General features: G+C 36.1%; 1 pseudogene; it reads right to left on the bottom strand.

The window, feature by feature from the left end:
• Positions 1–14,505: 14,505 nt before the first annotated feature.
• LOC114305241 (cytochrome P450 78A5 pseudogene) lies at positions 14,506–20,826 on the bottom strand (annotated as a pseudogene).
• Positions 20,827–72,089: the final 51,263 nt, after the last annotated feature.

The raw sequence follows: 72,089 nt of genomic DNA, 5'->3' as shown, positions 1-72,089 counted from the left end.
ATGTGCATTCATTTCATATTGAGTCATGCAATTCGGCTCCTCGGCCATTATGCATCAAAATGCGTGATTGGTGGCCCGAGGGTCGAGGACTACACTCCCTAGAGCTTATGCAATGACGGGAAGAGTGGTCATGCACACATGTGTTGCAAATACCTTGCCATGCCTCTCTCTTGCTGCTTGTTGCAGAAAACCAGAAACCAGAGGCAGAAACTGGTCGGCTGACCCGCTTTTCTGGCAGGCCAACCACCCCTTTTGGTTTCTCCCACAAAAGGTGGTCAGCAGGTGGTCTCCAAGGCCAATAGCTGGTCGGTAGCCTTCCCACAAATTCCCAGGGTGGAGTTTTAGCCTTTTGGAGCTTTGTGCAAGTTTCTGAAATCAATTGCAAACAAAGGCAAGCCGGGGCATCGCGATGGATTTCCCGACAAGCCGACTCGAGCATTCATGCATCCTTTATCATTCAAAGCAGAGCTGAGGCAGCCCATTTTACATAGTTTGCATGCTAGTTTAGTTAATTTGTTAATTAGCTAGTGTTGTGTAATAATTAGTTAATTCGATTCTGTATTATTTATTCGGACTCTCCGAGAGAGGGTAATGTTGTAATAAGTGTGCGTGTGTGTGATGTATGTCTTCCAACCCCACTTCTTTCTCCCTTTCATTTACCAACTTATGATGGTTAGTTTTAGGGCACGTTTCAATTAGCACCCTTATGCTCGTATGTTTCCATCCATTCATCTGTTTTGCATGCACCGGGCTTGGCGCATCATACTAACTGCATCGTATTTCAATTCCAAGTTGAATACATGTTACCTGTAGCATCTCATATGCCATCTTAGAATAGCCGAGCCTATCTTAGTTGCATTCTTGCATGTGTTGCATTAGGCATCTCAGCATAGTTAGGATTCATGCATGTTTTCTAATTAGCTTCTTTCTTTGGCTCAGAGTACTCGGTAAGTGTTTATGCTTTAGCATCCTTCCATGCGTGTGAGTGACTGCCATGATAGCATGCTTACCATGAGGCTATGTGCTTATGTTATATAACTGCCAGAATGCTTGTGGGTGAAGGTTGGGTTGCTTGAATTGGAATAATTCGTCGAAACCCGTGTTTTAGCCTACTTACGAGTAGCAAACTTCAATCCATTTTCAAAACAAACGGATATGCGATACTTTGTTCCAACTTAGGCAATCTAGTCTATACTTGTATACTGTGCGCATCACATAGTAATTCTAGGTTAATAATCGGAATAAGAGCACATGTGTTTTCAAAAACAAGAAATCATGCTCAGTAGTGGCTGATCTTTGATCGGGCGAGCGGGGGTGCTCATGAAATGACCATCCCCAATCGTACCCAAGTTCCCAAGCCGAGGCAACTTTGGTGATGACGGACACGTGGCCTTAGGCACGAGTCAGGGTTTCCTAAATTCCCCTAAAATAAATATTTAGGTGGCGACTCTGTATCTGGTAAAGCAGTCCACGTTTGGCACTTCTTTCTAAAATCAGTTTTTCAAAATGATTTGTTGGATTTGGACTCTTTGGTGATTTATCGATATTGCGTTGCACTTTGTGAGATTAGATTCAGAACCGTGACATCGATTCAGAATTGTAGTGAGCCCAATGAACAAAACGGGATTTTCCTGGGACGTTCGGGGACGTCTACACTCCTTTTTCCTTAACTTCCTCAACCCTAGAACTATCACAAAATTAGGGTTTCCTCATTTTAAAAAAAGGTTTTTCTCATGAAACTCCCAAAACGTTCTTATAGTTCATAAAGTAAAAGATTTGAAAAAAGATTTGAGAAAACCCCTCTTTGCGCAAAACACAATCTCATAAAAATTAACCCTAGTTCAACACACTTCAAACAATATCAAAATAACCATAGACCTGCAATATATATATATATAGATATCTCAAAGAAAATCCCAACCTTAAAAGCTAGAAATGAAAACAAGCAAAAATCCCAAATTTCGACGTTGACGGATTTCGATCTCCACGAGTCAAAATGTAGCTTTCACCGTGCTCTACACTTTGGCCTTCAGAACTAGGTGGAGATTCTAATTCTAAGTACTTCCAATCTAAGCTCAAAAGTGTGCAAAAATGGTAAAAAAGAAAGGGGAAAAAAAAAGAGAAGAAATGGAACCAAAGAGGGAGAGAGAGCCGAGAGAGAGAGAGAGAGAGAGAGAGAGAGAGCCGAACTACCAAGTTCTCTGTAGTCCAGACCAAAAAAATAATGAAAGGGAAGGGACAAAAAGGAGGGTAGCTACGTGCTGCCTGTAGCACTCTGTGCTTCCTATTATAACAGAACTATATTTGACTCTTTGATTATCTTGATTGAGAACCTTCTTAGTTGATATTTGAGTCTAGGTTGAGGTGTTACCGTAGTGGTTGGGTGAGATTGAATCAAAAACTCCAAATTCGAATAATTGTTATTGAGTAGTTTGTACTCTTTTATCATTTTCTCTCTCCATACTTTGAATCTTGATGTGAGGCTAGAACCATTGGAAATCTTACTTTTAGGGCTTCAATTTGGGCACAAGAACTACCCAAAACGGAGTCCCGAAGAGAGAGTTATACCTATTTGAATTTTGAGTTTCTGTACTAGAAGCATGCTCGCTCGAGCGTACTTTTCTTTGCTCAAGCGAACTGATTTTTAGAGATTCTGGAAGCTTCTTTCTATGCTCGAGACAAGCTGCCTTTGTTTGAGCGACCAGGTCACTAACAGACATTATAAAGCGACTTGTGGCCGAAAAACTTTATTTTTTCTCCCTCTCTTCTCCTCCTATCCTTCAAACCCCGAAACCCTAACCTTCCAAAGTCTTGATTTCTCTTCTTTTTACCCAAGATTCACCCCAAATCTTTCAAGAAGGTTAAAGAGCAAGCATAGATCAAGACTTCTACCGATTGTTTTGCGATTTCAATGGAGTTTCGAGTTGGGTCTTCATCTTTAGCTTCGAATCTTGAGGTAGGGATTTCTTTGCTCCTTTTCAATACCTCATCTATAGATAGATATGTAGTAGATTTTATTACATAAAAATCATATCCGTTATGGATTTCTTTGAAAGTTATGAAAGGGGATCTAGGGTTTTTTATTTGTGAATGAGATTGTTAAATTGATTGTTGGGTTAATTGGAGAGTAGTCTAACATGTTTATGTTAAAAGGGAGAAAAGCGCTAATTTAATGTTTTGACTTGGCAAATTAAAGAGGGTTAAAGTTGAATAATGTTTGTAAATTGTTATTATGGTTTGTGTAAATGTGTTAATAGCTAAAAGAGAGAATTAACTATGGCATTCGAATTATTTTGGATTGATCATATTAAGTTGAGTTGGGTTGTGGCTTTGATATCTATGGATTTAGTTTTGTGAAATGAAAAGAGTGGATTAGGGATAAAGAGTGGAGTATGTTAACTTGGAAAATAAGAGAATTGATTTTTCAAAAGAAATAAGGAAATCATAGCACTGTGAATTTCAGAAATGAACTTGAGGTTAGTTTATAAATATTTTATTTTTCTATTGTTGTTGTTGGATTTAAAATCTCATGAGAGTTGGGTTATTATAATACGTGTGTTGAGTACATACATTTAGAGGTTTTGTCCATGGTCATCGATGGAGAATGACATTGTTGTGTTGAATAGTTTATGTGTATGCATTACACTTGTGTTAGTTGTACTTTGTCATGTTGTGATGATTGGTAACGTATATTGCACTAAGAATGAGAGGTACCATTACCTTCCAGCTAGCGCCTAGAGAATTGGCTACGTTTAGAATGAGAGGTTCCAGTACCTTCCAGCTCGTGCCTGGAGAACTTGGCAGAGGTATCATTACCTTCCTGTCGGTATCTGGTAAATTGGCATTTCGTTATGGAAAAGTGTATCCTTGGCTTACCGAGCTTAAGGCAGGTACGACAGAGCTTATTTCTCATTATTATCTTAGTGTACCTGTGTATATCATGTGTTATGATGGTTATGGTTCAAGAAGACCAAGTTGTCTCATATGTTGAGTAGATAGTTATTGGGTGCTTATTGTTTTGGTTTTTCGTGTTAGATGCGCATTTGTATATTTGAACTTGTTGGAAAAGGATGTAGACCATTTGTTGAGTATGTAAATAATGTGAAGGAAATCAGAGATTTATGAACATGTTTCAAACTGCAAAACAAAATGGTTGTTATGAGATATTTTTGAAATGGGAAATGAAAAGGAAATGTGAATTGCCTGTATTGTTCAAGGAATTGAATAATTTGGGAAAAAGTACTTCTGTAAATATTCTTTGGTTATAAGCCGTCACATTATTTATATAGTATGAGACTAAGCATTCATTATCATAGCTATCTATTTGTTGTTATTGTTTAGGATCATGTTGAGATCCCTACTAGACTTTATGTTCATCCCACATTGCTAATCTTTTTTCAGGTGAACGTCGAGAAGTGTTTCAAGGTCGTGGATCTTCTTTATCTGTTGGCCATGGGGCCTTTTATTTGTGAACGGAATTCCATTGATGTAAAAGAGTTAAACCCTTTCTCTTAATTTAAAAGATGTAAGCCTACGAGCAATTTATTTAATTATTACTTCTATTGCATTCACATTGTATTCGGATAAGAGAATCTTTATTCATGTGTTCTTGTAAATGTAAAGAGCTTCCACATGCTATCTTTGAAATTGAAGCTATAATAATAGTTTAGTAATGGAATCCGAGTAATAAAAAGTGGGGCGTGACAACTTGGTATCAGAGCGAGCCGGGTTTGAATGCTTTGGGCTCATGGGAAGTGGTTTTTACCACAATGGGTTTGCTACACGTGGTGAGGACGTTGCATATAGTTAGCATAAGTGTTAGGACTTATATGTTGCATTTATATGAGCATGGGATTAAGTTTTTTGAATAGTACTTGTAGCCAGTCAACTTGCTTTGAGGTCTTATTAGAAACACGCCTAATCGACGTGGTTTCTGATAAGAATTCCTTGAGAGTTCCAGGATGAGTGGCTATCATTGTGGACATGATTCGATTATGTGCTTAGGTTAGTTGTTTATATGTAATAGAAATGTGTGTTTCGCAGCTAAGTGTGTCTTGTAACTTAAGGGTGGTGAGTGTGTGCCTCGGCGAAGGCTGTTGTGTTGTACATTAAGTTTGGCTTTGTTTTTGGGTTTTATAGGATGTTTACACGAGGAAATAGAGGGCAGATGGGTAGTAGGAGTGCTGATAGGGGCATAACGGTTCCTTTAGCACATGTCCTTGCAATATCGGCTGTCGGCGAGGAAGTTGAACGCGAGATTGCAAGAGCGGTGCAAGATGCTCTAGCTCGCAATGAGGGTGACAACAGGCGTACCTTCAAGCTTACTAAGGAGTTTCTTGGCTCCAATCCACCAGAGTTTTTGGAGGAGGCTAAACCGTTGGAGGTGGATGGTTAGTTGGAACAGATTACCAAGACTCTTGATATGCTCAGAGTCGAGGACAAGGGGTTGAGGATTTCTTCGGTGACTTTCCAATTGAAGGGAGATGCGGGTTATTGATGGAAGTACGCTAAGGACACTATAGGGGTTGCTTTTACAGAGGCCTTTTTAGCCAAGTACTTCCCTCATTCTGCTCGAGAAAGGTTGAGGGAACAGTTTGTTGAGTTGTATCATGATGCTACTCCTTTGGCATAGTTTGAGATGTGGTTTACTAGTTTGTCGAGGTTTGCTCCAGAGTTGGTGGCAATAGAGGAGCGTCGTTGTTATGAGGTTGAGAGATAGTTGTGTAATGATATCCGGGAGAAAGTAGTTGGATCCCTATGGAAGAATTACTATACTTTAGTTAAGGCAGTGGCTCATGTAGAGGCCATGGTTGTGAGTGTTGGTCGAGTTAGGAAGGAGGCCAACTTGGCAACTCCTACGTTTCATAAGCACTCTAGGCTTAGTAAGAGGTGGAGGTGAGCGCATGCTCAGTCCCAAGCTCAATCCTCATCTTCATCAGGGGTTTCAGACTCTTCCGTTGGGAGGTCTAGGGAGGTTCAGGCTTCAGGCCAGTCTTAAAGTAAGGAGTTTGCTGTTTGTTTTGATTGTGGTCAACTGGGCCATGTTAGACGTTTACACTCTTTACGTGTGAATTCTTCAGGTGTTTCAGAACCTAGTCAGACTCAATCTCATCAGTCCAGTCATGGGCGGTATCAGTACGAGAAACGGGCAGGCCAGGTTTCTAGAGCCTCGCGAGGGTCGACTTATCAGCTAACACAGTAATATTACCTTGGAGAGGGACTTTTGTATTGGAGGTCGGTGATTTAATATGTGAATCTTTTTGTTGTTTACCGGTGTACTGTTAGATGCTGAGACATCATGATTATGTGTTGTATATATATATATTGTTGTTTGTTTATCCTTACGTATTAGGGGGGCACGCAGTGAATCTTGAACTCTTTTTTATATATATGTAGTGAGAAGTTGTTAATGGGATCGATGATCCAAGTGTTGTTGTATGTCTGGTATTAAATTATGAGATAGTTATGTGATGGCCTATGAACCTTGTTCAGTTTGGAAGTTGTTTGTTGAGAACGGGAATCCGTGGGTTATGGTGATTGGTGTGGTAGTATCGTAAGGGTCGGGTTATAAGGCTTTGGATGTGTTGAGTTTAAAAAAAATATGAGGCTTTAGAGTTTTGTGGTATTGGCGAAGTTATGTAAGAATGTCTGAGGGAGTGTGAGATTTGTATCTCGAGTTAGCGAGAATGGTACTGGTGTGTTGTTTAGTGTTTTAGGTTTTGTTGGTTAGTGAGTTCGTTGTGATTCTATCAATCATGAATAGGGGTAGTGCTCGTGTTGTGATTTGTTATAAGTTGGTAATTATGTGTTGGTGAAATGGGTTGGTGGTGCTATTAGATATTCAGTGGAGTTTATGAGTGGGAGGAGAATTTCGTGAGTAGATGCTAGAAGTATTCCTTGGAAGGAAGAACCGTTTGTGTTATGAGGAAACAAGGGTAGCGTTGGTCGAAATTGTTTTATATATTAGGGATTGTGTGATTGTCGTTGACCAAGTCGGTCATGTGTTTGAGATGTAAAGACACACTTACAATGTAGGCATATGGGTGATGATTTCCTTAGGAACAATGATGGTATGGTTTGATCTTGAGGAATCTGGTGAGATTCAAAAATATGGGGGATTGTGTGTGGAACCCCATTTTTGGAGTAAATGGTGTTGAGTAGTGCATCAGTGTTTGGTGCCGAGTGTAGAGGTTTATCGAGTTGATTAGTCGGTTTGTTGATATCGGGGTTTGGTTGACAAGTAGTCACCTTGAGGAAAACTTGGGCTCGTGTATAGAGGTTGATAGGTTATGGGTGCCTTGGAATGATTTTGTGAGAGTTGAGTCTTATGTATGTGGTTGGGAAGCTTGTGTGAGACTTGTTTTGGATTAGTGGAAAGCCCCAGGCTGGGATGTAGCTTGCTTTTCATGCTCCTCGGAGGGGTTTAGTCTCCTCAGATACGATAGCCCTACAGTTTGGACTCCCGTGGTTCTGAATCTGGTTTCACAGGTGCAATGTGAAACGGATAAACACAAAAAAAGTCCAAATTCGACAAATCATATTAGAAAAACGACTTTGAATCAAAGATTCCCAAAATGGACTGCATTGCTAGATTTCAGAGTCGCCACCTAAATATTTTTAGGAAATTTAGGAAACTCGTGACTCATGCCAAAGGCCATTAGTCCGTCATCACCAAAGTGTCTCGGCTTGAGAACTTAGGTATGAGAGGGGAAGGTCATGGATTGAGCACCCCACTTATAGCGATCTCGGTTTTGATGGTTTCATATTGTTGTTTACAGCTTTTTCCCTTGCATCTCCTTGAATTTGGCTTTTGGGTTGTTGCGGTTGTATTCAGACAGGTTGGTCAGTTGTTTTTCAAACCTTATGTTGCCCAGATTTTTGGTCCTCCGCTCTAGTGGCAGTTCATGCGCTCGAGCGGGCTTTGCGAACTCTCAGTACTTTTGCAGGTCTGCAAAACTAGTGAGAGAGTGTTTTCTACACTCGAGCGGTGTTTCTTACGCTTAAGGCGGTGGGCGCTCGAGCGGCCATTTTTGCGCTCGAGCGTTGGTTTGTTATCTGCAAAATTACTGGATGTGTGTATTCTGAGCTCGGGCGTCACTTCTTGCACTCGAGCGGAACAACTTATTATGTTTGACGCTCGAGCGTCAAATCTTGCTTTCGAGCAGACTGTGTGTATATCAGTTCGTAGCAACCTACTTTTTCATCACTTTTTCATCTCTCTCTCTCTCTAAAATTCTCCAAAACCCTAGATCTTGAGTTTCTCTCTCTAAAATTCACCTTCTCTTTACTTTTTCTCCTAGATCCGTTGATTTCTCCACCCTAGTGTCTTTGGGAAAAGGGTAGAGCATTTCGAGGGCTATATTTTGATCCAAATAAACTTTGGTTTCGACGTCTTTGGAGTTTCCATCTTCATTTGCTCATCTCCTAACTTTGAGGTAAGGACTTTCTACACTCTTCTATGGGTTTTAACTTAGTTATTTGTTGATGGGTATGAAATATTGGAACTTCTTGTGATTTTGAACAAACCTAGGGTTTTGGGTTAAAATCAAAAGAGGGGTTTTCGAATGAACGTATTGGAAATGGTCATGGGACTAGATATGAGCTTGTGTTGTGATAAAATGGTTGATTTTGGTTGTTCATAATAGATAGAGATAATTCATGTATTGAGATAAAATGAATTGAATTAAAATGGGGATTGAGATAACATGAATTGTGATATAAAACTTGGCAAGGCATAGTTTGCGAAAGAATTGTAAAAGATTTGTCATATGGGCATTGAACCTGTGCATCACACTTATATCTTTGTTAATACTCATATATTGTGTTAGATTGTTTCTACTGGGCTTTGGCTCACCCTACTTGAGAAACCATTTTCACCTCTGCCAAGGACTTAACGTGGGACGATGGTGGAGCTGAGAGCTCACTTTTGTTTATTTGTATTTATTTTTGCACAAGCCTAGGGCTTTCTTTTTATTGAGCTCCTGACTCGTTTTGTTGTGACCAAGCATCATCTTGGAAAGTTGTAAGCCTGTAGGGCATTTATTTCGTTGATCATCCAGTTTGGTGTCACATGCCATAGATTCAGGGTAGAGCATATAGATGTTTAATGCATGTGCCCCTTTTGTAAATTTACTTTGATTAATGAAAGCCTAATACTTTGTTTGTATCATTTTCTATTAGTCGTTATTGTTATATAATTGTGTTATTTTCGGAGTGTTACACCACTCACCCGATCAAAGATTGACCTCTACTAATCATGATGTGATTTTTATGTACATTATATGCTCTTGTTTTGATTATTATGTTATCTTTACTATATGATGAACACAAGTATAGACTAATTCACAAAATTTGAAACGCTTTGATTTCATGTTTGTTTTGAATATGTACCACTTGGAATAGTGATCTCATATGTACATTCATCAATACCATCCAACTTATGCGAAAAAGCCTTTATCTACAGGCATTCAGGAGATATATCAACTAAGCACATAGCCTCATGGTAAACATGTTTGATATGGCAACGCTAACATTCATGCAATATGCTAAAGCAAGAAATGCTCACCTAGTACTCTAAGGCAAGCCAAAGAAGATAAAATAATTAGAAAAAAAATGTATGCTCCTAAACAATGCAATGTGACTAATGCAACGCATGTAATATGCAAGTATTAGGCTCGGCTACTAACATGGCATGTGAGTCAATTCAAGGCATGCTACAAAGCACATATTCAAGTAAGGAATTTGAAATTGACATTGCTTAGTGTGATGAGCCGAACCCTTAAGCATGCAAGACAAATGAATGCAAGTCATGAAAAATGCTAACGAAAATATGATGCTACATGTAACCATCATAAGCGGATAAATAAAAAGGAGGAAGAAATGGGAGTTGGAAGACATATACAATATTACATGTTTGCCCTCATGCAAGAGGGTTCGAATGAATGTCCGGATTTAAACTGGCTATTACAAACCAAATAAATGAACTAATTATGCTAACTAATTATTACAAATTAGAATTAATTAACTAAGCAACTTGGAAATTGAAAGCTAATTAATTACAACACATTATGTATGAAATCTAATTTGCGCTAGAACTGAGGAATCACACGTGTAACCAAGAACATCCATATGGAAACGCCTCTGTTTTGTTGTCTGAACTGTTCTGTTTGCAGTTAGAAAATAAATCTGTTTTTACCTCAGCTTCTACTCTGTTTTGCCATATAAATGGCATTGTTTTCTCAACAAAATGTGACCCGGCTGGGCAAGGAAAGTGGTCGGCCGGATGGTATGGTGGCCGTCACTAATTTTTGATACTACCCTGCTGCAACAGAATGGAAACAAAGCAAAAATAGAGTGTTTCCAAGGGATGCTCACCCTCTCTAACTCTCCCTATCATGAAACAAATCAAGGAAGAGGTAGACTCGATTCACAAACCATCAATTGACACAAACTCATTGCGTGATGATCTATGAATCAACGGGACAAAGTCTCAATAAATGAAAATAAAGACCAATGAAAACCTCCTCCCTATCATGGAGTTACCTCTCTAGGGAAGTGGTAGACATTGCTTCTCGAATTATTAATATCACTAATAAGTATGTAATGACTCGAGATGCAATAGGTTCAATTAACATCCGATTGAACCCAAACCAATTTTCTTACTCTTGTTACCATTTTAGTCCAATTTTATTAGCCCTTTTTAATTACCTTTCCATTCTTTAATTATTTTGTTCAAAGGTGAGAGTTATGTCCACTAATGAGGAGAAGCGTCAAACAAGAAGTTGTTTTTGACATGAGAGAGATGTAATGCCCTGGTAATAAACCTCTGAAGAGATTAAACCATTATGGATGGAAGGTCTCTTTCTCATGCTTAAGCAACACTCAGTTGAAACAACTCTTACAAACAAAGAGAAAACCAAGAAAGGAGCGAGGTTGCAGAGATGGTTAGAACAAGTGTGAGAAAATGTATGAAAAGCATAAAATGAAAGCTATCAACTCAAATAGGTTAGTGTCTAAGGCCTAAGTCACCAAACCTATGAGGAATACAACACTACAAACATACTATACAAAGCATGAATGAAGTAAACATATTAAAACAGTCCTAAAACTCACCAAAACAGTGCTGGAATTAACATAGAAAAGCTAGAAAAAGAAAGCTACAATTATGGAGGAATGAAGCTAGTAAGCAAACCTAAGGAAGGATGGCTAACCCCTCCATTTTTTGAACCTCAAAACCACATTTTTGCCTCTGAAAAACTCTGAAAAATAGTGGCAAAAAGTTGGAAAATAGATAGGAAACACAAGGACAAAATCTTGAAGAACAAGGTTCAAAGAATGGTGGTTAACCCCTCCATCTTTGGTAGCTTTAAGTCACAAGTTTCATTCCATAAAAACAGTGTAAAAATTGTTCAAAACAGCAAGAAAAGAGAGGAAAGAAGTAGTGTAGAGATGGTCAAAATTATACCTCTTGAAGAGATATAACTCATTTGTTGACAAACCAACAAGTTCTCACTCTCAAGGGGTATAATTTTTGATTTAGGAAGTGTAAAGAGAGAGTGTGTAGGTTGCAAGATAGAGAGATTGTGTGTTTTACAAGTTTTGGTCCTTTGATAATTTTTTTAACCTAATTTCAAGAAGGGTGGTAATGTATACATAGGAAAACCAGTGCCTCTATCGAACACAGCTGTATAGGGACGGCTGGTGCAAGGTATGGACAAAGAGGGGACAGTTGGCAACAAATATCTGCCAACCAGGAAACTTGGCCGGCCGGCCATGTAAGGGACGGTCGGCCACCAAAACTGGCCTACCGAGATATATGGCCACCCGGCCACTTGAAATGGCCGGATTTCTCATCAACTGGTTGGCCAGCCACTTTTAGTGGCTGGCCTGCCACTTGTAGACAAAAATTTGTTTTTAAGCCCAAATTCAAACGGGCATATCTCCCTCATCCGAACTTGGTTTTAGGTGATTCTTGAATCTAAATTGAAGCCCCAGAAGTCTAATTTCTAATGGTGGTGGCCTTATATCTAAATTATAAGTATACAAAGATATATGCCTAATTTAGTGAATGCTGCTCATTTCTTTCTTAACAGTTTGATGCTCAACCTGTTCTCCAACTAGTTTTCTTCCATCCCCTTCTATTTCCTTCAACTCCAGACCTATAAATAAGGTGATTTTAAATATTTTTCAAAGATTTCACCTCCCTTCCATTTATTTCCACTTTGTCCTTACTTGGTTTACTGAAAAGTGCAATATTTTAAACGAAATGCGAGCCTCGAAACATCGTAGAAACATTGGGAAAAATATTTTGAAAAAAAGGGTTTTAAGGTCTAAAATATTTTTGGTCAAAATGGGGTGTAAGGTTGGGATTAGAAGCTCAAAAATCGAAGCATTTTGCTAAATATTCGAACGATTGTACAACGTAACTTTTCATCATCGAGTAATCAACCTGAGGCGCCCAAGTCTTAAGGGCGATCAAAAATGTGGTGTCTACATGGGGTAACGTGTTGTAGATTCTTCGTTATGTATGCATTTGCCTTGTGTAGCTGATAATTTATGATAATGATTATAACAGAATGAAACTGCAAAATCGTGGATTTTCTTGTGCCTTATTGTGTTAATAGCACAATTGTTATTTCTATTAACTATTATTACAGAAATGTTACGTTTTATGTTGGTTGTGGCATCACTACATGAGTGATGGGTGTTGTTGGGTAACGATAGAGGTTCACCGTTTATTACATTGGAAAGGAATTGGGAAATAAATTTTTCCTAGTGTTATGGCCTTCTAATGACTTTGTTAAAACAGAATGTTAAGGATTTAATTTAATTTAAATATTATGAGGAATTTCAATGAGTAGTCCTTGGCAATTAAATTATGGATGGTTATGTGTAATGGGTAACACCTTGTTTTTGAAAAATGTTTACAAAACTTTTGAGTTTCACATGGAAAATGCAGAATTATATTTTGATTATGAACGGAGAAAATTTGAGTATCTTTTGAGAAATGTTTTATATACGAGAGAATGATTTTCAAAACAAAGTTTTGCTATTGTTTGCTTTACTTGGGATGATGAATGTTAAGTAGTGACTTAACTTGAATCGCTAGTCATGTGTTTAGGTGTTTTGTTTTGAGGAGGCACTACTACAAATACAGATAAATATCACACTTTTTTTGTGTGATGTTTGTTTTTTAATCACACCTTTTAAGTTTTATTAAAGTGTGGTCTTTGGGAGTGTGATTAAAAAGGGTCATTTTTAATCACACTTTTTAAGTGTCATTAAAAAATGCTTTCATCACACCTTTTAAGTGTAATTAAAAATATTTAGATCACACCTTTTAAGTGTGATTAAAAACATTTAGATCACACCTTTTAAGTGTGATTAAAAACATTTCGATCACACCTTATAAGTGTGATTAAAAACATTTAGATCACACCTTTTAAGTGTGATTAAAAACATTTAGATCATCTTTTAACTGTGATTAAAAATATTTAAATCACACCTTTTAAGTGTGATTAAAAACATTTAGATCATCTTTTAACTGTGATTAAAAATATTTAGATCACACCTTTTAAGTGTGATTAAAAACATTTAGATAGTGTGATTAATAACATTTAGATCACATCTTTTAAGTGTGATTAATAACTAATAAAACCTGTGATTAAAAAAAGAATTTGACATATTTGAAGAATAATCAATATTATTTTTGCATGCGCATTTGAAGAATATAATACACACTATATACTATATTTTGAATCACAACCATATATTGAATGGAATAATGTCATATATTTCATAAATAAAAGTTAAATGTTCAAAAGTATGTACAAAGAAATTAATAAAAAGTTTTTCACAGTTATTACATATATTAAAAAAAAAAACTTAAAAAAACTAAGTTCTTGAATTCTTTGACCATATTTTGCATCTCTCCAAGAAATTTTTGACCTGAAAAATAAAAAAAAAAACAAATTAATTTAGAAACTGCTAGAAGCATATGAAAAAATGTACTATTTTTGTAGAGACTGTTCTTGTCTTACAAAAGACAAAATCGAACATTTTTTCATCACACTGACTCTTCATCGCAGCATCAATAGAAAGAAATAACGAATTTGATTATTACTAGTATTAAATGTTTGTATTACCATATATAAATATGACATATACATATGGAGCATGATTGAACAGTATATATAAACGCATATTAGTAAATCATAGCCTTAAAAAGATTTTGTCAAAAAATTATTATAGCAACACATCAACATAGAGAGTAAACTAAACTAAATCCCAACAAAAATTAAAGCTCAAATCAAGGTAGAGAAAGAAAAGCAATTAATATACCAAGTCAAGATGGGTCAACTCCAAAAGACTAAACAAATGAACAATCCCCTACAATTTTAGTATTTGAGTGTTGAGCAATTCCACTAAGATTTTAACAATTATGTGCTAGTGTATCTGTTTTCAGATAAGAAAAAATATGAGTAGAGAGTGGATAGAAAGAGAAGAAAGAGATGAAAGGATGAAAGCGAAAAGAAGAAGCACAAAAGAGAATAAGTTTAAATGAGGAAAAGTCTGGAATAGTTATATAACTACCATGACCCAATTTTGTTTAAAATTATTTCTGCCTCCCAAAAAATTGATTAATAGTTTTTATTTTTTTCACCAAATTATGTTTTAAATTTTCAGGAAAAAATAATTCTGAAAAGATTACTGAAAACCAAACCAGACAGAGCCATGAAACTTGTTTCAGAAAACAAATTTCTAAAATCTTTTGTTTTTTTGAAGCACAAACCCCTAATAGATACTTCTAGCCTTTTTCAACTAAAATGGAGAAAACAGAACAAAACAAAACAAAACAAGATAACAAAAACACAAATTCTATATCAACATGTGAAAGAAGGGAAAAATTTTATTCTGATTCTCCATATCTTCAAAGGTCCCAAAAAGAGCATAAAACAGATCCATTACTTCAACCATGCACACAAACAGTATACAATAATAAGAACTACTCTAAAAAACAATAATAAGATCAAAATAACAAATATTCAAAAAACAAATACAAAGATTGTTTATTAGTAGAGAGTGTTTGAGAAAAATACCCAGAGAACAGCAATCATATCAGAGTCACTGAGCTTGTTATCATTCTCCAAATCAAGCAAAACATCAACAAAGTCATCATCGTCACCACCACCCACAACACCTCCATTTTTAGCCCTCTTGAATCTGTGTTCTTCAATGATCTTCCCAACAAACACATTCACTCTAGAAACAAGCTCTCTACATCTCTTCCTCACACCTTGCAAATCCAACAAACCCAGAAGAGGAAAATAATCACTCTAGTTGAATATCCCAAGCAACTCATACCCTTCACTCACCAAACCCTCAAGTTCAGACCCATCACATCCATTGAAATCATAGGACCTCCCAAACACACTCATCATCACATTGTTCAAAGACCCAAAATGCAAAACTCTCTTGATTTCAACCACTCCGTTTTTCTCCATCAAACCCTTGACTTGGTTCACCATTTCGATCCCCTTTTTTTGCCGAAAATCGCCGAAACAAGTGATTCTTCGGGCTGAACAAATGGGTTGACGAGATTCTCCTCAGGCTCCTCCAGTACTCACCGTATGGAGCGAAACCCATTGCTCGGTGGAAGAGAAGCTCGTAACCGACTCTTTCACATGCCGATCTGCGAAAACCGAGCTGCTTAGAATGTCCTTGGCTGTGTCTGGGTGGCTTGAGATGATGAAACGAGTGAACCCAATCGAAAAAACCATCAACGATACGGCTTCGAAGGTCTTAGCAAGATTTGCGAGGACTCTGTGAGTCAAAGAGCCACCGAAAGCGAAGACGAGTCCGGTAATGGGTAGACCAGAGGGTCCATGAATGGCGAACCTTGATTGAACCCCGGCTCGCGCCTTTGAGAGAGCCCAGGCGAGGCCGCCTGGTGCGAAACAGAAGCCAAACACAGTAGCAATGAGGAAGATGCAAAGAATGAGCTCCAGGCTGGGAAGAGAAGTGGAGAACCCACTTCCAGGAATGCAGAGAGAGTAGTATTCGGAGGACGTTTTTGGTGGTTTTTTAGAGAGATAGAGATTGGGAGGTTTTGAGAGATAGGAGGTTTTGGTTAGGAGCTGGTTCGAACTGGGTGGAATACGGAGAGTCGGAGAGAGAAAGGGTTAGTAGTCGTGAAGAGGCAAAGAGGGTGAGTGGTTAATAAATAGGTAAAAATAGAGGGGGTTGAGAAGGTGGGGGTGTCGAGACGTTTACCCATGTTTGGATGGATTGATTTGAAAAAATAAAAATAAAAATAAAAAATGATGGAGAATTTCATTTACTTATTTGGATAATTTAAGTTGAGAGAAATGGGAAGAAATAAAGAGAAACGGAGAAAAATTTATTTCTCTTATAATCCTCATTTTTAATCTTTTCAAAAGTAAAGAGATTGGCGAGTGGGTGGTGGTGGCAGGCAGTGGATGGCAGTGGCGAGTGATGGTGGCGGGCGGTGGTGGCAGGCGGTGGATGGTAGTGGCGGGTGGATGGCAGGTGGGTGGTGGTGGGTGGCGAGTTGGTGGCAGGTGGGTGGTGGTTGCTGGTGGGTGGTGAGTGGTGGTGGCAGGTGGTGGTAGGGGGTAGGTGGTGGTGACGGAAAACGGTGATGGAAAATGGTGGCGGGTGGTGGCTAGTGTTGGGTAGTAAAAAAAAAAAAAACTCAAAACTCAAAACGGAAACACATTTTTTGAGTTTACATTTTTTGGCTAAATTTATAAACTAAGACCACTTATTTATAAATCAAAAATTTACCAAACAAGTTTTTATTTGAGTTTTTTAAATTTTTGTAAATATAAACAGAAAACTGAAAACGTAAGTGTTACCAAACGGCACCTTAGCAAACAGGTTTTAGATGGTAAAAATGTAGTAAAATTAACAAATAATTAAATAAGTTACCAACGTAAGAAATGACTTATCAAAAGATTCTTAAGCCATATATGGTTTGATTTTTAGAAATTTTTTTAAAAGAATTATAAATTAATTTGGTTAAGAAATAAGAAATAAAAAATAATTATCATTTAAGGGTAAAAAATAATTATCATTTTAATTTTTGGACAGGTTATATACATACGTATGGCTGTTTCAATTTAATTTATAAAAAATTATTTCTAACCACTCGAAAGATAAAAATTATATAAAAATGATAAGTAGTTTTATTTTTTATTTCTTAACCAAATTAATTTTTAATTTTTAATTTTTTTTCTTCTAAAAATCAAACCATACATAGCCTAAGAATCTTTTGATCAGTCATTTCTTATATTGGTAACTTATTTGATTATTTGTTAATTTTACAACATTTTTACCATTTAAAGACTGTTTGTTAACCATTTCGTTTTCAGTTTTCAATTTATATTTACAAAAATTTTAAAAACTGTCATAAAAACTTGTTTGGTAATTTTTTTGATTTATAAATGATTGTTTCAGTTTGTAATTTTGAGGAAAAACGTAAATTCAAAAAATGAGTTTATGTTGGTTTTTAAACAGAAATTTAAAAATTTTATTAAGAAATTTTTTTTTCAATTAATTTTTTTTCTAATTAATTTTTTTTCAATGAATTTTTTTCCAACTAATACTAACCGAGGGGGCAATTGGTAATGCTACTTTAAACCTTAGAAAGGGAATTGTAATTTCTAAAATGTGAGGGGTGTCAATATAATTTACCCAGTGAGGGCAAAATTGTTATTTAAAAAAATTAAATTGTTGAGAGGGGAATCTGTAATGAAACTTCAAACCTCAAGGGGGAGATGTAATTTCCAAAATGTGAGGGGGAAACTATAATAAACACAAAGCTCAGGGGTGTTAGTGTAATTTACCCTATAAATATATATATATATATATATATATAATCACACTTTAATTAGAAGTGTGATTAATATATATATATATATATATAATCACACTTAATTAGAAAATGACATAAAAAATAAATATTATCACACTCAATCAGATTAAATGTGATTAAAAATTTGGGAATTGTATATTTTATATAAAAATCAATTTGAAATATTTTATACAATCACACCTATTTAGGAAGTGTGATTAAAAAGTAGTAATGTATATATAATCACATTTTAATTAGGTGTGATTAAAAAATATATAAATAATCACACTTTAATTAGAATGTGTGATTAAAAAATATATATAATCACACTCATTTAAAAAGTGTGATTAAAAAGAAGTAGTATATATATAATTACACTTTAATTAGAATGTGTGATTAAAAAATAGATATAATCACACTCATTTAAAAAGTGTGATTAGAAAGTAGTAGTGTATATATAATCACACTTTAATTAGAAGGTGTAATTAAAAAATATATATATAATCATACTTATTTAAAAAGTGTGATTAAAAAGTAATAGTGTATATATAATCACACTTTAATTAGAATGTGTGATTAAAGATATATATAAATAATCACACTTTAATTAGAATGTGTGATTAAAAATATATATATAATCACACTCATTTAAAAAGTATGATTAAAAAGTAGTAGTGTATATATAATCACACTTTAACTAGAAGGTGTGATTAAAACATATATAAATAATCACACTTTAATTAGAATGTGTGATTAAAAAATATATATAATCACACTCATTTAAAAAGTGTGATTAAAAAGTAGTAGTGCATATATAATCACACTTTAATTAGAAAGTGTGATTATAACATATATAAATAATCACACTTTAATTAGAATGTGTGATTAAAAATATATATAAATAATCACACTTATTTAAAAAGTGTGATTAAAAAGTAATAGTATATATGTAATCACACTTTAATTAGAAGGTGTGATTAAAAAAATGTATATATAATCACACTTAATTGAAAAAGTGACAAAAATAAATATTATTACACTCAATCAAATTAAGTATGATTAAAATATCAATCTAATTTTTTTTTATCACACTTTCAATAAAAGTGAGATTTTTTTTTTTTTGTCAAAGTGTGATCTTTAACTATTTTTGTAGTAGTGAGGGTTTGGTATTGTTGGAGCTTATTGTGCCAGAGCGTTGTCTTTTAGGACGTGTTTTTGTGGTAAGTGCTCTTCTTTTGTGAGACTTAACCGAGGGTTTTGTTGTGAGCATAGTTTTCTTTTCCTAAGTGCTCGGGTGTTGAGTGTTCTGTGGTCAGTTTGCCTTGTGTTTTGGTGTATTCTTAATTTCGAGGACGAAATATTCTAATGTGGGGAGGTTATAGCACTCTATGCCCCTTGTTATAATAGAACTATATTTGACTCTTTGATTATCTTGATTGAGAATCGTTTTAGTTGATATTTGAGCCTTGGTTAAGGTGTTACCATAGTGGTTGGGTGAGATTGAATCAAAAATTCCAAATTCGAATAATTGTTATTGAGTAGTTTTCACTCTTTCATCATTTTCTCTCTCCATACTTTGAATCTTGATGTGAGGCTAGAACTATTGGAAAGCTTACTTCCGAGGCTTTAATTTGGGTACAAGAACGACCCTAAACAGAGTTTGGACGAGAGAGTTATACATGTTTGAAATTTGAGTTTCTATGTTGGAAGCATGCTCGCTCGAGCGAACTGTGTGATTTTTAGAGATTCTGGGATCTTTTTTTCTACGCTCGAGCCAAGCTTCCTTTGCTCGAGCCACCAGGTCGCTAACAGACATTATAAAGTGACTTCTGGCCCAAAAAACTTTATTTTTTTCTCCCTCTCTTCTTCTCCACCCATCCTCCAAACCCCAAAACCCTAACCTTCCAAACTCTTGATTTCTCTTCTTTTTACCCAAGATTCACCCAAATATTTCAAGAAGGTTGAAGAGCAAGCATAGATCAAGACTTCGACCAATTTTTTTGCGATTTCATTGGAGTTTCAAGTTGGGTCTTCATCTTTAGCTTCGAATCTTGAGGTAGGGATGTCTTTGCTCCTTTCAATACCTCATCTATAGATAGATATGTGGTAGATTTTATTGCATTAAAATCATATCCATTATGGATTTCTTTGAAAGTCATGAAAGGGGATCTAGGGTTTGTTATTTATGAATGAGATTGTTAAATTGATTGTTGTTTGGGTTAATTGGAGAGTAGTCTAACATGTTTATGTTAAAAGGGAGAAAAAGCCCTAATTTAATGTTTTGACTCGGTAAATTAAAAAGTGGTAAAGTTGAATAATGTTTGTAAATTGTTATTATGGTTTGTGTAAATGTGTTAATAGCTAAAAGGGAGAATTAACTATGGCATTGGAATTATTTTGGATTGATCATATTAAGTTGAGTTGGGTTGTGGCTTTAATATCCATGGATTTAGTTTTGTGAAATGAAAAGAGTGGATTTGGGATAAAGAGTGGAGTATGTTAACTTGGAAAATAAGAGAATTGATTTTTCAAAAGAAAGAATGAAATCATAATACCAAGTGAACTTCAGAAATGAACTTGAGGTTGGATTATGAATATTTTATTTTTCTATTGTTGTTGTTGGATTTAAAATCTCACGAGAGTTGGATTATTATAATACGTGTGTTGAGTACATACATTTAGGGGTTTTGTCCTTGGTTATCGGTGGATGTTGACATTGTTGCGTTGAATAGTTTATGTGTATGCATTACACTTGTGTTAATTGTACTTTGTCATGTTGCGATGATTGGTAGCATATATTGCGCTGAGAATGAGAAGTACCATTGCCTTCTAGCTAGCGCTTGGAGAATTGGTTGCGCTTAGAATGAGAGGTACTAGTACCTTCCAGCTAGCGCATGGAGAACTTGGCAAAGGTATCATTACCTTTTAGCCGATGTCTGGTAAATTGGCATTTCATTATTGAAACGTGTATCATTGGCTTACAATGCTTAAGTGTGATAACTCTGTTCCGTACCATGCTAATTAATCTTAATTAAGGTTGTCATTATGTGTTTAATATGATTTTGAGTGCCATTTATATGATTATATGTGATTTTGGCTTTGTATCTGTTCATTGTAGGAAAATGTGTTAGAATTTGTATTTTGAACTGAAAATTGAAGGCCTTATCGGCCACAAAAACCGAAATTGACTACGCCATTGTGATTAGCGTAATTTTTAGAACCTACAGTGAAATTTAATTGAAAATTGATTTGGAATGAATTAATTAGTTTAAATCGAATTAATTAAGCACCATTGATTAGTTCTAATTAAGTGTGATTAAGAAAAGCCTATATAAATGAGCCATTCATGCTTATGCTCATATTTTTTAGCCCAAATCAGATTCTACACTTTAGAGAGAGAGGGTGAACCGAATTTAGAGAGAGAAAGGAGCCATTCTTGAAGATATTGCAATAGAATTCACGAAACTAAGAGGATTAGCTCAAGATTTGGCTATAATTGGAAGAATTGAAGCTCCTAGGTGAGTAATCAACCCTTAATTCATGAGTTTGAGGTTGTAACTATATGAATTCAGAGAGAATATGTGACCAAGAGCAAGAATTGAGTGGTAATTGATGAAATTGGAGTCAATGAATGCATGCATGTAAGAAATTGCTATGGATTTGCATATTTGAGCATAAAATGTATAATCCATGTTGAATTTTGATTGAAGTTCATGCTTTTGATCATCTCTTCACCGTTTAACTTGAGAATAGAGGTTATATCCTACATGCAAGAGCAATTCATAGAGGTGTGAGTTTTGAATGCATGAACTTAGTGTATTGGAAGTAAGTTTGGTATAATTTGGGTTTGCATGTGATTGATTCATAAGATTTGAGCTTCATAATGTAGTAAATTAGTGTTTGTATCATGTTAGTAGTTGTATATGAGAGTTATGGGTTATAAAATGCAAGCTATGTTAATTTGAATGCAAGTTTGAAGCTCAAACTGGTTGTTGGAAATTCCAGAATTCAGCATGTCCGCTTGAGCGGGGAAAGCACCGCTCGAGCGTGGAATGTTGGTTCCCAGAACTTTTGCAGACATTGGTGTCCGCTCGAGCGGGAAGATTCACGCTCGAGCGTCAAGCCATGTAGTTAGACATTCAGCTCGAGCGTCTGAAGTCACGCTCGAGCGTATTAATGAGGTAACTAGCACTTTTGCAAACAAAAGGGGTCCGCTCAAGTAGGGAAACCTGCGCTCGAGCGAGGAGCCCTGTTTCAAAAATTTTGTAAAGATGTTTTATGTTTCATTTTCCATTCTCTTTCATTTCTAAGTACTCTTAGGCATATATTAAGCGTTGTAAATGAGTTAAAAGAATAAGAAAGAAGCCTAAGAGGGATGTATGAGTTATGAACAGATTGAATCATTTGTGACCCATTATGTTTATGAAATGTGTAGGGTCAAGCACAAGGGCAAATCCACCAGCAGAACACTGTGAGTAATATCTTAGTAAAGATATTTTCAAGTATGTTACTTTCCAAATGCTACTTCTACATAAGCTTCATGGATTTGTTGATTTGAAATATAAATGAGCATTCTATATGCCTAATTTTGTATAAGGCCGTTTGATACGTTTGATATATCTGAATTGGGCCTGAGGCTGTTTGCCGTTTGATACGTTTGATACATCTGAATTGGGCCTAAGGCCGTTTGCCGCTTGATACATTTGATATGTCCGACTTGGGCCTAAAGCCGTTTGCCATTTGATATGTTTGAATATAAAGATGGGCCAAAGGCCGTTTGAATATAATGATGATGGGCCAAAGGCCGTTTGAAAACCGTGATGGGCCAAAGGCCGTTTGAACATGAGCGTAATGGGCCCAAGGCCGTTTGAATGAAAAGGGATCATGATCATGAATATGAAATGCGCATAGATATGAATATAAAGAGAATAGGCCTGAGGTCGTTTGATACGCCTGATATGTTTGAATTAGGCTCGAGGCCGTTTGATATGTTCGAATTGGACCAAAGGTCAGTTTGAATAAAGAGTCGGTTGGACCAAAGGACGTTTGTATAGAAGGATCCAAGGTCGTTTTGTCTTATATGTGAATTAGACCTGAGATCGTTTTACATATTGATATGATGTGTTGGACCCGAGGTCGTTTTGCTTTGTTGAGATTTGTAAATCTGATGTGAATGAGAATAGTGGTTCAAATGTGTACATTATAAGTATGACTCATTTATGAACGAATCTCATTCATTAACCTCTTTATTTTGATATTATTCACTGGGCGTTAGCTCACTCTTATTTATATGCGTGTAGGTGAGCAAAGGGACGTTCAACCCCAGCCTTAGCGGAATTTAAGAAAGGAACCCGAGTTTTGTGAAGTCAGCCCAGGTGCCTCGCGCAAGAGGCTTTGTTTATGATCTTTTGTATTTCTCTTGCTATTTCTATTGGTCATGATAGACCATTTATGTGTATAAGCTTTTGGCATGGTTGACTATGTGTTTGAATGATCCTGGGTATACAAGATGTTAGCTACTGATATGCGGTGTGAGTTATTATTAAGTATATGTGAAATGTTTTGATATGCCATGTAAGCATAGCTCATTGGACAAAATTTTTAAGCTTGCTTCCGCATCTGGCCCCATATTATCAATTATTAATTGATATCAGGTTTGAGGCCGTAGGTAATCTCATGATTACTGGCCGGTTATGACCTTAATCTATAGGGGCGGGTTCAGGTCATGACATTAAGGCAGGTAGAGCAGAGTTTATTTTTATTATTATCTCAGTGTACCTGTGTATATCATGCGTTATTATGGTTACGGTTCAAGAAGGCCAAGTTGTCTCATATGTAGAGTAGATAGTTATTGGGTGCTTATTGTTTTTGTTTTTAGTGTTAGATATACATTTGTATATTTGAATGTGTTGGAAAATGTTGTAGACCATGTTTTGAGTTCGTAACTAATGTGAAGGAAACCAGATATTTATGAACATGTTTCAAACTCTAAAACAAAATGGTTGTTACGAGATATTTTTGAAATGGGAAATGAAAAGGAAATGTGAATTGTCTGTATTGTTCAAGGAATTGAATAATTTGGGAAAAAGTACTTATGTAAATATTCTTTGGTGTTATAAACCGTCACATTAGTATATAGTATGAGACTAAGAATTCATGATCATAGCTATTTGTATGTTGTTATTGTTCAGGATCATGTTGAGATCCCTTCTGGACTTTATGTTCATCCCGCGTTGCTAATCCTTTTTCAGGTGAACGTCGAGAAGTGTTTCACGGTCATAGATCTTCTTTATCTGTTGGCCACGGGGCCTTTTATTTGTGAGCGGAATGCAATTGATGTAAAATGGTTAAACCCTTTCTCTTAATTTAAAAGATGTAAGCCTATCAGCAATTTATTTAATTATAACTCTTGTTGCATTCATATTGTATTCGGATGAGAGAATCTTTATTCATGTGTTCTTGTAAATGTAAAGAGTTTCCACATGCTATCTTTGAAATTGAAGCTATAATAATGGTTTGGTAATGGAATCTGAGTAGTAAAAAGTGGGGCATGACATTGTCTCTATTTTGCTATTATATATATATATATCAATTAAAAGTGTATTTTAAAACTATCATAATATTTAGTAATATAAATAAATAAATGATATAATATTTTCTCACCATAAAATATATTTCGCTTGATGGTATACCGCATAAATATTCGTAACTCTCTTATGGTAATAAAATAAATAATAGTAATAATAACGATAATAATAGATGGTTACAAACGAGTTACGATTCAATCAATTGGATCCAAAATGAATGGCGTTTAATAATTTAAAATAAATCTCCAACTGAGATTAACGTATAAAATAATTTTTAAAAAAACTTACATTGGTCCCCATGTAACTGGTTTCTCGTGTTCCTTGGAGGGGTTTAGTCTCCTCAGATATGATAGACTTACAATTCAGACTCCTATGGTTCTGAATCTGGTTTCACAAGTGCAATGTGAAAAAAAAAAAAAAAAAAAACACACACACACACACACACACACAAATAAGAGTCCAAATCTGGAAAATCTTTGCAAAATCGATTTACAATTAGAAATGCCAAAAATGGACTGTATTGCTAGATTTTAGAGTCTCCACCTAGATATTTTTTGAGAAATTTAGGAAACCCGTGACTCATGCCAAAGGCCACTTGTCCGTCATAACCAAAGTGTCTTGGCTCGGGAACTTAGGTATGAGAGGGGAAGGTTATGAATTAAGCACCCCACTCATCCGATCAAAGATCGACCTCTACTAATTATGAAGTGATTTTTATGTACAATATATGCTTTTGTTCTGATTATTATGCTAACATTACTATGTGAGGCACACAAGTATGGACTATTCCACCCACTTTGAAATGTTTTGATTTCATGTTTGTTTGAAACGATTTTTTGAATATGTGCTACTTGAAAAAGCAAGCTCATGTGTACATTTATCAAATCATCCCAACTTAAGCAAATTAGCCTTCATACACTGGCATTCAAGAGGTATATCAAATAAGCACTTAGTCTCATGGTAAATATGCTTGATATGGCAACATAAACATACGTGCAACATGCTAAAGCAAAAATACTCACCTAGTACTCCACCGAGGCAAGCCAAGATAGAAGAAAATAGTTGGAAACATGCATGCTCTAATATGCAAATGACTAATGGAACACATACAAAATGCAACTACGAGGTTTGGTTTATTGTAACATGTTATATGGATCAACTCGAAGCACATGGCAATGCACTTATTCAAATAAGTGGAAAATGACAACAATGTTAGAATGATGAACCGAACTCGATGCATGCAAAAATGGATATTTACACATGATAATAATATGAAACCAAAATAGGATACTACATGCAACCATCATAAGCAAGTAAATAAAAGGGAGAAAGAATGCGGGTTGGAAGACATACACAATATTACAAGTTTGCCCTCGCACAAGAGCATCCGAATGAATGTCCTAATTAGCTAATTATTACAAACCGAAGGAATGAATATGCTAAATCAACTACTTATTACACATCTGAATTAAGCTAACTAATTAATTACAACACACTAATAATAAAACACTAAATTAATGGAACGGGAAGCAAGGAGCCACGAGCGCACAACCGAGAACATCCTCTCGCAAACTTCTTTGTTTGCTGCTAGATTCTGTTTTGTTTTGCAATCAGAAAATTATTTGGTTTTGGCCTCAGTTTATGCTCGTTCTGCCACAAAAATGCCATTGCTTGCACAGAAAAATGTGGCCGACCGGCTGGCCTTAGAAATTGGTCGGTCAGATAAAGTTATGGCCAGTCGGCCACTGTTTTTGGAGATTGCCCTGCTGCTACATAATCAAAACAGAACAAAAATAGAGTGTTTCCAGGAGATGTTTATCCTCTTTGCCCTTCCATATCATGATGATGATCAAGGGAGGGGTAGACTTGATTTACAAAACATCAATTGTGCGTGATAATCTATGAACCGATAGGACCAAAGTTCAATAAAATGAAATAAAAGACCAACAACATCTCCTCCTTAGCATGGAGTTACCTCAAGAGAAGAGATGGACATTGCTTCTTGAATTATTGAACATCAATAAGAGTATGTAATGAGCCAAGAAGCAATAGATTCAATATAATGTCCGATTAAACCCAATTCAATTTTATTACCTTTTTTACCTCTTTTTACTCCAATTTTATTAGCCTCTTTTGCATTATGTAGTCATTTTCTTATCTTTTCTTCATTTTGTCCAAAAGTGATAGTTACATCCACTAAGTGCAAAAGGTGAAAAAGAGAAATGTCAAACAAGAGGTTGTTCCTAGCATCAGAGAGATGTAATGCCCTTGTAATGAACCTCCAAAGAGATTAAACCATTAAGCATGGAAGGTCTCTTTCACATGCCTTAAACAACAACCAAGTGTTTGAGACAACTCTTAATCAAAGAAAGCAAAGAAAGAAGGGAGGTTGCAGAGATGATTATGCAAAGGTGATTATTAAAAGTGTGAATATATGTATGAAAACTATGTAAAGAAAGCTATCAACTCAAATAGATTGGTGTCTATGGCCTAAACCACCAAATCTATGATAACTTACAACAATACAAGCATAATATTCAAAGCATAAACCAAATAAATACACTAAACAGCCCCTAAGTAGCACAAAACAGTGCCGAAAATCAGCTTTAAAAACAAAAACAAAAAAACAAAAACAAAAACAAAAAAAAAAAAGAACAAAGATAGTAAGCATGCCTAAAGAAGGGTGGCTGACCCCTCTACTTTTTGGACTTTAAAATCACTTATTTTAGCCTCTGAAAACTCTGAAAAATCAGTAGCTAAAAGTAAAGAAACAAGTGGGAAACACAAGGATATAAGTTATGGAATAAGGTTCAAGAAATGGGGGTTAACCCCTCCACCTTTGGTAGCTTTTAAATCACAAGTTTTAGTCCTAAAAAATAGTCCAAAATAGTGTGAAAAAGAGAAATAAAGAGCAGTGTAAACAAAGCAAAAGATGGCACAAGGTATACCTCTTGAAGGGAGGATACTCTTTTGTTCACAAATCACAAAGTGATCACCCTCAAGAGCTAAAATTTTGGTTCAATAATCGCAGCAAGAAGCCTAAAAACTTTGGTTTAGGAAGTGTATGTAGAGTGTATGTATATTGCAAGATAGAGAGGGAGAGTGTTTGTCAAGTTTTTGGCCTTTGGCAAAATTTTCTAACTTTAAACCATGAGGGGTGGTCTTCTATTTATAGAAAAAAAGCCTTCTCATGTCGAACACAACTGTATAGGGACAACTGGTGCAAGGTATGGGCATGAGGGACAGCTGGCAGCAAAATATCTGTCTGCCGCTAAACATAGCCAGCTAGCCATGGAGGGGGACGGCCGGCTAGCTAAAAATGGTTTGCTGGCCACTTGCTAGCCAGCAGGTCTTTGAGTGGTTAGGCTGGAAAAAATTAGGTTTTGGTTCAAAAGGAGTGCAAGGTTTGGGCTTTAAAGTTTGAAAACCAAAGCCTTTTGCTGAAGAAATTGAACGATTTGCATAGCGTAACAATTCATCATTACATGTACAACATGAGACACGCAAGTCTTAAGGGCGGTCAAAATGAGGTGTCTACACCCCGCCATTAACATAATCAAATATGAACTAAAACAATAGTTTGGGCTAATTTAATGAAATCCCAAAAATTAAATTTATATCCACATTTACTACTCAAGACCCAAGAATAATTAAAAAAATAAATAAAATTTACCAAGCGGGCATTACGAAGCCAAAAATCAAGAAGTAATATTATTTGTTTTCACCAATTTAAATAGAATGGTCCATGATGCCACAACCATAATAATGATAATAAGGGCAAAAATTCAATTTGATTCAACTCGTTACAATCTTTCCTTCTTAAGGAATTTCGCCCCCGAAATTCGCCTAGATAAAAAAATAATGAGATCTACTCCTAGCATAACCACCCAAGCCTTAAACTCTCGATAACCATTTCTTCATTGTGACATTTCTTCATTATCCCAAACACTTACCAAGCTCACTCTCAAGAATTTAACATTCTCTTGTCTCCTCTTATAAGAGACACTACAACCAAAATTGAAACTCTCAAACACACTTTAAAAGTAGAGGTATGAACACAACAATAATTCCTCAAGGATAGTACTACTACTTCTTATAGCTTAAATCAAACAAGAATGACGAATGGTTTAATGCAGTCGGCCCTACAATCGTGATAACATCTCGTTCTAATTACATTCGCAAAATTATTTTATCAATATGAATTAACAAATTTTCAATAGACTCAAAATAAAATTTCGACACCCATAACTATCCATAATATTAAGATACGCTGCTCTATAGAAGCCATCCCTCTACTTAAAATCACTCGTACTAGAATTTCAACCAACAATTCGTAATAGAAAGGAAAAATATAGGTGACTTTTGCAACATATAAAGGGTTAATTAAAATCTATCAAATTCACAATTGGAATACAACTGTACTCACAATCTCACTTGAACACATTCTAACACGTCCACAAAATATGCTCACTCCACATAACTACCTCAACATGTCACAGCAACAAAAGAATCCAACTATTTTAAAAAGAACTCAGAAAAGTATTCAAACATTACACTCCATTAAAGATGACTCACCACAAACAATCTTTTCCATAATCTAGTGCAACAATCTACTTAAAACTAATCCAAAGTGTTTATCTCAAGACTCTTAACTAATGAGAACACCCTCCCATTAAAAATACAATTTCATGATATATTTTGTAATCTCAACTATCACACCAAAACTAACGCATCTTAATATTAAAACAAATCCGCATTAGGTTACCCAATTTGAACAAAACTAACACAAACAATGATTTAAAATATTTCGTCCCATGTGAACCTCCATTCATTCCCTAGTACAATCCTATTATTCCCTAAATTACTCCAAAAAAAAAAAAAAAAAAAATTCACAAATCACCTTTGCCTCATCTGCTTCACTTAGAACAATAGGAAACATTGACCCTCATGAAACATAATGCAATCACACCAAACACACTACTTGAAAAGTCTAAGCCATAATCTTAATTGTCCAACCAAGCATTTTTTTTTTTTCTCTATCCCTTTCACTCGACTAACCGACTAAAAGTTTACATAAATTTGTTTACATGCACTCAAACAATCTCAATCCAATACAAAATTTACCAAAACACTCTTACAATGCACTTTGAGTCCATATAGAATTCATCAAGACTAGGTACACATTCTAACCATGCTAAGATACTCCCAACAAAAATTAATTCAGAATTGCTCCTACTCCTTGAAATCAATGCCATGAAAATAGCTCTCAAGTTACAACATGACTCCACATCACACTAATATTATCATAACTTAGGAGATAAAACCCGGATTCAACAACTCTATAACATGACCTCACTCAATTACAAATATTCATATTGCTCCTAAAGCTAACTAACTGAAGATTCCACCTCACCCTAAAAGCATCTCAAACCAATCACAATAAGACACATGTAAAGATTAACACCAAGATAACTCTAGAATTCCCAATTCGTTAATAAATAGATTAATTACATTAAAATCACTCCAAATAAAATTAATGTACATCCATCGCCAAAAAGAAATAATATTACTTTGTGGTGTACAAACAAACATTCTTTATTCTACATCTTCAATATAATACTGTCACACTAATAATTTACTCACTCAATCCCACTGTACTCTTAATCCTCTCCATCCATGAGGCTAAACAAACATGGCCTATACATCTCATACATGATTCTGGTTGGAAAAAATAGGTTTTTTTGGTAACTTTAATGTGAAATTAAAGTAGGTCCCAGGCATTGGTTGAGGTGGGATTAAATGGGTTTTGATTCTTTGTAACAAGGTCTTTACACCACAAAAAAAATGACCAAAAATCAGTAAGAATTGAATGAGAAATTGTCTCATAAAGTTGGCCTCATGAATGAGGTATTAGGAATTGTGTATAGCTACTAATCCCACATTGATTGTAGAGTAAAACTTTAATGGGTATTTAAACCTCAAGATTATGAGAAGGGCATGAGCCCTTTGGAGTATCCAAATTTTCCGAAGGAATGGAGTTATAGATGCTTCAAGGATGGGCTTGGGCTAAGACTACGGTCCAAGTTGGTTATAGCAAAATTGCCACACGTGCGTGCATGCGTCGCCTGCCCATCCGGACCGGGCCGGGCCGGGTCTGTGGTTCGTGATCCGTGGGTCGTGGGTTGTGGATCTTGGGACTTGGGTTTGGGGCTTGAGGCTTGTTGGAATGGGTTAGGTTTGGGCTGGGCAGGATTGGTGGTCCACCAACCTAAACCTTTTAGGCCAAGTCTACTGCAAATATATACACTTGTGTATACAAAAAATATATCTCAGATATTTTTTTCCATCAGTTTTGGTCCATTGCTCCAGCAATTTTGTAGGAATAATGGCCATTAGTTGCCAACCTTCATGGGCATTAGTTGCTAGCCTTCATGGCAGGAGGCTCCTCCCCTCTCCCCCATGGTGTATAAAAGGAGACACATCTCCCTTAGTTTTGGTACAGAATGTTTGCCTTCCAGATATACAGTCAGTTCGCTTCCTCCTATAATTTTCTTCTTGTATTGAGAGAGTGCTGCCATTGTCGGTTCGCCAAAGCTAACAAAAGGTGCTTCTGCGTTAGCCGGTCTAAACCACCTTATCTTGGGAGACAGAAGTTGACGTTCCTCCAGCACCCACGGTGAGGCAGCTAATCTGTTTTAAGGACACTGTGGTATCACACAGAATTTGGTTTGATTCCTTGTTTTCTATATTTCGATTAAATATGTACTTTTATTAATCATGTTTCATGCTCTAGAATGTAATTTATCAAATATGGATTTGTTTGATGTTCTATTATTTAATTTAATAAATCATGAATCTATTTATCTTGTTTAATTGTAAAATTTGGTTAATAATCTTAAAACAGGTTAATATATTTCTCATGAAATTGTACATATAGAATTCTTGAATTCGGATATATAGATTCATATCACCTATACCATATTATATGTTACTGTTTATTTTGCTGTGGGTCATAATTTATTTTTATTGTTTAGACGGTGATTGCCCACTGTTCTGTGTGGTATTCACCAACAGAATTATTTGCTCGCTGTTAGTGTTTCCATAAAATAAAAGTTCCATATTTTTTTTTCCCCCGAAATGTTCACAGTGTGAATTGGTTTTGCTTTCAAATTCAATTTGGTTATTTATGATAGGCCACTGTTATATAAGTCAGTGCATGATTGTAATTAATATAATATGAATGTTGTTGTATTGTTTTCCATCTCTTACTTGATATAGACTATTTTGTTATTAAAAAAATAAGTAAAATAAAACAAAACAAAAATTTTGTATATATGCTTAGCCCAATGTTTAATGGTTATATGCAATATTTGTCCAGCATGATTTGCTTGTCTTTTAGTTTTATAATTTTACATGCTTATGGATGTTGACATTTTGTAGTTAATATTGACATGCTAATTATTTTCTAGTTTTCTAGTATAATTACCATGTTCAATATTTTCCATATACTAGATTAATTCACGTGTTTTAAATTTCTAGATATAATTTGCATGTTAAATTGCTTCTAGTTTTCTAGAATTTTTTACATGTCACTTGCTTCCTAAAATTACATGCTTCTGATTAGTTTCTACTTTTCTAGAAAATCCACATGATTATTAGATCTCAGTTTTTTACAATAATTTGCTAATTGTTTTTAATAGCTAGAATCATTCACATGAGCTATTTACATGTTTATTATGTAATAAGTAATATATAACTCGTGGCTATAAATTTTAATTTAATTATTTGGAATTATAATTTTTAAGGGTGTGTAACTTGTCTAATTTATTTACATATTTATTGTGTAAATTAAATTGTACATTCAGTGTTGTAGTTTTAAGTTTTATATGTGTAAGTTATATTGCATTTTAATTTTCACTTAATGTGCTATTCATGATAGTGCTCGAAGGGTTAAATACAAAGTTTTTTTAATTAGTTGCTTTGTATTATATTGTGGTTTGTTACTGGCTTTCTTTGTAGGCATACCTAAGCATGGAAAGGAATTGGTTTGGACAAATAATAATCCTATTGGATTGGTTTACTCGTCTTATATTTGAAGCAATTTTTGCTTGAGATTTATTTGGTTTGTTTACCAATTTGTAAAAGCAAGTTTTATTTGCTTGTAATTGTTGTAGCAATTTTTTCCATTGCTTGTAATTTGGTTAGCAATTTTTAAATTGCATGTAAGTTTGGACCTTGGTTTGTTTTAACCTAGTTCATCAATTGGAAAAGTTAGTTCTAAAAATTGTTTCCCATGGTCTAGGAGTCAACATGCTCTTGAAAGTTTTGTCAAAAGGTTAATTGGGGACCGATGTGACCCCTCCAGTCTTCTTGGGAACATTCTTGACCATGTTCGATTCTAGTTTAAGTGGTGAGACTAGTTTTGAATTAAATTTCTAATTGTGGGATTTTCTAGTGTTAAGTTTAATTTCTGGAAACACAAAAAGTGAAATTCTATTGTAATTTTAAGAAATGACAACTATCACCGACGTTGTTGCTACTGCTAACGTTGGTGGGGATCTAAACCCTAGGGCAACTAGCTTGCCAATCCCAACTATGACCTATGTGGTCAACCCTGGTGTTACTCCAGCTGTTTCGGGCAGACCGCTCAGTCACCTTGAGCGCCTAGAGAAATTTTTTGGGGTGAACTTCAAGAGATGGCAGCAAAAGATGTTGTTCTACTTGACCACATTGAACCTTGCAAAGTTTTTGAGCGAGCATCCTCCAACTGGGGCAAAGAATGAGCTAGGTAGGCAGAAGGTCATGGCCCTTGACACATGGAAGCAGACAGACTATCTTTGCTGAAACTATGTGTCTAACAGCTTGGCAGACTCACTCTATAGTGTGTTTTGTGCCAAGAACTCAACAAAGGAGTTATTGGAATCTCTGGACAAGAAATACAGGACTGAGGATGCCGGGGCAAAGAAATTTTTCATTGGCCGATTCCTGGACTTTAAAATGATAGATCCAAAACTGTGATGAGCCAAGTCCAGGAGTTCCAAGTGATCTTGCATGAAATTCATGTTGAGGGGATGCCTTTGAACGAGTCATTCCATGTTGTTGTGCTCATTGAGAAACTTCGCAATGGTTGGAAGGACTTCAAGAACTACTTGAAGCACAAGCGCAAGGAAATGTCAGTTGAAGAACTAATTGTCTGACTTCAAATTGAGGAGGATAATAGAAAGAAAAGAGGGAGTACATCCTCTGTGAAGGCCAATGTCATTTAGCATGGCAAATCTTCTGGGGTAAGGAAAAATCCCTCTGTGAACAAGGGCTCAAAGCTAAGGCCAAGGGGTGGTGTTGCAAAGAAGCCAGCATACAAGCCGTAGGAACCTGTTTATCGGTTCTTTGGGAAGTGCTACAACTGTGATAGGAAGGGGCATCAGGCTAGTGACCGCCGCAAGCAAAGGAAGCCATACAAAACCAAACACCGTGCATATATGGCAGATATGTAAGAGCACTCCCATGATGAGGATGACATGCACTTGTTTGTCGTTGTCTCTGAGGTCAATATGGTGGGCTCAAACCCAAGAGAATAGTGGATTGATACTGGGGCTACATGCCACATCTGCTCCGAAAAGAAACTGTTTACAACTTTCGAGCTGGTTACAAACGGCAAGAAGTTGTTTATGGGGAATTCTGTTACCTCAATTGTTGAGAGGAAAGGAAGCGTGGTCTTGAAGTTGACCTCAGGAAAGGAGCTGACCTTGACCGAAGTCCTATATATTCCGAACATTCGTAAGAATCTTGTCTCGGGGTCTCTTCTCAGTAAACATGCTTTTCGCATGGTCTTCGAGTCTGACAAGGTCGTTCTAACCAAGAGCGAAGTGTATATGGGTAAGGAATATATGTTGGGGGGTATGTTTAAACTCAATGTAATGAGTCTTATCCCAAAGATGAATAAAGATGCATCTTCTTCTACTTACATGTTTGAGTCTTCTAATTTATGGCATGGTAGACTAGGACATGTGAACTTTGAATCTTTATGTAGATTAATCAAGTTAGTTCACATACCATCTTTTAAGATTAATCCGAAACACAAGTGTGAAACTTGTGTTGAAGCGAAGTTAACAAGATCTTCATTTCATTCTATTGAAAGAAGTTCAGAGCCATTGAACTTAGAGCATAGTGATATGTGTGACTTAAAGTTTATACAATCACGTGGTGGCAATAAGTACTTTATCACTTTTGTTGATGATTGCACTAAGTATTGTTATGTGTATTTGCTCAAAAGCAAAGATGAGGCTATTGACAAGTTTGTTCTTTATAAGAATGAAGTTATAATCAATTAGGCCGCAAGATTAAGGCTTTAAGAAGTGATCATGGCGGTGAGTATGAGTCACCGTTTATTGAGATTTGTACTCAATCCGGCATTATCCACCAAACCACAGCGCCTTATTCTCCTTTGTCAAATGGGATTGCTGAGTGGAAGAATATAACGCTAATGGAGATGATGAATACACTATTGATAAGTTCTGGATTGCCACAGAACTTGTGGAGGGAAGCAATTCTCTCCGCAAATTACATTCTAAATAGAATCCCTTGGAAGAAAATAAACAAGACTCCATATGAATTATGGAAAGGTGGAAAGCCTTCTTATAGTTTCCTACGAATATGGGGGTGTCTTGCAAAAGTGGTTGTACTTATACCCAAGCGGGTTAGGATAGGTCCGAAAATCGTGGATTATATATTCATTGGTTATGCACAGAATAGTAGTGCATATAGGTTTCTTGTGCACAAGTCTGATATTTCAGATATCCATAAGAATACCATAATAGAGTGAAGGAATACATCATTCTTTGAAGACATATTTCTTTACCAAACCCAAGGAAAGAATCAGAGTTCTGAGAAGGAACTTGAAGATGATCAAGATAATGATCAAAATGAGGAAGTAGATAAGCCAAGAAGGAGCAAGAGGGCTAGGATTGCCAAGTCCTTTGGCCTAGACTTCTTGACTTATATGTTAGAGGGAGAACCTCAAACTTTTCATGAAGTTGTGACTTTACCTGAAAGTCCTTTGTGGAAAGAAGCAATTAAGAGTGAGATTGATTCCATCTTTACAAAACCATACTTGGAAGTTGGTTGATCTACCCCCAAGCAGTAAGGCCTTAGGGAGTAAGTGGATCTTTAGAAGAAAGATGAAAGCGGATGGGTCAATTGATAAGTATAAAGCTAGGCTAGTTATCAAAGGATACAAGTAGCGAGAAGGCCTGGATTACTTTGATATGTATTCACCTGTGACAAGGATTACATCCATTCGCATGATGATTGTAATAGCCGCTTTACGTGGTCTATAGATACATCAGATGGATGTAAAGACAGCTTTCTTAAATGGAGATTTAGCTTAAAAAATCTACATGGAACAACCTGAGAGGTTTTTAGCTCCAGGGAAAAATAAGAAAGTTTGTAAGCTTGTCAAGTCATTATATGGTTTGAAACAAGCGCCTAAGCAGTGGCATGAGAAATTTGACAACGCTATTTTGTCAAATGGGTTTAGAATCAATGAGTGTGACAAGTGTGTATATGTTAAAGACACTGACAGAGGTTATGTCATTTTGTCTCTATACGTAGATGACACACTCATTGTTGGTAGTAATGATGAAATGATTCTAACTACCAAGAGATTGTTAAACTCAGAGTTTGACATGAAAGATATGGGCCTTGTAGATATCATTTTAGGTATTAAGACTACCAGAACATCTAGTGGTATTATACTTTCTCAGTCTCACTATGTTGAGAAGATACTTGAGAAATTTGGTAAATCAGATACAAGTGTGTCTAGGACACCAGTAGACGTGAGTCTACATTTAACCAAGAATAATGGTGAGTTTGATGTATCTGATGAGTTGTACAAGGCCAGATATAGCCTACTTTGTTAGTAGGCTTAGTAGATACACGAGTAATCTGAATGCCACTCATTGGAGAGGCATTACGCGGGTGTTAGGTTATTTCCGCTACACTCAGGATTATGGGTTGCATTATACCAGATACCCAATGGTACTAGAAAGGTATAGTGACGCTAATTAAATATCTGATATAAAGGACTCCAAATCCACTAGTGGTTATGTGTTTACTCTTGGAGGGGCAGTTGTATCCTAGAAGTCTTCCAAGAAAACGTGTATATCGAGATCAACGATGGAATTTGAATTTATTGCTTTGGATAAAGCAACTGAAGAAGCTGAATGGATTCACCAGTTCATTGAGGATATTTCACATTGGTCCAAACTTGTGCCAGCCATCTGTATTCATTGTGATAGCCAATCAGCAATTGGACGAGCACAGAGTCATATGTATAATGGAAAGTCTAGACATATCCGTCATAGGCATAATTCCATACGACAACTACTCTCTAATGGAGTTGTGTCTCTAGATTATGTAAAGTGTAAGAACAACAATGCGGATCTACTAACCAAAGGGTTAACTCGAGAGTTAGTAGAAACGTCGTCAAGAGGAATGGGGGTAAGGCCTTTAGGAATGTTACTGGAACTGAAAACCCAACCTAGTTGACTAGAGATCCCAAGATCTAGGTTCAAAGGGACAACCTAATTTTGTGTAACGGGTGAGTCACTGAAGAGGTAAATCCTCTTGGCCATTCCTTTGTATAATGATACCCTGTTGGGGTAGAAGGTTAAGCTAATGCTTTTAATGTCCTAAGTGATATGAATAGTCAATCGTGGATTAAAGAGATAGCTTATATAGGTCACCTATGTGAGTGCAAAGTGGGGCCGTTTCTTCAAGAATTGGTAAGGCCAAATTATTTAAAGCCACTCACTAAACCAGGCTAGTGTTCTAGGGTCATACTAGACACACCAGTGAGAACAAGAACAATGGTTGGACTAACTCCTGTGTGAGGTCTATTGTCACGGTTTACACAAACGGCAGAACAGTTCAAGATATCACTTTCACTGGTTAGCCAATAAATCTGATAGGCTTTCACTATGAAAGGTTCAAGGCCAACAAGTATCTTTTCTGATGCAAGGTTAGTCTATGTGCTCTCTCTCTGAGTCTTTGTTGTAAACGTTGTCCGTTTTCTTTATTCGGTCAATTTTTATTCATGTGGGAGATTGCTGGAAAAAATGGGTTTTTTGGTAACTTTAATGTGAAATTAAAGTAGGTCCCAACCATTGGTTGAGGTTGGATTAAATGGGTTTAGATTCTTTGTAACAAGGTCTTTACACTACAAAAAGAATTACCAAAAACCATTACCAAAAACCATTAAGAATTTAATGAGAAATTGTCTCATGAAGTTGGCTTCATGAATAAGGTATTGAGAATTGTGTATATCTACTAATCCCACATTGATTGTAGAGGAAAACTTTGATGGGTATTTAAACCTCAAGTTTATGAGAAGGGCATGAACCCTTTGGGGCAACCAAATTTTTCGATGGGAGTTGTGGATGTTTTAAGGATGAGCTTGGGCCAAGACTATGGTCCAAGTTGGCTATGGAAAAATTGCCACAAGCGCGCGCGCCCGCCTGGACCGGGCCCGGGTCCATGTTCGGGTTCGTGGCCTATGATCCGTGATCCGTGGGTCGTGGGTCGTGGATATTGGGACTTGGGACTTGAGGCTTGAGGAATGGATTAGGTTTGGGTTGGGCTGGATTGGTGGTCCACCAACCTAAACTTTTTAGGCCAAGTCTGCTACAGATATACACACTTGTGTATATAGAAAATATATCTCAGATATTTTTCCCCATCAATTTTGGTTCATTACTCCAGCAGTTTTGCAGGAGTAATGGCCATTAGTTACCAGCCTTTATAGGTATTAGTTGCTAGCTTTCATGGCTAGAGACTCCTCCTCTCTTCCCCATGGTGTGTAAAAGGAGACCCATCTCCCTTGGTTTTGGTACAGAATGTTTTCTCTCTAGATAAACAGTCAATTTGCTTCCTTCTATAATTTTCTTCATATGTTGAGAGAGTGCTGCCATTGTCAGTTTGCCAAAGCTAACAGAAGGTGCTTCTATATTAGCCGATCTAAACCATCTTATCTTAGGAGACAGAAGTCGACGTTCCTCTAGCACCTACGGTGAGGTAGCTAATCTGTTTTAAGGATATTGTGATATCACACAGAATTTGGTTTGATTCCTTGTTTTCTATATTTCGATTAAATATATATTTCTGTTAATCATGCTTGATGCTCTAGAATGTAATTTATCAAATATGGATATGTTTGATGTTCTGTTATTTAATTTAATAAATCATGAATCTGTTTATCTTATTTAATTGTAAAATTTGGCTAACAATTCTAACTAAAATAATCTTTTATGTATTTCAGTCCAATCATTACTAAATCTGCTCCACACTTGAAAAAATAATTTTAGCTCACGAAATAATCCACCACAGCTTATTAAAATGCAAAGAAAATAAAATTGAATCCTCATAACTGCTCGTCAAAAATGACAACACCAACTATCATATCAAACCCACTATGAAAAGTGTACACAACTCAAGACATTCAGTCTTGTGGTTACTTCAAAATCTCATCCAATACCTCTAATCAGACTCACATTTACACAACTCTAAAAAGGTACTACCACTTGCTATAATGCCACATGTTCCATAATAATTTTCAAGACAAACAAAATAACAAAAGTACTTTATACCAATTTATTCCTCGACGAGAGATCCGTCAAATAACTTTTTCCAAGATAATATCACCACAAAACACAATGGAATAAAATTAAAATGAAGAATCACCTTCTATCAAGCAAAACTAAATACCTCTTAATTAAGACCACCACTAACCACTCAAGATCCAATGTATCCAAATTAAATCCAATGACAATACTAGACCAATACCAACAACACAAATTCTCACCTAAAGCTAAACAAAGAATTAGCACAAGGAGTTCACAACTCTTACACCAAGGATACAAGACAATCTTATAGCTAAAGGACAAGGGACAAAAAAATAAAAAATAAAAATAATAATAATCTCCATTTTAATTACATGAAAACCACCGTCACTACACACGCCAAACATAACCCAAAATACTTACATATACTTCTCATCTTCACAATTTCTAACTCATACATAAAAGTAACTATAAAAGTTAACATCAATCACTCTTTATGGGTCAAGCATAAATTTCCATGGAAATACTCATATTACCACCATACTAATTATCCTAAATCACCTAGTTATAATCTCCATAGAATTATAATATCCTCACAAAGTAATTTTAAAAAATTTCCTCTAAGAACATTGGTTGCTAACACAACTCCAAAGCATCCATTCCATTGTAGATGCACCCTGAGGCTTCAATGCTACAGTTCGGACTCAAATTGTCACGGTTCTTAATCTGATCTGACAATGTGCGATATGAGATTGATAAATCACCAAAGAGTCCAAATCCGGCAAATCGTTTTGGAAAACTGATTTTTAAGAAAGAAGTGCCAAACATGGACTACTTTGCCAGATAGAGAGTCCCCACCTAAATATTTTATTTTGGGAGAATTTAGGAAACCCTGACTTGTGCCTAAGGCCACGTGTCCGTCATCACCAAAGTTGCCTCGGCTCGGGAACTTGGGTACGATTGGGGAAGGTCAGCTATGAGCACCCCCGCTCACCCGATCAAAGATCGGCCACTGTTAAACATGATATCTTGTTTTTGAAAACACATGCGTTCTTATTCCGGTTAATTAGCTAGAATTACTATGTGATGCGCACAACACACAAGTATAGACTAGATCGCCTAATTTGGAACAAAGCATCGCATATCCGTTTGTTTGAAAACAGTTTGAAGTTTGCTACTCGTAAGTAGGCTAAAATGCGGATTTCAATGAATTGTTCCAATTCAAGTAATCCAACCTTCACCCACAGGCATTCAGGCAGTTATACACTTAAGCAAATAGCCTCATAGCAAGCATGCTTTCATGGCAACATTAACACACATGCAGTATGCTAAAGCGTAAAAGCATACCTAGTACTTTGAGCCAAAACAAGAGCTAGTTAGTAATCAATGCATGATCCTAGTTCATGTTAAGATGGCTAATGCAACACATGCAAAATGCAATTAGAAATAGGCTCGGCTATCCTAAAATGACATGTAAGATGCAGTAATTAATACATGTATTCAACTTGGAATTGAAATACGATGCAGTTAGTATGATGCGTCGAGCCTGGTGCATGCAAGATAGATGAATGGATGCAAACATGCAGGCGTAAGTATGCTAGACAATTGAATGGATGCAAACATGCAAAGCATAAGTATGCTAATTGAAACGTGACCTAAAACTAAGCAACAAAAGCGGGTAAGTAAAAGGGAGAAAGAAATGGGGGTTGGAAGACATGCACACACGCACGCACACTTATTACAAAATTGGCCCTCTCGGCGAAGGGTCCGAATAAATAATGCATGCCAACTAATTAACTAACTAACAAGCTAATTAATTATTACACAACCGAATTGAATAACTAGCTACAACTAATTATTACAGAACTTAATTAATTAACAAATTAACTAATTATATTGAAGCTAACTAACAAGTAAGCAATAAACAATGTTGCCTCAGCAATTTGAAGAAGGTGAACATGCATGTTTGGTTCCTGTCCCAGTAAGCTCTCCGATTGCTCTCAAGAGGCTCTGTCTGTAGGGTGTCCTTGAGACCTTGCTGCTGGAACTTACCAAAACCAGTCTTGGGAGTGCATCAGTGGCCTGCCGGCCATGGGAAGCCACTGCCGGCCATGGGAAGCCACTGCCGGCCATCTGCCAGCCAAGGATGGTGCACTGCCAGCCAAGGATGAGGAGGTGCCGGCCATCTACAGGGCACTGCCAGCCACTGATGTGCTGGGACACCAAGCTACAGCAAAGCACAAAACAGAGAAAATGGAGGGTCTCCCAAGGATATGTACGCACTATGCCACCCCATATCACCTCAAAACATCAAGGGAGAGGCATGGTCGGATCCACGACCATCAATCACGCATCCCGATGCAAGATGACCAAAGATCCAACTTGTGCAAATCAATATGAAATGAATGCACAAATAAACACATAAAGCCTAAAACTCTATCATGGATAGTCAAGAGCATCGGCGACTGAGAATTGAGACACGTTTCATCATTTGAAGTATGAAACGCCCCTCGTTCCTCGTGCTCGGATTAACACTTTAATCCAAACGACAATGTAAAACAAGCATGGCAAACATGCAATGCAACAAGCATGCAAACATGTAATGCAATAAATCAAGCAGGCAATAAGCATATAAGCATGATGTGAGGTAACAACCTTGAACAACATGATAAAATGCAACATGAACATACAAACATGCAAGTCATGCGAAGACGGACAAGTATGCAACAACATACGAAATGGGACAAGCATGCGACAACATGGTAAGATGGGCTTACACTAAAGATGGATAGGCCTCAGCCATGCCTAAAATCAGTGGCCATTAAGTGATGAATTGATAGTATAAAAAGCATGAAAAGGCAAGGCAAACATGCATGCCAATTGGCTCAAGGATTAAGGCACAAAGATGCAACTCGTAAGCACACTTAAAGAGGATAAGAATGGATATGTGACAACAAGGTAAGCTCTGAAATCTCATGTAAATTGATGCCAAATCAACTAAACAATGCAAGCATAGCATGTTAGAAAGCTCAAAGCTCAAAACTAACAAAGGGACTTAAGCCATGGCCATGCAAGGTAAGCCCCAAAGGGCTAAGGGAACCTAAAATAGTCCCAAGGCAAGTCCAAACAAGACCAAAAACAAGCTTGAAGCTAGCCAACACAAGTTAGAACACAAGGCCAAAAACATGGAGTATGCAAGGCTACAAAGAGGCAATGCACTACACCTATTAAAACCAAATATGGCATGACTTGGACAGCATAAAATAGAATTACATCATGGCATAACAAGACCAAAAATGCACTGATATGATGAGCCAAAGGCTTGGGCTTAATGGCATGCACAAAAGTTCATTCTTGAGGCATAAAGAGCCAAAGCTCCAAAGCATTAAAAGCATGTCAAATGCAAGTGTATGGCCATATTTCATGGACTGAAATAACACTTAGAATAATGGCAAAGCATGCAAACATCACATGTATGGCATGGTAGGGGCCTCAAAAACCAAGACTAGCCTAAGCATTTACACTATAGCCATACGAAGCATGAGTGATATGGCCATGGCAGCCCAAAACAGTCCTAGGATAGCCTAAAACAAGGACAAAATCATGCTGGAGCAAAGCCAAAACATGCTAGGATGATGAGTCAAAACATCATGCACATGAAGCTAGTAAGCAAGATTTGTTCTACAAGTATATAGAGCATGTAAAGGATGACCAAATCCACTTTAGACAGAGTCATGACATGGCAAAACATCACCAAAAACATGCTGAAATGGGCTCAACATAAGCTAGAATGACATGCTAAAGCAAGAAGCATACAAGACTAGATTATGGGATTTACACTACAAGTGTATCATGCATGCATGGAGTGACAAAACCAACTAAAAAAAGATCTAAGGCATGGTAAAACATCACCAAAAACCTACTGAAATGGAGCCAACGCATGCAAGAAGAACATGCTACTTTGTAAGGCTATGAATGGGATTACACTACACATGTAAGATGCATGCAAAATATGACCAAACCAGCCATGGACAGACTTAAAGCAGGTCCTAAAAGTCACAAAAAATGGCCTGAACCAAGCCTAAAAAATACATGGAGGCATGCTCCTTTGGAAGGCCAAAAATGCAAGCAAACAAGAACCAAAAGAGAAGGGGCCACCCCCTCTAATTTGAGGCCTCAAAACCTCATGCCTACCACTAAAAATCCACTGGATTTCAGTGGTTAGAAGGCCAAACCAAGGCTAGCTCGGAGGCCTTAAGGCATGACTCAAAACAAGGCCAAACAAGGCCAACAAGAGGGTTGAAGACCCTCAACAGCCAAAAGACCTTAAACAACCACCAAAAACACTTAAAAACAAGACTTTTTCAGTTGAAAGCAAGGCCTAAAACAATATGCAAAAATGGCCAAAATGAGATACAAAAAGGTGCTAAAATGGGAAAAATACTCACCCTTTAAGACCAACTTCGAGATCAGCAACCTCAGGGACTAAAACCTCACTTTCAGAGCTCAATAAGTCCTCCTAAGAACCTCAGTCCAATGGTGGTGGTGTATCTCTATGTGTTGTAGTGTAAAAGTGCAAGGAAAATGGACTAAAACACAACAATATAGAGAGAGAGAGAGAGAGAGCAAGAAATATATATATAGAGAGAGAGCTATATCTCTTGTAAAAGTGCTGAACCTCGGCTAAGGAGAGAGGCTCTCTCCTTATATAGAAGAAAAACAATGCAAAGCTTCTTCAAGAAGCTTGGCAAGAGCTTCATCCCTCCATACACGTGTATGGAGGGTAGATAAAAGGATTCCAGCTGGCTCAAAAGATCTAGAGTAAAACCAACTGAGACAGGGGTTCTGCCGGCCATCAGTGATGGCCGGCAGTGGCTCATTGATGGCCGGCAGGCTCACTCAATGGCCGGCAGAAACAAATCCATGGCCGGCAGTGCACCAGGAGAAAGATGTTGAAAGGACAAGTCATGGTCCAAGAATGGAGCAGAAAGGATACAGGGTCTGGAAAGCTTGAACCTGTGATGTTCCGCTGCAAAAGTCGAATGCCCGACGAGCAATCGAACTTGTGTCCGGATGTACCTGCAAGCACAACCGAGTTTTGAAGACGGTCAAAAATGGGGTGTCTACACCCATCATGTCCCTTAACACTCATTTATTGCTCTCGAGTACATCAACAACCAACTCTGAGAAGATGGACTCCACCAATCTCAAAGGCACTTGAAACTCGCCTACATATTCAAAAATATAGACTCACAAGTCACTATTTTTATTACCAAAAATCCCTTCAACTGGCGTAACCCAAATCAAATTTAATCTCATCACAATCTATCCAAAATTATTTATCTAGTCCACCCTCTTGAGATTTGCAACAATTTTCTGAATAAAACAAAATTCTTTTAAGAAACACATCCCTTAATACACTCTGCAATTTCTATCATGCTAAGACAACGTTTATTTCCAAATACACACAAAACAATTGGCCTAAAGCCCAACACTATCCTCACAAATAGCCAATCAAGCTAATGGAACAACCCGATCATAACTAACTTCATCTATCCCGAGGAAATTTAGAACTAGCTCTACGTATTTCGATATCAACACTTCAAAACATTTTATCTTAGGTTACCCTAATCATCATTAAGGTCTCAACCAAACTGTACTACTACAACAAGTTTAATATCTAAATTACTCCACTTCCAAGATTCTTTATCTAACCCACTCCCATAAATTTGATATGAAGATCAGAAATAATGAACTTCTCGTTACAACAACCATTCACTATGCAACAAAATCTCTACTATTTTACGGTCACACTCATACACAAAAACATAGACAGTGGTCTTAAGGTTTAATACAAATCCTACAACTGGTCTACTACGTAGCTAAAATGACTAGCTCGGCCGAATAAAGTGGTGGTACTAATTTAAGTCGCTAATACCTCTCAATTGAGATTACTCATGTCCTAACCGAATATAAACATTTCAATCCACACCACATAAGCACATAGTCACATAATCACATATGGACTACACTTTTCAGATAGTATTTGTTCCACAAAATTCAGAGAGTTCCTATTAGAATGAGCATTGATCAAGTGCCCTTCTAACATGACTTCTAGGACTTTAATAGATGCAAATAATATCCTAAAAGTCCAATCTCATACCCATTTAGTCACATAAACATGTTATCACATAGCACATAAAACACACAACATTTCTAATTAGCGAAATGGACCTATTGTGGTAAAGACCACGTCCCACAAGCCCCAAGTATTCAAACCCCAGAAAGCTCTGATACCAAGTTGTAACGTCCCCAAATTTTAACACATGATAACGCAGATGTGCTCATCAATAATCCTCAATCCTCATTAATCATGAATCCTTTACAATTAAAGAATCATATAATTTCCAATCAAGCTTCTCATACGTGTATATTCATGACATTTATTCAAGATATGTAAGGGTTCCACACGCCATTATGCTTTCATAATTTCTGAGATAGTATTTTGTAGCATGTAACGAGGATTCAATAGAAATTAAAACACAAAATAATGCTCCCTTGAGCTACACGTTTTGAGGCTTAAGGCTGGTTATAGGTATATTCCTTTCTAACCCATACAAATATAGCCCTTGGCTTATCAACATAACAACAACAAGAGATAAGAGCCTCGTGCTCCCAAAATAATTCTCCATGCCTCTACTTTGATAGGATCACAATAGCTTTTCCTACAACAAATCCACTAAAGGTGAGCTCAAAGCCCAGTAGAGTTCTTAACAAAGTATATACATCATATACAGTCTTATGAGATGGATGCAGATGACATGCCGAGCTCAAAATAGTTTTTCTCTTTTGAAATCTCATGCACAATGCTCGTTCGAAAGTATAATCAATCTAATGATTACCATTTATCAACAAGGGTTGGTAAACACGACTCAAGCAAATCATCAAGGCTAGTGTCTGCAAGTAGGTGTATCAAGCACTACCAAATCCTATCTGACCGGATTCTAACCGAAGTGCTTAGGCACCCGCACGTACATGTTTCTGGTCTTACACCAAGGACACTCAGGCCAACTTAATTCTCAAACTACACCCCTAACCAAATTTCCCACCGTATTTACCCTAAAACGGTTCAGTAACAATATTTGTTCTACAAAACCATTTTCGTTTAAAAAGTGATCTCAACAATGCCAATTCAAAAGAAAGCAATGAACATGAAATGAAATGCCAATGTAATATATATATATATATATATATATATCTATATTAATGCCTTGGACTTTCTCAAATTTTCTCAATACTTTCTCATTTCATCCACACAATATTCCATTGTGATCAAGTTCCACATATCTACTCAATATACATGTATACAATATATATTCCAAGAGATAGATAAAAGCACATCATCAAATACATTTATTTTCTCTTTAAACCAAATAAATCTCAACATGAAAATCATCATTCCCAATCTTCATCTTTCCAAGATAAGTATAACAACATACCATTCACTATTTTCTCAATATCAATTTCTATCTTACAAGGGATTTTAACAATAGGGATAAATATAACAACTTTCTCATCATTTCTCAAAAATGGATCTCAACAATTCATGATTTCACAAAATCCTAACTTTTCCCCAAATTTCCAAAATCTAGGTTTTCACAAAAGAAAAATAGAGTTTCTCTTTTTGAAAGATTTTATACAATTAAAAAATCCAACTATCACAAAACTCATATTTTTCATCAATACTACTTTTTCCTCAACTTCCTCAACCCTAGGGTTTTCACAAAATTAGGATTTCCTCATTTAAAAAAAAAAAAAAAGTTTTTGCTCATGAAACTTCCAAAACATTCTTATAGTTCATAAATTAAAATATTTGAAGAAAGATTTGAGAAAACCCCTCTTTGAGCAAAACACAAACTCATAAGAATTAACCCTAGTTCAACATACTCCAAACAATATTAAAATAACCATAGACCTGCAAATATATATATATATATATATATATGTAACTCAAAGAAAATCCCCACCACAAACGCTATAAGAGGAAACAAAAAATCCCAAATTTCGACATTGACGGATTTTGATCTCCACTTGTCAAAATATAGCTTTCACTGTGCTCTACACTTTGGCCTTAAGAACTAGGTTGAGATTCTAACTCTAAGTAGTTCCAATCTAAGCTCAAAAGTGTGCAAAAATAGTGCAAAAGAAAGGGAAAGAAAAAAGAAGAAATGGAACCAAAGAGAGAGAGAGAGCCAAGAGAGAGAGAGAGCTAAACCACCAAGCTCTCTGCTGCCCAGACCAAAGAAATAAAGAAAGGGAAGGGACAAAAAGAGGGGTAGCCACGTGTTGCCTCTCGCTTTTGTTATTATATATATATATATATACATGCATACATACATATGCATATATATACATATATATTAATTAAAACTATATTTTAACACTGTCATAATATTTAGTGATATAAATAACAAAATGATATAATATTTTCTCACCACAAAATATATTTTGTTTGATGGTACACCGCATAAATATTCGTAACTCTCTTATGGTAATAAAATAAATAATAATAACAATAATAATAGATGGTTACAAATGAGTCGCGATTCAATCAATTGGGTCCATAATGAATGGAGTTTAATAATTTAAAATAAATATCCCACTAAGATTAAAGTAAAAAATAACTTTTAAAAAAAATTAAGGTGGTCCCCACCATTAACGTAATCAAATATGAACTAAAACAATATAGTTTGGGCTAATTAATTGAAATCCCAAAAAGTAAATTTATATCCACATTCAGTACTCAAGACCCAAATAATTAAAAAAAAAAAAATTACCAAGCGAGCATTACAAAGTCAAAAATCAAGAAGTAATATAATTTGTTTTGACCAATTTAAATAGAATGGTCCATGATACCACAACTATAATAATAATAATAATAATATAGTGATTTTGGGTTTTACCCCTTGTTGTGCAGTGATCCGGACTTGGTTCTGTGGATGTTAGCAATTGTTTATATCTTGTTTACATCCTTTCGTACCTTGTATTTGAGTTATAGGATGTGTTGGGCGTGTTCTGAACAGGTAGGTTGAGTTTTGGTCTCAAGTGTAGTTGCCCAGGCTTTTAGTGTTACGCTCGAGCGGATCATTCTGCGCTCGAGCGGAGTTTGGTTTTTGATTGACTGCTCGAGTGGGCCTTATTGCGCTCGAGCGGGATTTACACACTCCCAGTATCTCGTGTCCCTGAAAAACTTCTGCAGGTATGTTTTTTACGCTCGAGCGGGTCGCGCTCGAGCGGGTATATTGGCGCTCGTGCGGGTAGTGCTTTGTCTGTGAAAGTTCTAGAAGGGAGAAATCTACGCTCGAGCGGACTGGTTTTCGCGCTCGAGCGGATGTATTTTATTCTTGTGTCTTGGAGCTCGAGCGGTCCTTCTTACGCTCGAGCATGTCCAGATTTTTGTGCTTGACGCTCGAGCGTTCTATTATCCGCTCGAGCGGGAGTGTCGTATATCAGTGGACAGCTAGGTAATTTTGAATCACTTTTTACATTTCCTTTCTCTCTCTTACTTTCCCAAAATCATTTTTGAGAGCCTCTCTCTCTAGGATCTTCCTTCTCTCTAGGGTTTGATCTAGTTAGAGTGTCTCCCTATCCTTCGGCCTTTGTAAAAAGTGTGTTGATCGTTGAGGGCTACGTTTTGATCCGAGAATCTTGGTGTTTGGAGCATTTTCGTTTTCTTCATCTCCTCTGATTGAGCTCTAATTTCGAGGTAGGGATATCCTACTCCTCCTTATGAGCTTTGTCTTTAAATTTTAGCATTTTGATATGTTGGGGATTGTTGGGTAATTTTGAGAAAGTTTGGGTCTTTGTGTAATTTTACAAAAGATGGGGTTTTATTTATATAAGCCTATATGCATGTTTAGCATGGAGAAATGAGATAAATGTTGGGTTATTAATAGAAATGGAACCTTAGGGTTGTTTTGTTAATTAAGGGAAATGCCCTAATTAAATTGATGAATTAATTTGTGAAATTTGTTTTGAGAAATGAGAAGTTGAATTGAGAATGTTGAAATTGGGAACGTATGGGATTAAAGAGTGTAGTTGGATCATTTATCACTCACCTAGTTGAAATGTTGATATTTTATCCATTTGGTGCATTTATTTTCTGTTTAGAAATAACTGCTTTGGGCTATCGGTGGAGGATAGTCTTGATTGTTGTAGACAATGCATGATGATTAGGCAAACTAAAACTAATCGATTGAGTATGCTATCGAGTATAGCGGTTGGAATAATACATTAACTTTATGTATTGATTGATTGTGTATATGATCTAGGTTTATATACATTGTGTGTGGGAGGAGATAGGGGATGTACTCCACGATTTAGGGGAAGATAGGGAATGGACCTCTAAACCGGATTTTGTGTGACATTGATACAGCACTACAATGTGTATCAAGTGTGGATTATGGAAGTGTTTGAATTAATTTGATATAGCACTAAAATGTATATCGTTATCAATTGTGAAGTATAGAAATGTTTCTATGTGTTATTGATACAGCACCAAAATGTGTATCCATCATGAATTTCGAAAGTGTTTTAAAGATGAGTCTTAATCTCATTAAGTTATCTGGCTAGGTTCTAAGCCTTGTTTTCAAACTCGAAGTTGAATAAGAAATGGAAACTGAAGTGTGCCATGGGCATAATTGTCTTGAAACTGTAATACGACATATGTTGGAGTACAAGTGTGGACCATCTATTAAATGTTATTATTTTAGTCATTGTTTATAGTTGGTTTAGTATATTTCTACTGGGCTGTGGCTCACCCTTTATGGGACATCATTTTCAGGTACAGGTAGCATGCCACCTCCAAGGACATAGCTTGGGAGGCTAGAGGCAGACAGACTGTTTCTGTTGTTTTGTTTTCTTTTGATGTATTACATGTATATCAAGCCAAGGGCTTTGTTTGTATAGAGTTAGTACTCTCTTTTTGTAACCAAGTGTTGACTTGGAAAGTTGTAAGTCCATAGGGCATTTACTTTCGTTGTCAACATGTAATACATTTTGTAATGATTACTCTGATGGAATATATTTATGCTTTATTTTCTTATGTCTAAGCATGCTATTGCTGGATGATTTATGGGTTTATTTTGAGGGCGTTACAAATAATAATAATAATAATAATAATAATAATAATAATAATAATAATAATAATAATAATAATAATAATAATAATAATAAGGGCAAAAATTCAATTTGGTTCAACTTGTTAAAGGATGTGACTTTCAAATTTTTAATAAAGATAAGTTGTTATATGATGGATAGGATCTTGGAATTTTTGGACCTATCGACAGGTCATATGGTGACAAAGATGGCCCATTTTTATTCATATAGGAGCCTGTTTATCCTTGTCTCTATGGAGCAGAAGGAGTTAGAACTAGGGTGAGGTAGTTGAAGAATCAAAGGTCATCTAGTGGCCATGGTCATGCTCAATGGCCAATCCTTGTGCCAAGACAATTGTAGAGGCCATATACATGCTCAGAGGTCAATGGATGGAGTGAGTCAGTTTACGCCAAGTTAGTTCCATGGCTAGGGAGTAAGGTTTCCACAAACCTATCCACCAGCTCAACCAAGAATGGTGAAACCACCAGTTCCTACACATGCTGGTTAGCAAGGGGTCTTGCTTCCAAAATTTCCTTTGTCAGGTTGGAGACCTATGGGTCTATCTAGAACGCAGGTAAGAAGGGAGCTAAGAAAATATCATGCCATGTTTTCAACAAAAGAATGTGATAATCCAAAGAGAGATAATCAGAACAATTTGATTTGGGTAAGGGGAAAAAAGAAGGAAAAGGTTGGTGAAACAAGCAAGGTAGAGAACATGATGGGTAAAATAGCTAAGAGGATACTTCTTAGAAGGCAATTAGAAGAGATTTATAAGGCTCTCTTTTCTGATGAAGAGAGTGGGGAAGATGAAATAATGGTAGATAAGGATGAAAATGTGCTAGGAAAGCTAGAGGAAGCTCCTGTCAATAGTAAGAAGGACACATAATTATAAAGTTCTGGGGACTTTGATGAGAAGTTGGCTACAATTAGGTTTGGGCCTTTACCTCCAAACACTGAGTGTAACATGATCTTGGCTTTGCCTAAGAATTTTGAGGAAAAGCCAAGACAGTCAGAAAAACTTGATGGAGATGTGGAAGACTTATTTGAGCCTGCTGTGATGGCAACAGAAGTAAGTAAGTTAAGAAAGAAAGTTGGCAAGTCTATCCAGATGGTGAAAACCTGTAATGGTGAGAAGGTGGTTGTAGACACCCCATTTTTTACGGCCCTTACGACTTGGACGTCATCGCTTGCACACCCAATGATGAGTCTATATGCTTGTCAAGTGCTCGAAGTCCTTAGCGGAATAACACAGCTTTGAACCTTTCAAACCTTGCACCCCTGTTGCCTTGTTTTTGGACCAAACCTAGTGATTTTTAAGCCTGCAACCCCTGGTGGCCTACCGACCACTGCTTTCGGCTATCAGCCATCACTCTTGGTTGCCAACCACTAATGTGGCATGTCGGCCACCAGTGGTGGCCGGCCATCTTTTGCAGATATTTTGTGCCAGCTGTGCCAACTATCTACACAGATGCTTGTATCTGCTTCCATGTGTATGACTGGATGTTTATGAAGGAAATTCATGTTTTCTATATATAGATGACCTCCCTCTCATATTAGGAGGTTAGAAAAATTTTGGAGCAAAATTTTTTCTCTCTCTACAATTCTCACTCTCTCTCTCTTGCAAATTTCTTAAACCTTGCTTACATATCCTTCACCTTTGCCTATACACTCTTAACCAAACCTCTCTATCTTCAAGTTGAGGTATCTTTGAGCCTTGTTTGAGCTCTTGAGGGTGTGTGTGCCTTGCTTTATTGCTTAAAATTGGGTCTTCTCTTCAAGAGGTATAAAGCTTTGCCTCTTTAGTTGTTGTATTCACTCTTTTTCTTACTATTTTTCAACTATTTTTGGCTGTAAAAACTCTATATTTTTGGGTTGAAACTTGAGTTTTAAGGCCAATAAAGGTTGAGGGGTGGTTCACCCTTCTTTACACCTTGCTTTCAAGGCCTTTTCCATTGTGTTCCCCAGCTTTGCACTATTTTTTTTTTTGAACTTTTAAACACTAATTTTCAGAGTTATTTCAGTGGCTAAAATCATGCTTTGAAGTCCAAAATTGGAGGGGTTAGCCTTCCCTCCTTGTATTTTGCTTACTAGCCTAGCATAATCCATGTTTTAGCTTATTAATCTAGCCATTTTTGTCTTAATTCTAGCATGTTCTAGGACTATTTTTTTAAAAAATATTTTAGGACTATTTCTAAGTGTTTGTTGCATTTGAGCTTTGTTTTGCATACTTGTAGTGTAATTGTCCTCATGAGTTTGGTTTTTTAGGCCTTAGATACCATCTTATTTGAGTTGATAGTGTTTATTTATGGCTTTCCATACTTGTGATTACTCTTAATCACCTCTTCAAGCACCCTCCTTTCTTGGCTTTTGTTTTTCTTTGAAAGTGGTTTCAAACTACTTGTTTGTTTAAGCATGAGATTGAGATGTCATGCTTAATGGTTTAATCGCTTTAGGAGTTCATTACCAACGGTGTGATGTCTCTTTCACGCCTAAAGCAACTCTTGGTTTGAGCCCTTTTTCCATTAGAGGACTTAACTTCACCATTTGGACTCAAGTGATTAAAGAATGGATGGTAATCTAAACTGAAATAATAAAATTGAGACTAAAAGAAAAATGCAAGATAATAACTTGTTTGGGTTCAATCGGATGATAATTGAACCCTTGAGTATTGAGTCATTTCATACTCATTAGTGATGAAAACGGTTCAAGATTCATTATCAACTACTTCCCTTGATCTTTCATGATAGGGAGGTGGTTTTGAGAGTCTTGTTTTATTGCATTTATTGAACTTGCACACGTTTGTTCATAAGCCATCATGCAATGAAATTGCATAGATTGATGGCTTGTGAATCAAGTTTTACTACTCCTTTGAGCTGTTCAAATGATAAGGAGCGGTAAATTATGCAAACAAACCCTTGAGAATACATTGTCTCTGCTCTATTTTCTCTCTGTTGCAACAGGAAAGTTCTGTCATCAGTGGACGGCAGGCTCCTATTAGTGGCCGGCAGGCCATCATCAGTGGACTGCAGGCCCTCTGTCGGCCACCAATGCAAAATCCAACAGTGTAATCCCCCAGCAGAATAGAGTTAGTATGGAGGTGGAAATCAATGCAAGTATTCTACTATGCAACAGAGACATTCAGCAGGCGAAACAGAGCCTTTTTTGGACGGAAACCGCATTCATGCATGAGCTCTCCATCTATCCTCGGGAATGTTAAATGTATTAGTGTTGTGATTAAAATAGTGGCTTTGTAATTAATTAGTTAGAATAGCTAATTCGTTTCGTATTGTAATTATTTTAATTAGCTAGAATAGTTAATTAATTCAGTTTGTAATAATAAGTTAAGTACTTTAGCTATTTATTCATTTCATTTTGTATTAGTTAATTAATTAGCTTATCTTTAATTAGTTAGCTAGCTAGTTCATTCGGACTCTCCTTCGTGAGAGTGCAATGTTGTAATAACGTGTATGTCTTCCAACTCCACGTCTTTCTCCCTTTTATTTACTAGCTCATGATTGTTAGTTTAGGGACATCATGTTTTATTTAGCATATTTCATGATTTGCATCCACTTGTATTGCATGCACCGAGGCTCGGTTCATCATTCTAACTTGCATTGTTAGTTTAGTGCTTATTTGAATACGTGCTTAGACCGCTTGCTATCAAATTGATCCATATGCCCTATTAGTAGCCGAGCCTAGTAATTGCATATTGTATGTGTTGCATCAAACATATTGCATAGTTAGGAGTCATGCATTTTTCTAACTCATTTATCTTTCGGCTTGGAGTACTAGGTGAGCCTTTACTTGCTTTAGCATATTGCATATTGATGTTGCCATGTCTAGCATGCTTGCCATGAGGCTAAGTGCTTAATTGATAAATTGCTTGAATGCTGTGGATGGAGGCTTGTTGCTTGAATTGGAATAATTTGAGTAATGTTTATATGCGATCACTTTTTCAAGTGGTACATATTTCGAAACAATTTTCAAAACAAACATGAATCAAGTGTTCCAATTATTACAAGTTAGTCTATACTTGTGTGTGTGTGCATCACATAGGAATCCTAGCATAAAAATCGAAACAAGAGCATATAATGTACATAAGATTCATATCATGATTAGTAGAGGCCGATCTTTGATCGGGCGAGTGGGGATGCTCAATTCATGGCCTTTCCATCTCGTACCTAAGTTCTGGAGCTGAGACAATCTTGGTAATGATGGACACGTGGCCTTTGGCACGAGTCATGGGTTTTCTAAATTTCTCAAAAATAAAACATTTAGGTGGCAACTCAGTATCTGGCAAAGCAGTCCATTTTTGGCAATTTGATTCAAAATCAATTTTCCAAAAGATTTGCCAGATTGAGACTTTTTGATATTTATCTATTTCGCATTGCACTTGTGGAATTAGATTTAGAACAGTGGGAGTCCGATATTGTAGGGCTTATTCATCTTTTGAGAGGGTAGCTTGGTACTTCAATCACCCAAACCTGAAGTGATGAAACACTTGAGACCCTTGTATGTCAATGCTCACTTGAATGGTTACCCTTTGACAAAGGTCTTAATTGACAATAAGGCCATTGTGAATATTTTGCCAACAAGGGTTTTAAATGTAATTGGTAAGTCAGTAGATGATTTAATTTCGACTCATATATCTATAAGTGATTTTTCAGGAGGCACTTCTAATACAAGGGTGTAATTTCTTTACAATTGCAAGTTGGGGGCAGAGTGTTGGGAGCAACATTTTTTGTAATAGGCTCTGTTTCTAACTACAATTTGTTACTTGGAAGGGATTGGATTCATTCCAATGGCTGTGTGCCCTCATCTCTTCACTAGGTCTAGATTTGCTTGACTGTAGAGAGCCAAAAAGGGAAAAGCGTAGAGGTTTTTTGAGCAGAAGAAAACCCTTTCAAGGCTGACATCCATAATATGGAGGCTATGTTGTATGCTGAAAAGTTTAGCCTTGTGGTGTTGGAAAATGAGGAAATAAAATCAAGGGAAATTGGTTTAACCTATGACCAATTTCAGAAGTTCATTGAAGAAGGATTTCGATAGATAAGCCAGGAAGTAGCTAGGCCAAGTGTCTTGAAGACCAAGTCTGTAGATGAAGTGCTGATTGAAGACATTACCAATGAAGATAAAGATGAGTGAAAGTGACTTTGATTTAGCTGTAATTAGGAGTACATTTATTAGGCTGTTTTATTTCTTTTTAGATAGAATGTTAGATGGTATGCTACCCTAGTGTTTTTGGGCAATTGTATAATAGATGATAGCCCTTTAGATTGTAAAGAGGTGCAATATGAAAATCTAAAGGCAACTCCTGCAAAGCTTAATGATTTTAAGGTTGATGTGCAAGATGATTTAGAGGAGTTTAATTTGGGAAATGAGGCCTATAAGAGGCCTATTTATGTAAATGATACATTATTTAATGAATGTAAAGTGAAGCTAGTCAGTTTGATTTCAGATTATTCTGACTGTTTTGGTTGGAGTTATGATGAAATGCCTGGTTTAGACAGGTCTTTGGTTAAACATAAATTCCCAATTAAGCCAAACTAAGTGCCACATAAGTAGCCTCCTAGGAAAATGACAAATGAAGTCACTCTCATAGTGAATGATGAAATTGAAAGGCTTTTAAAAGCTGGTTTTTTTAGAACAACCAGATATGTGGAATGGTTGTCAAATATAGTTTCAGTCCTTAAAATAATGACAAGATAAAGGTGTGTATTGATTTTAGAAATTTGAGTATGGCCACACCTAAAGATAAATATCCTATGCCAGTTGCAGACTTGTTAGTTGATTCATCTACAAGGCATAAAATCTTGTCGTTTATGGATAGACATGCGAGCAAAAATCAAATCTTTCTTAACCTAGATGATATTCATAAGACTGCATTTATGGGACCTTGGGTACTTTTGAATGGGTAGTGATGCCTTTTGGGCTCAAGAATTTAGGAGCCACTTATCAAAGGGCTATGAATTTCATTTTTCATGATTTGATTGGGAAGTTTTTGGAGGTTTATATTGATGATGTGTCCATTAAGTCAAATGAGTTTGATGAGCATTTGGATCATCTTTGATAGGCTTTTCAAAGGATAAGGACTTATCAGTTAAAGATGAATCCCTTGAAATGTGCTTTTAGGGTTTTTGCTGGTAATTTCTTGGGTTTTCTGGCTCATTAGAAAGAAATAGAAGTGGACCTAAACAAAACCAATGCCATTAAGGCAGCATAACCCCCATCTAATAAAAAAGAATTGCACAGTTTCCTTGGACAAATAAATTTCTTGAGAAGATTTATTACCAATTTAGTAGGAAGGACTTTGGCATTTTCTCTCTTATTAAAATTGAAATCTGATATGGAGTTTTAGTGGGAGAATGCAAGTCAAAAAGCTTTGACTCAATAAAGGATTATTTGTCCAAATCTCCAGTTTTGATGCCACCTATCAAAGAAAAGCCCTTGAAGTTGTATATTTTAGTACGGAAACAATCAATCGGTTGTTTGTTGGCACAAGATATTGAGAAAGAGTGTGAGCAGGCTGTGTATTACCTAAGTAGAAATCTAAATGAAGTAGAAATTATGTATAATTCTATGGAAAAGTTGTGTTTGGCCTTGTATTTTGCAGCAATCAAATTAAGACATTACATGTTGTTTTTAGAAGTTAATGTGATTGCCCAAACATATGTGGTAAGATACATGATATCAAGGCCAGTTTTGAGGGGAAGACAGGGAAAATGGATACTTGTTTTAATTGGTATTGTTTAAGTATGTTCCTTAAAAAGCTGTTAAGGGCCAAGCATTGGCAAACTTCTTAGCTAAACATCCTTGTAACCCTGTCGAAGTAGATCTGTATGTTTTAGTCGAAATGAAGCCATGGAAGTTGATGTTTGATGGCTCAAAGACTGAAGAATTTATAGCTGCTGGAGTGGTGTTGGTATCACCTCAATGACAAATATTTCAGTCTTCTTATCAATTGGATGAGTCCCAAGTACAATCAAATATTCAAGCAAAGTACAAGGCCTTGATTATTGGCTTGGAATTGGCAAGAAACCTTAGAATCTCATACTTACAAGTGTTTGGAGATTCACAATTGGTGATAAGGCAAGTTATAGGCCAATACAAATGTAATAATGGAATACTTGGGGAATACCTAGACCAAGTTTTAAAGTTGGTCAAGGGTTTTGAATCAGTGGAGTTTGAACATGTGTTTAGACTGGAAAACAAAGAGGCCAATAAAATTGCCCAAGCAACATATGGGTTAAGAGTTCCAGAGGGCTTTCAAGAAAAGATTATGTGGACTCAGAAAGAACAATGCATTGTGCTAAGTGTCGACAGTAACAAAGTTTGTCAGTCTTAGTTTTGGATGTGTTAGAGAATGATTAGAAAGCATCTTTGATTAGATACTTGAGCAATCCAGAAGCAAAAGTAGATAGAAAAACAAAATATCAAGCCATAAATTATGTCATTTTGGGGAATGACTTGTTTAGGAGAACCCAAGATAGTTTAATTTTATTGTGTATTGGGGAATTAGAGCAGATGCAGATCATGGCATAAGTACATGAGGGCATTTGTTGTGCTCAGCAAGCTGGTGAAAAGATGAGGTAGTTAATTAAGAGACATGGTTATTTTTGTCCATCTATAAGGAAGGATTACATCAGTTATGCAAGGGGGTGTTAGCAATGTTAAAAACATGGCAATGTGCAAAAGGTGCTAGCTAAAGATTTGCATTCAATTGTTAAACATGGCCATTTAGAGGTTGGGCAATGTATTTGATTGGCCAAGTGTTTCCCCCTTCATCTAAACAGCATTCATTTAAATTAGTTGTAAATGATTACTTCACTAAATGCGTGGAAGCAGTCCCATTAGTCAATCTCAAGTGATTGATTTTCACTACAACAAGTTGGGTCTTGAATGATTTTTTTTTTTTTTTTTTTGTCTCCAAAGAGCTAATTTCGTCGCTATAGATATTTGTGAGGAAATATTTTCCTCACTAATTTCATCATTAAATGTTTGTCACTTAAAATCGCCGTGAGAAAAAATAATTTTGTCACCAATAAAATTACTTTAGTGATGAATTTTTTTTTTACCAATAAAACAACATTTTGTCACCAAAAATCTTCATTTTCGTCACCAAATAGTTATTCAGTACCATATTTATAATTTTAGTTGACGAATAAATTTGTCACATATGTTGATCATTGATGAGGAAATAATTTCGTCACAGTAAGATGTAAAGTTGACGAAATTTTTTGTCTCCAAAAGTCAGACATGGGTGATATTTCGTGGCAAAAATATGTATACGTGATAAAATTATTAGTCACCAAAGAACAAAATCAATGAAAACTTTCATATATATGCTGCAATAAATTTTGTCACAAAAACTAATTATTAGCGACGAATAATCACTTTGTCATAATAACAAGTACAAAACCAAACAAAACCAAGCCTTAAGTCCCATCAAATGGGGTCGGCTACATGAATCATTCTTCTCCACGCGGCCCTATCGTCATAATAACAAGTACAAATGACCAAAAAATTCGTCACCAAACTTGTTCCATATTTTATATTTCAATTTAAATTATTATTTCACAAATATCCTTGCTCATATCCAAATAACCTTTGAAATGTACTAAGAAATCCACTAGCTATTATACACCACTCCACAAAAAAAAAAAAAACCAAACAATTTATATTATAAATCAAAATATATCTATCAAACAAATTTAACAATAATCCATTAAGTATAAAAAAAAAAAAACCATCATAGCAAATCCCAAAATGAACTAAGAGCATCTCTAATGGTATTTGCTATAATAGCATTGCCATTGCTATAATTTGGCAATGAATAGTAGTAAATTGCCAAATTATTACAGTGGTGCTCCAATGGTCACATGTTATTTTCGCAAATCTAAACCAACTTTCCCTCTAAGTCAACACTCAATCTTGATTTACAACTAGAACTAAGTATCAGTTTAGAAAGAAAGAAAAAAAAAAATCAACACTTGATCTTGATTTGTAAGTATGCTTCCAAATGTCACCAAAAACCAATCTTCACATGTTATTTTTGCAAATCGAAACCAACTTTCCCTCTAAATCAACACTCAATCTTAATTTACAACTAGAACTAAGTATCAGTTCAGAAAGAAACAAAAAACAAAAAAATAAAAATCAACACTTGATCTTGATTTGCAAGTATGCTTACAAATGTCACCAAAACCCCCCCCCCCCCAAAAAAAATATTAACATATTATCAATTACATCTAAAATCATATAAATAATTTTATTTTATAAACCAATTTAGTAGAAATGCATATAACAATCCAAAACTTCAAAGAGTTTAGGTGATCCTTGATGATAAGCAACACGGATAGCAGAAGATGCCAAAAGATTGTAGGAATACCATGTATCACTAGCACTGATACCAACAAGCACCAGAGAGAATCACATGACATGTTTGATACAAACTAATTAGCCCATGGCTTTCACAGGAGTTACCATTTTCATTTAAAAGTAAATATTTTCCTGGTTTATTTTTAACCTCAAAGAGGTAAAAAGGTCGAAACACACACATGCAAGCAAACATAAAAACAAACACAAACACACGTGAATAGATATTGAAATAAAAACATGATTCGACCTCCAAACAGTTTGGGTTAATTACATTATACCCTTTTATTGTTTTTTCCAAAAACACTTTACCTCCTTCATGTTTAAAAATATACACATAACCCTATTGAAATTTAGAGTGAACTGCAAAAGTTGCAAATTCTGGTTAAGTTAACCATGCGTGTACAACACAACTAAATTGAATCTAAGAAAAATATATAATGACACTTTTGCCCCTTTTTTAATTTGTCTTTTTCTATTCTTTTCTTCTTTATTCCCGCTCCCTCCTTTTCCTTTCTACAGTAGCAGACTCTTCTTTTCACTTTCTCTTACACCTCACATGCCACCACTGACCAATAGCCTCATGGGCCACCATGGCTATCAACCACCTCTAAAACAAAACCCAACAGCCACTTCCCCAAACATCCAGGTTGGGTGACTCAGCAACCTCATAGACACAGTCCACCAGACCACCACCGTGCATGGCCAAACCCAACCCCAGCACCTGGTGGACAAGCACTTTTCATCCCTCTCATCTTTCTCCCTCTCGTAGGAAAGTAAAATTTAAAACTCATCTCCCTTTAACAGTCTAAAAATAAAAAGTTCTTAACATAAGTTCTAAAGGCAACGAATCACCTTCAAGTTCTAAATTGTTTTAAGGCAGCTAAGCTGAGAACAATTAAGATGTTATTAATGAAATCATTGTACCAATGATGTGTACTGATCCATCACTACAACCAAATTTTATAAACAAGGCTATGACGATCCATTTCAATTAGTATGTTCATCAGATTCCATAGAACCAATGAAACTCCAATAAGAAAAATAAAGAGTAAGTTTTCATACAAGTTACAAAGCAAGACCGGCACAAAATTTCCTGATCATGTCCGCTTAAGAGCTGAAATCCAAATTGACCTATAAAAGCCAGAAATGTATCCAACATTTCCCATTCAAAACACAACTTATAGATTTGGAAGGAAAAAAAAATGCTTACGCTGTGTTTGGTTGGAGGATTTGAGGAAGGATTTGGAAATGGAAAGGGAAAGGGAAAAGTTAGGTGAAATGTGAATAAAATATACCTACATTTGACCTAGTTTCACACACCTTTTCCCTTTTTCTTTCCAAATCCCTCCTCGAATCCCCCAACCAAACACAACATTAATGACTTCAGGAGTCATGATTTGAGATGACTGGAACACCAAAAATGTAAAGTTTCTCACACCTGAACAGTGCATGTCCGAAACATCATGTCAAGTCCAAGAGTACCAACTTTGGGCATATAAGTCCTCATAATCTCATATCTTCCTTGAGCCAAAATACTGCTTCAGTACATGGATAGTTGATCTTGTATTCATATATCGATGTAACACCATGTTGGTTTTTCTCCTTTTGTGTGTGTGTGTGGATAATTCTGTTGTTGATGTTTGGTGTTTCTACAAATTTACATATTTGATCCATGAAACTTATTAATAATATGAACATTGTTTTAATGTTTTTCTAATAATCTAATCTCTCTTCTTTTTTTTTCCCCTTAATGTACAAATTAATTTAGGTTTGATTTTTCTTTTCAAGCTCAAACTCTGCTCATATATGTAATTGAGTTGACTTGAGCTGAGCTCAAGTTTTTCAAGCACTAGGCAAGCTAAGCTTGGGCTCGAGTCTTTGAGCTCAACTTAAGCTTGAGCTCGACTAATTTCAATGAGCTAAAATCGAACACCCCAAAACTCGGCTCAACTTGTTTGTAGCCCCAAAAGCAGGTAAGCTGAAGGAGTCATACAAAACTGGAACATGAACCTTGATGGGTTAGGCTGAAATCTGGGTTGTGCAAGCTGATAGGTATTAATTCCTTTTTAGTCCTAACTGATTCAAAATCTATGACAAAGTAATCAATTGTACCAGCAAGTTAAGTCTTTGCCAGCCAAATGTACTACAGGTCATAAGCCATGCTCAACTGGTGGTAGTGGGGTAGGAAACTAATCTGCAGCACAAACAACTAGCTCTAATTTGAAGGATACCATAAACCTGGTCCAAGTCACGAAGCTCGGAAAATTCATTACATCTTGCTTATATATAATTGGTACATCTTCCTAAAATTCCCCCAACAACATATGATTTAATATATGTTATCAAGCATGTGTTCTTCTATCAACTTCTTTCAACTCACAGGTGATCCTTAAATATGATAAGCTTGGCCTTCCATAACATCATTTGTGATTCATGATACCATCTAGCATAGCTAATAGTTCTTGGTCATCATAACAGAGACTTGAAATCAAATCCCACCTTCATTAGAACCACATAAAAACTAAAAGCCATGATATATGGTTTGAGAATCACATACATTCATTTTATCATAAATCATAATTGAAGAATTCCTAACATATTATATATCAACCACATGTCTTCGTCTATATGCTAAAGTTATAGTTTCAGACAAACCTGATAAATATGTGAATTAACCTCAGCACAAGTTTGATGTAAAGTTTCAAGAGGTGCACCACTAAATTCAAATTGGCCCCTTGGTTCCAATGATATGCTTTGCTTTCCCTACATGATAGTAATGTGAAGTCTTTGAAGTTGCTCTCCAGAAATACACCAAAAGCAAACGGTAAAACTTGTTGCATGTTGCTTTTATGAAAAAAAATTCAAAAAGAATAATAATGAATTTTTTTTTATTGCTTTTGAACCAAAAAAATAGAGCATCATCATCCATAAAGAAGTAATACATGAACTAGAAAATGGTTAAAAACTTTCCAAGTATTTAGATAAGAATTTTTCATTTTTTATTGGAAAAACAAGATAAAAGAGTGTCTACTTGTTTGAGTCTAATAATGTTGTCACCCTCCATTATTTTATCCCAGTCAAATCTCTCAGCAATACCATTGAGCAACTCTGCTAGCTGTTCGTACTTCATGGGCCTTAAAGTTTCACTCTCAAAGCCAAACTTTTCATGTTCTGTTCCTATTCTGCAGAATCCACATGATGAAGTTCATAAGTCAGAACAAGATAGAGAAAAAGATTCAATAACCAGTAGTAATTGGATTCTGAAATTATTTTGTGACACTAGAAAATGGAATTGGAATCTACAAACCGGTCCAGAATAAACATTAATTGATGTGGACAATGGAATTCAATGTTTAGTCAATTACGATATTGGAGCTTCATGTCCAAGCAACCAAAATGCCTCCTAGGTTCATTTCATTTTTATTAAAGTTATTAGCTAACCATGGGGTCTGGTAAGTTAGAAGTTAATCAAAAATAAATAAAAATATAAATAAAATATCAAAGTATCTTCAAGTACAATATACAACAAGAGACGCGAACAAAAGTAATTACTAACAATTAATAATTGACTACTTAAATTAGTACTGAAAAAAATCACTGTAAACGAATTAATCCCTCACGACAAGTGCTGTGTAGTTGAGTCATTAACACATGATGTTTTGTTATATAAAAAGTTAAAAATAAAAAATAAAAATAAAAAAAAGAAAAGAAAGAAAGAACAGAGAAGGGGGGGAAAATGCTACCAACTGAAAGGTGTAAGCAATGATCAATGCCTATATTTTTATGATGCCTCCTAAGATACCCTACCCAATTATTGTTTTGGTTTTCAAGTTGACTGTTGTGGACTACAACAGCTCTCTTTATTTATATTAGATGCACAATTTTCAGCTGAAATACAAGCAAATCAGCTATGTATTTAAGAAACACATAATGCATATGTTTGGTTTGCCACAAACAATCGTTGTTGATCAAGGGACAATGTTTAATGATGATGAAGTTAAGGAGTTTGCCAGGGAATATGGCATTCAAATACTCAATTCATCTCCATATTATGCCCAAGCAAATGGTCAAGCAGAGTCATCCAATAAGACAATTAAGGCCACATTGAGCAAAGTGATAAAGGATAACCCAAGGGATTGATATGAGTTATTATCTGAAGTACTGTGGGCATATTGAAATTCTAAGAGGGATAGTACTCAAGCTTCACCGTATGAGTTGGTATTTGGACATGCTGCAGTATTACCCTTGGAGGTTACAGTAAGGTCCAGTAGAGTGGCTAGGCATCATGATATTCCTATCGATAAGTATAATGAAGCCATTTTTGTGGAGTTACAAGATGTAAAAAGTAATATAATTGATGTTTTTAATTGTATGATGGCTTAGAAAAAGAAAATTGAGAGAATTTATAACAAGAACTTTTGGTGAGGGTGACCTAGTATGGAAAACTATCTTGCCATTGGAGACAAAAGACCTTGAGCTTGGCAAGTGGTCACTTAATTGGGAAGGTCCTTTTAGAGTCCACGAAGTTCTCACATAAGGGGCACACCAATTGGAGTCCTTGGAAGGGTAACCACATAGAAGGAACATAAATGGGAAATATTTAAAGATATATTGCCTAACCATGTGGGAAAGCTTTAAATGGAATTAACAAGGCAAGCTTTAAAACATAAAGACATTGATATTCATTAAAATGTCAGAAGATATTTACAAGAGCCAAGAATTTGTCTAGAGTATTTACAAGAAACAACAACAACAACAACAACAACAACAACAACAACAACAACAACAACAACAACAACAAAAAGAGAGAGAGAGAGAGAGAGAGAGAGAGAGAGAGAGAGAGAGAGAAGAAAAGTTCAATTCAATTCCCTGGGAAAAGTTTGGCAAGAATGCCTCATTTTGATTAAGCACCTACAAGCATGGCTTGAGCTTGGTCAGTTTTGTTTTAATGGCTTGAATGGAAGATGGGTCACTCCTTATTTGTGATAGCATCATCTTAGCTTCATGGCCAAGTTAGTCTTTTTGCTATTACAGCTCAAACCTCTTTTGCTTGACAATAGCCAATTCTGCTTCAAGTCTTGATTCTTCAAGAGCTAGTACATTGTCTTGTTCAAAGAGGTTGGAAAACTTTTGGAAAGTAAGAATGAGAGAATTAAAGTTTGTTTGAGTAGTGGTTAAGAAGTCTTTCTTAACCTGAATTTCCTTTGAACAACTCTGGACAATGTCTAGAACAGTTGGCCATCCAGCAATGACTCTGGCCAGGTGCTTAAGTTAGCTTAAGTTGAAAGGTTTAGGAGAGGGATTCTGGATGGTAGTTAGTCCAAAGATTTATTGGTCTAGCTTGAGGTTATCTCTTCAAGAGTTGTATTGATGAGGTTCAGGAAAGTGGCCAAAAGTTGTTGGACCTCAGGGTTGAATTGGTGAAGCCTTTGAGGAAATGGTGATATATGCTCAAGGTTTTTTTAAAAGGTAGCAATCTCATCGCATATCTTTGAGGTTGTGTCAGAGGAAGTTTAAGCTTGTCAACAATCAAAATTAAGTAAGGGTTGATAGGTTTTAGTCAGGAGAGAAAGAAATATAACGATTATAAAAGTCTATTACCTACATATTAGTGGAAGTATGGATGAGTGTGTACGTTGGTCAAGTTGGTAGCTCTTCAATTGAAGTGTGGGAGTTCTTGTGAGGTGCCAGTATTTGTTACTCGGAGGGGGGGCAATGCTGTCGATGTTGTTCCTTGGTTACATTTTTAAGAGTTGCCTCAGGCTCAATGTTGGTGGTGCCTTCATTCATGGAGTGGGAGTTAGTAATTAGAACCTCTTCAGTTGGTTGGTTTGACCCTATGATATGTTGTAAGGAATTAGTAAAGTTGAGAAAAGAATAATAATGACATGATAGTAAAAAATGTACTCACCATGAGTGACTTGGGTCTCAGGTTAGGGAGGCTTAGTTGATTGGTCCTTGGATGAAGTGTGAGGATTGTTAGAAGATGATTGACCATTTGTAGTTGGGTGAAGGTCAATCCTTTCTGGTTGTTCATCCTGACAACTAGTAGAATCAAATATAGGGGGATTTTGGGAGAAAATTGATGGAAAATTGATGGGCTCAATTTCTCCAGGATAGAGGACCTTCATAGGAAAGGCTCTAAGGGTTACATCCCCAAGATTGATAGGGGGTGGTTCAGGACTGGTATGTGGGGCAAGTTAGTTAGTGATTGGAGTGCTTGGCTTATTGTTTGAGAAGTCAGATTGAGGCTGAGAAAGCCTTGAATGGCATATTACTAGGCATATTAGTTAGGAAGAAAGCATTCAACCACAGACATTCAAACAGTTTATCATTTAAGCATATAGCTTCATGGTAATCATGCTTTGAATGGCATCAATCACACTCATGCGATATGTTAAAACAAATAAAACCTCACCTAGTACTCCAAGTCAAAAAAAATGACAGAGTTAGAAAAATGCATGATCCTAACTATGCAATGTGACTAATGCAACACATGCGATATGCAATTACTAGGCTCGGCTACTAAGATGGCATATTAAACAATTTAATAGCATGCGGTCTAAGCACGTATTCAAAGAAGTATTTATTACAATGCAAGTTAGATTGATGAGCCGAACCTCAATGCTTATAAGATGATGAATGCAAGGCATGAGAAATGCTAAACAAAATATGATGCTTTAAACTAACCATCATAAGCAAGTAAATAAAAGGGAGAAAGACGTGAAGTTGGAAGACATACACATTATTACAATTGTGCCCTCGCACAGGAGGATCCGAATAAACTAACTAGCTAAGCTGATTAACTAGCTATTACAAAATGAATTAACTAACTATTACAAACTAAATAAAATAAACTAACTATGCTAGTTAATTATTACAGCATCACAGTTAATGAACTATTCTAGCTAATTAGTATACTAATTAGAACTAACGAAGTAAGTACACTAATTAATTAATTACAAATTAGAATTAATTAATTAATTACAACATGAAAGAAGTAATTAAGCTAACTAATTAGCACCAAGAAGCAAGGAATGCTAATGCATGCGCGGATTTCCACCCGAAAAGCCCACTGTTCTGCTGCCAAAATGCCTCTATTGCGCAGTTAGAACATCTTTTCACTTTAGCCTCTGCTCTGTTCTGTTCCAAAAAGTTGCTGCTCAATCTGACAAAAGTGGCCAGAAGGCCAGAAATAGTGGCCGGCCGGCCATAAATAATAGCCTGTCATTCAAAAGAAGTGGCCTGCAGGCCAGAAAAAGTTGTCGGCTGGCCACTGGAGCCTGGTTCTTCCTGCTGCAATAGAGAGCAAACAGAGCACAAGTAGGGTATTCTCAAGGGATATTTGTACACCTTACCCCTCCTTATCATCAAACAGCTCCAAGAAGTGGTAAGTTTGATTCGCAAGCTGCCAATCGATGCAATTTCATTGTATGATGGCCTATGAGCCAAAGGATACAATTTCAATAATATGCACAACAAAAGACTCTCATACCCCCTCCTTATCATGGATTGATCAAGGGAAATGGTTGACAATGATTCTTGAACCGTTTTCATCACGAACGAGTATGAAACGACTCAAGACTCAAGGGTTCAATTAACGTCTGATTGAACCTAAACAAGTTATTATCTTGCATCATTTTTAATCCCAATTTTATTACTTCATTTTAATTACCAACCATTCTTTAATTCATTGAGTCCAAAAGTGATCTTTAAGTCCTCTAATGGAAAGAAGCATCAAACAAAGAGTTGTTTTGGGCATGAGAGAGACATTATGCCGTTGGTAATGAACCCCAAAGGGATTAAACCATTAAGCACAACACCTCAATCTCATGTTTAAACAAACAAATAGTTTGAAACAACTTTCAAAGCAAAGAAAAAGCCAAGAAAGGAGAGAGATTGCAGAGGTGATTAAAGGTAATCACAAGTATGGAAAGTAAGAAATAAATGCTATCAACTCAAATAGGTTGGTGGTTAAGGCCTAAACCACCAAACCCATGAGGACTACTACACTACAAGCATGCTATACAAAGCTCAAGTGAAACAAACAGCCTAAAATAGTCCTAAGACAGTCAAAAATAGTGCTGAAAATGAAGTACAAATAGCTAAAATAGTAAGCTACAACATGGAGCTATGTAAGCTAGTAAACAAAGCATAAAGAGGGGAGGCTACCCCCTCCATTTTTGGACTTCAAAACATGGTTTTAGCCATTGAAAAACCTCTGAGATTCAGTAGTAAAAAGCTCAAAAAAAGTTAACAAAGAGGTGGGAAACACAAGGGCAATGGCATAGGAAGCTAGGTAGAAGAAAGGGTGATCTACCCCTCCACCCTTATTGGCCTTAAACCACAAGTTTCAGCCCAAAATTTCAGAGTTTGTACAATCTAAAAATAGTCTAAAAATTGTAGGAAGAATAGCAAATAAAGCAAAGCAACAAGCTAAGACTTATACGTCTTGAAGAGGAGAACACTCTCTAAGTAACAAATCAACACTTACATACCCTTAAAAGCTCAAAGTAGGCTCAAAAGTATCTCAGCTCAAAGACCACAAGGTTTGGTTTAGAGTGCATAGGCAAAGGCTTAAGAATTTGCAAGAGAGAGAGAAAATATTTTGCTCTCAAATTTTCTGACCTTCAAAAATGAAAGGGGATGTCTTCTATTTATAGAAAAGCATGCAACTCCCTTAGAAACATCCATACATACATGTGTGGGCAAATGCATGTACCTATGGGAACAGTTAGCACAATTGGCATAAAAATCTGCCAAAACACACTTGTGGCCGGCAGCCAAAAATAATGGCCGGCAACCCACAAAAGGGGGCTGGCAGGTCCCAAGTTTTTTTAAGCTTGAAAAACTGTGGTTTTGGTCCAAAACAAGGCGCAAGGTATGTAGGGTTTGAAGGCTCAAAGCTGTGGCATTTTGCTGAGGACTTCGAGCACTTGACAGGTATATACAAATTCATCATTAGGTGTGCAAGCGGTGGTGCCCAAGTCGTAAGGGCGGTCAAAAATGGGGTGTCTACATTGGGTGGCCATTGTCTTCCTTTGTTCTTGTGTATGGAGAGTTATGATGGAGTCTCCCATAAGTGTGGGCACAGAGAAAGGAGCTTTAGGGTTTGCATTAGGATCCAGTGGTGCCTTGCCTTTGCTTTGATCTTTCATAGGGGTTTCAGTGGCAAGATGAGGTACTATGAGAGTAAGGTTGACTGGAAGAAGCCAAAGGAATTAAGGGTAAGCAAGAGAAGCAAGTAATATATATATATATATATATTAATATGTAAAATAGAAGTGAGTTGGTAGCCAAAGTAAGCTAACCTGAAGTATTGAGGCTTGAAGTGGGTGGGTTTAGAGCCTAGATTGTCAACAAACACATCTCTTAGACAAGTCTCAAGAGGTTTGGAGAAAATGACTGCAGCCATAAAGGTCCACCAATGTTCAAAACCCTTGGTGAGGTCGAAATAAGCTTGAAGAAATAGGTGCTAAAGCCTTGAAGAAGGTTTTCATTCTCCACCTGGATCAATTTTGCTTGTGAAGAATCTTTAATGTTGATCCTTGTCCATATTTGTTCTTGAATGGTGGAGTGAAGGTAAGGGCATGGTGTGCATTAAGTGAGTCTAAATTGTCTGGCCCATTGGTTAGAGCAGTAGTTTTCAAAGCTACAACTAGACATCATAGTGGAGAAAATAGAACAACCAGCTAAGATGTGTCTGGAAGTGAGAACATGTTTCCATGTTTCAACTTGAGACCTTATTTGGTCATCTATTAGGTTAGAGGTGTCCATGAAGAGGTGTTCTAGTCTAGAGGATGAGAATCGACAGTCTTGAAATGACTTGAAGAGAAGGGGGCCTCTACCAAATGGAAAGTTGAAAAATGTAGTAAGTCATTGAGAAAAGCTAAGTTTGGGTTTGTTAACAATGGTTAAGATACATTCAGCATAATGGGAATCATAGTATTTGGTTAGGGAGGTTGTATATTAGGACTTATCAATAAAGGAAAAACATGCCTTTGTAGAGTGTGGTAGGTAAATAAGGAGCAAAAGGTATGGCTTGGCCATCTTGAAGGCACAAGACCAGAGTTTTGTAGCCAGGAACACAGAAAAGAAACTGGCAAAGCCATTTGAGGTAAAAGGCAACCCTTTCTTGGTTATTGACACGGGTATTTATTTTGCCTTTGTATTTTTTGGTGAATTTAGTGTAACTCATGTCAGTATTAAGGGTGAAAGGCACTTGTAAGGGTTCTAGCAAAGCACTAATTTCCAGCACTATAATGGGAAGTCTAGTCAGGTGGGCTACATCAAGGACAGTTAGTGATATCATCCCAAATCCTAAGAGCATAAAATTACAAGATAGGGACCAGAAACATGCAGCAGTAGCTATAAACAATTTATTCATATTAAATTTGAGGGTCGACAGATGGATTACCTCACTGATGCCGAGATGTTTCCACACATTGGAGTCATGAGCTTCAATCTGTTTGACGCAACTCTGCCAAGTGGAGTTTAGTTGCCTCCATGATTGAAGGGGATTTTTGTTGTTTTCTCAATTTGTCCAATTGAGTTTGGGTTGGTTAATGAGTAGGGTTTCACCATTAGCAAGTGGATAGTATGGAGCCAATTCGTCTGGAAAGTATGATGTGAATGTAGGGCCTAGAGTTGCTTTGGCCATAGTGGTGGTGCTTGGGATCAAAGTTAAGTCAAGTTTTAGAGAATTAGTATGGTCTCTAATGTGTTTGGAAAATCAAAGATGGCCCTCATTGGTTTCATCCTCTTTGGTGGATTTCAATTTCTTGGGTGCCATTGTTTAGGGTTTTGAGTTGTCTGGGGTTCTGGTATGGAAGTTTTGAAAGGAAGAAGGGTAGTTTGAGAGCTTCGAAAGAGAGAGAAGCGCTGAAGTAAGATGAAGTTGAAAAGTTCAGGCTTTTATAGCTTGTGTTGGGCCCAATGCTTGGATGGGTTGAAATTAAATATTTTATTTATTTAGGCCTGAAAGGTAGATTTGTTTAAGTTAAAAATCATTATTATTTATTTAACTTAAACAAGGGAGGCATTGTTTGCACCTATTTTTGTTGAGTTCCTGTCGACAAGTGGATCAACTAGATGATGACACACGACAAAGTCAACATGAATATTCTCCACTAGTCAAAGGGACAAGTGGCATTAGAGGGGTTGATCATGTGCATTGAATGGCCCAGAAGGTGAAACAATTATTAGGCAAAGTCATGGAATTAGTGGGTTGATTGCAAAAAGGATCAGCTGTGGAATGAAGACTTGCCTCTATCAATGAGAGGCCAAAAGTGTTGAGGGACACATGGCAACATGGAGAAAAGACAATTCAACTAGTGAAATTGAAAGTTTAATGAAATTTGAAAGTTTGGAAGTGAAGGAGTAGTTGCAGCAGTGACGGTGGCAAGATTTAGGGAAATCATGCGATCATGGGCTAGGAAAAGAGGAAGAGAATATAAAGGCCAGAAATTTGCAAGGAGAAGGACATCATCAACTCAGCAACACTTGCTTTAGATTTAGTTTTATCTTAGGAGCAGTTTGTCTTTCAAAATAGGAGTAGTTTATCACTATAATTTGTAAACTTCAGTAGTTTCACTTTTAAAATTACTTTTGTTTACTTTGTAACTGTCCAATTGTTCTAGAGAAGTCCTCATTCCTTTGAGGCGTTTGAATCAATTACACAGTTGTCTGGTTATTCTTGTTTGATTGTTTGGTTTGAATTGTTGTTTAATCTCTATTGATTGGGAATAAGCATAATTTTTACTAACAGGTGCATAGACTCTTTAGGATGAAAAGATGATTTACCTAATGTATAGTATAGATATAATTATAGATATAAATTATTATTGTTATTATCAGCTTGACCTTGTGATTTTCTAATTAAAATTTTTACAATTAAAGAGACAAAAAATTATGGTGAACATAAAAATATTATTGAAAGAAAAGAAAATATAAGAATGGTGATAATGTAATGATAATTACATATTCTTAATTTATCACGTGATATCTTATTACCACATTTATAACAAACATATACAGAGACCGATTACACTAATACAATGACATACATGATATGGTTATTAACATTTGATAAATATTCGTGGTCATAGTAATTTTAGATGAGTATGACAATAAGTACCCAAAATTTTATCCCAAAAAAGAGTATATTGTTTACATACAAACATCTTTTAGTAAAATCTACCCTTTGATGAACCACACATTATTTTTCTGAAATAATTTAGGGGAAAAAACATATCAGTTGAAAAATTAAAAAAATATATATATTTACATGAATTAAAATTTATAAACTTTACCATATATTTGTAATTATTTTTGAAAAGTTGGCCTGATTTATAATACTCTATTAATTTATCACCCAAATTATATGCTATATATATATATATATATATTTTTAAGCAATACTCAATTTTTCAAAACTATCAGCCATTTGAAGCATTCTAGTTTTTCTCGTCAATTAGG

Source organism: Camellia sinensis, chromosome 15 (assembly GCF_055761805.1).
Source record: "Camellia sinensis isolate YWXY chromosome 15, ASM5576180v1, whole genome shotgun sequence".
Lineage (NCBI taxonomy): Eukaryota > Viridiplantae > Streptophyta > Magnoliopsida > Ericales > Theaceae > Camellia > Camellia sinensis.
This window is presented reverse-complemented; position numbering and strand designations above follow the sequence as displayed.